Below are 72,089 nucleotides of genomic sequence, written 5' to 3' on the forward strand. Positions count from 1 at the left end.
TATGATTATTTAAAGTCATTGTAGTTAAATACCTAGAGAATGCATGTTAACTTGCTAAAACAGATGTCTAAAAATAAACATTTTGTATTTATCCACAGTAACAGTGATGACAATACCTCAATCACATATAGTAAATTTTTGGTACTTAAAAAAAATGTCTAGGATCTATGTGAAGAAAGCTATGATCATTTTTGAGTTGAAAGAAAGACTCTCAAGTTCATTTTAAAAATAAATAAGTGCATATAGGCATTAAAAATGAGAGGAATAGAACAGGCTTTTTTTTTTTCTGATAAGGAAACATGTTACAAAGCTAGCGCAATTAAAATCAACTTAAACTCAACAGAAAGTTAGTGGAATAGAATAGATAACCCAGAAACAGATCCCAGGAAAATTTTTCTCAAGTTTAGGGTCCCCAAGGGTCACCTATCAATGTTGCTTAAAATATCCAGTTTCTGGGATCCTATCCAAAAGCATCCTGACTACGTCTGGCACTATTTACGTACAAGCACACAACGAAATTCTGATGCATATGGTCTATGTATTACTTTGATGTGTGATAAAGCAAATACTAAACCCCAACAGAGGAAACATTTCAATAATGTTGGTAAGTATTGCTATGAAAAATTACAGTCTTAAATTATTAAAAGTAAAATACTAATGAATTAAAGAGTTACATATAAAGGAGAAAATAAAAGCTAACGTAAAACATAACCCCATGGCCCCAAATGTTGCATCAAATCACCCTAGGTGCAAAGGGTCAATTCAGGGGCACCATGGGATGTTTTACAATTTCAGGGGAAGCATAACAATTTTTGACATATATTAGACATGTCACAAGCTGCTAGTTCCAGACACACAGTTTTGTCATTAGATTGATTAGCTACATTTGTTTCATTGGCATCCTTTTTTTTTAATCGTAAGAATAGCTATGATAGAAGCAAATACAGTGTAAAATTCACTGTGTGTCAGGGAGTGTGGTGGATTTCAGTCTGAGATTTGAGAAGGTGTACAGTACTCATTAGACACACAGGCCCGTTAATAATTGAGGTTATATAAGAATACAATTTTTAAATGTTTTCAATTTATGCGAATCTTTTTTCAAACAGCTATTAGTAGGACATAAATATTTCTTAAATTGTTTGTACCTAATTACTTAGTGGTAGTAGGTATTTTTTTGATGCCAAATACCCTGAAAAAATTACTTAGACATTAAGGGAGCTGTGACCTGAGAGAGTTTATATAACTTATAAGCAGAAGAAAGTATGGGTTACTTTTTAGTTGATCTTTGAAATGGAAGGATTATTTGAGCAATAGAAATAGCAGTGATAACGTTAATAGTAAAACTAATACTTATGTATCAAGTACTTACTATTTAAGATCCTGGGCTTAAAGTTTTATGTGAACTATCCCATTTCTTTATCACAAAGATCTTTTGAGATAGGTTTTGTTTCAATCTCAACTGAGATGTAGAGTAATTAACTTTCCCAAGATGGTATAGCTAGCTGGTATATTAACCCAGGTGTTAAAATATAGTATAATTCTGTATGTAAATATGGCAAACAGTTAATAATATATAAAGAGTTCTCACTGGATGTTTAGAAAAGCACTCAAAAATACCAATGGAAAAATGAATAAAATCCATGAATAGGTAATTCACAAAAGAAATAATGCATAAGAAGTCGATACAGAAGAAAAATAGAAAAATAAACCTTACTAGTAATACAGTAATTCAAGTTAAAACTGTAAATATTTCAACATCAGATTGAAAGCCCTGTAAGAGCAGCAGTCACAGACTTTTATGTCTGTGTTTGTTATATATCAGCCATCAATCAATTTTTCAAAAGAATGAGCATTCTGCCTTTTTACCTTATAAAGATTTAAATATTTATTAATTTTCTCCTCAAATAATTATTGAGTGATTTTTTGAACGTCTAATTGTGCTGGTTCTTAGATACAGGAGAGAACAACACAGACATAGCCCTGGCGTGGTGGAAATCATTATCTATGGATGTCAGGATGCTGAGATGCAGTGAGATAGGAATTCTCATACATTGCCATTGGTGGAAGTGCAGCTGGATACAGGCTTTCTGGAAAACACTTTGACAGCATGTGACAAGAGTCTGAAGAGTGACTCACCCTCTAATTCCACTTTTAAGAATCTTTTCCTAAAGACATAGTCAGAAAGACACTAAAAGATTTGCTTTAATGGATCTTCATCATAGCATTATTTAGAGAGCAAAACTTTGAAAGTAGCAATGGTCAATAACCAGTGAATTGTTAAGTAAATTATGGCAGTCTGTAGGAGACAATATTAGGCAGTCAAGGAAAACCATATTTTTGAAGAGTATTTAATAATGTGGAAAGTATGCTTTGTGATCCAGGAGGGATAAGGCAAACTTTAAAAACTATTATTAATGAATCTTTAAAAATCTCTAAAACTCTAGTAGGAAAAAAAAGGGGCATGCAATTGGAATCCAGCATTAACAGCAACACACACACACACACACACGTGTACACACCCAAACATAGTTTTGGGGAAAAAAAAAAAGATTAGAATATTCAAGGTAGTTATATCTGGGGTTAAGTCTGAGACTATGGGTAACCTAAATTTTTTTTCTCCTGTATTATTTGATAAAGTAACTCTCCATATCTGTGGTTTTGATACCCCTGTATTCAACCAACTGCAGATCAAAAATGTTTGAAGAAAATTTTAGAAAGTTTCAAAAAGCAAAACTTTAATTTGCCTCATCCTGGCAACTATTTATGTATCATTTACATTGTATTTATAACTATTTACATAACATTTATATTGTATTTTGTATTATAACTAACCTAAGTGTTTGGGAGGGTGTGAGTAAGTTATATGCCAATACTGTGACCCTTTGTACAAGGCACTTGAGCATCTGCAGATTTTGGTATCCACAGGGGTCCTGGAATCAGTCCTCCTGCAGATATCAATGGACTTTAAAAAAAATTTTTTTTTGAAGTGTCATTGATTTACAATGTTAGGTTCAGGTGTACAGCAAAGCGATTCAGGTATACATATACAAACATACATATTTTTTCTTTTCATCTTCTTTTCCATTATATGGTATTACAAGAAATTGAATATAGTTCCCTGTACTATACAGTAGGCCCTTGTTGTTTATCTATTTTATATGTAGTAATGTGTATCTAGTAGTCCCCAACCCCTAAATTACCCTTCCCTGCCTTTTTCCCTTTGGTAACCATAGTTTGTTTTCTATGTCCATGAGTCTATTTTTGATTTTTAAATAGAATATGTATCATTTTTTTAAGATACCACATATTAGTGATAGCATATGGTATTTGTCTTTCCCTGTCTGACTTACTTCACTCAATATAATAATCTCTAGGTCCATCCATGTTGCTGCAAATGACATTATTTCATTCTTTATTATGGCTGAGTAATATTCCATTGCATATGTATACCACATCTTCTTTATCCAGTCATCTGTTGATGGGCATTTAAGTTGTTTCCATTCTTGGGTATCATAAATAGTGCAGCTGTGAACATTGGAGTGCATGTGTCTTTTCAAATTGTACTTTTCTCTGGGTATATGCCTAGGAGTGGGATTGCTAGATCATACAGTAAGTCTATTTTTAGTTTTTTAAGAAACTTCTATACTGTCCTCCATAGTGGCAGCACCCATTTACATTCCCACCAACAATGTAGGAAGGTTCCTTTTTCTCCACACCCTCTCCAAGAGACTTCTGTACTAAACATTTTGTCCAATGTGCTTGCATTGTTTTCTATAATAAAATAACTTGAATAAAAACAGTAGTAAGCAATAACAGTGAGAATTTAATAGAAATATAAATGAGAAATGAATGGTGATAAAAAAAATAACTCCGTAATTGTCAGTCAGTTAAGCATATGGCTTTAAAGGTCTTCAAAAGCAGTGAAAATAAGTTTGTTTAAGGCAATAATTTAAAGTATAAAGATACTTATTTATTCAACATTTGTTTATATTTATTGTTTATAAGGTATTATATTATCCAGGTGCTAAGTTAATTAGACAATTATTTTATAATCTAATAAAATAGATTATTTTATAGCTATCAGTATTTTATTGAAGCATATCTAACTAGACAGAGACAATACTCAGTTGGTCTCCAGTTCAGAAAGTAACTAAAAGAAAAAAAATGTATATATATACACATTTTGCCAAAAATAATTATTACATATTTCCCTCAGGGATTCTCAGCCTTCTTTGGAGGAATAGGAGGATATCAGAGTGGGCAAAATGGGTTCAGAATTGCCCAAGAGCAAGGCAAGATCACAGCCAACAAGAATGAGAGTGACGTCACCAACTTAAATCAATGTTTATGATGGTAAAACACCCTACAGGGTGAGGCTGCGATGGGAAAGAAAAGATCAGGAAACCTAAGCAGTTTTTGTATCCTGAGTTATAGTGGACCAACTGGAAAAAGACACATATCAAGGATGCCCAGAGGTAGAGCTAAGCAAAGAGCAGCAAGTCCACAAGCAGAGGTGGGTGAGTCTCTTTAACAAGAAAATGGGCTGAATCGTGAACAGTGTCAGGCTCAACACAAAGCAACTGTAGGCCGAAGTGACATACTTTTAGGTATTTGTTATCTGAGAAATATGGTTCCCACATAAACCTCTATCTCCTTTTGTACCAGAATACAGAACACTCATTATCATCTCTGAATTATGTGTCTTAACACTGAAAATATCCTGTTAAAAGGCAAACTGAGCATGTTAACATTTTTAAGAGTTTATTTGAACAAAAAATAATTTGAATTGGGCAGCATCCCATCTGGCAGATGGAAAGGATCTTCCAAGACCTGTACAAAATAAAACACTACATAGACAGAAGGGAGCAGGAGCTCGGAAGTTATATGCTAGGTAAGAAAGCAGGTTGGTTATTGCGAGGTTACTTTCCTTTAGGGGCTGCTAGGGACCTAGTAGGAAAATTATCTAACCTAGTACACATCAGGTGACTTCTGATTGACTGGTTTAAGATTCCATGTCTGGGAAAGCCCAAACTAATTAAGTCAATTTGGTGACATGGGAGTAGGGCTTAGCATAAGCAACTCAATTTTGGGCCTGCTGTCATGTTATTAACACTTTATTCCCTTTAATAATAATTTTTAAATTTTTTCCTAAACCTTTTTCTGTATGAATTATCATTTTTTGTTTTTTGCTAATTTTATCTAATCACTCTATAAACCCCTACCATCACCATCATCTTCATCTCCATTTTGCCCATAAAAAAATCTGTTAAAATTGATCACTCTTGTAAGAAATTAAAACTATGCCAGAAAGTAGAAAAAGATAATGCTGTTCATTGCATACAGTGTTCAGGGCAAATCTGGTACGAATTCATCTAGGAATGGAAAACAAAGAAAATGTTAAACTAAGTGAAATTGTCATCTCACACATCTGTCAACAAATAGATTTTTAAAATTATTTTAGAGAAAAAAATCATTGAGGCCATCAGGCAGTACAAATCAGCTCTCTAAACAGGCAAAGAAGATACTGGAATATAGCTGCAGAAGAATAGAATATAAAACAAAGGAATAATAGCCAACTTTGCTTGGTAGATCTAATCTAGAATACTGTGATTTACTTTAAGGTTAAAATTGGGTTACAACTTATGGTTCCACTTTTCTGCAACACTTTCTCTGTGTTACAATGGCTCGTAAAAAGTTTCTTTTTTTCCCTTTTATCAGAACTTCTTAAAAAGACATTCCTTTATTGGAAAAAGTATTTTCTACCTTACTCAGTTCATTAAAACATTCCCCAGTGGTTTCCTCTACCTTTCCTTTGAATTGTTATTCTGGCTTTTTCTTCTTTTTATTTTTTAATATTCCAAGGGTTTTTTTTTTTTTTCTACTTAACTTGCTACTTCTTTTTATTTCCCCTTGTGTCTAGTGTTTCACTACATAATCTATTTTTAAATTGATGGCCCATAATCTAAAAGGTTTATAATAAATTTTCTATTCCTAATTTCCAAAGAATACCTTAAGTGAACTTTCTCTTGGGTATAACATCTATTTTAAAATAATAAATCTCAATCAGAACAGTTTTGTGATCAATTTCACTGTGGAAGAATACAGATTCCAACATTTTGTCTTGCTTTTACTGTTGCTTTGAGAACTTTCTCTAACCTTTTATGTAAATGGTAATCTTTAGCGTTTATAACTCAAGTGGTTTGGAGGAAGTTGCAATGAAATGATGATTGTATGCGTTTTAAATATATTGATTGAAATAGTAAGAAAATGTTTCAGAGTAGAGAAAACAAAATACAACTACTTTTGAAAAACTTTACTGAATAATTTGTGTAGTTTGTAAGGCTTCCATGTTCTTTTTCTAAAATTCATAAATTTACATTCAGTAGAATTTATACTTTTTTCACCTACATAAGAAGACTTCATGTATTACTGGGAAAGTATAATACAAATAATTTATTTCCTTAGGCCCTTAATACTTTTAAATATGAAAAGAAGTAGATATTGAAAAAGAAATTAGTGAATAGAGATTAGATATTCCAATGTCAAAAATGTGATTTGAAAACGATTTAACTTATATTTTCTTTTTGTAGATATTAACAATTGTAGCTCAAAGTTAAGGTAAAATTCTAGAACTTATTGCTGTCACTGAGAAAGTGATATGTTCCTTTGTTAGATCTTACCACAATCTGAAAGATATTTTCTCAAAAATAATTTTTTTTTTGCAGCAAGTTATCTTACTGTTTGGATGTTTGCTTATGTGAATTCTTCATGATTCAAATAAAATCATGTCCCCAAAGTTGATTAATAATTCTGTCAGAGGCTGTGATACATCCTTAGCAGAGCCCATAAATCCCGTTTAACACGTTATTAAAATAAAAATATGTTTTATAAAAGAATATTGCAGAAAATAATTATAACACTATACTTAAAAGAGAAAAATCATAACATTAAAAATAAGTAGAAAAAGTGGCTACTAGTATTTAAGGAGATAAATACAGACATTAAGTTATGAAGGAAACTTTTTAGAAAAATTATAGGCTTGCGGGTGGATGGTATTTATTCTTTATTATAACTAAATTTATTTTAACATTGTGTCTTGTTTTGTCTTGTGGTAGTTTGTCTGAAAAAATGCTGGACTCCTCTTGCCTCATTTCAGGGAACCATGCCTTCCGGAGCTCCCGTCACCGCACGGTTCCCTCCCACACTGAGCCTGCGGTGATCCTGGTATAGAAAATAGAAGGCGATGGAAGTGATGCGGCGTGACTTCCCAGGTGAGGCTACAAGAAGCCATGCAGCTTTGCGCTGGGCTTTTAGAACACTTGCTTTGGGCAAAGCCAGTCCCCGTTTAAGAAGACCATTCACTCTGAGCCGGACATGGTGTGAGGAAGCCCAGACTAGCCATTTGAATAGGTCATGTAGAAAAGGAAGGAGGGGAGGGCAAGAGGAGGAAGGGGAGAGAGAGAGGTTAACTGGCCAGATCCCTGCTGCTGTCCAAGTCGTCTCAGCCGAAAAGTCAGTTGCGTGCGATGCGAGGCCCACGTGGATGTCTAGCCCTGCTGAGTCTTCAGGAACCCCAGCCCCAGTCACCATTTCTCTGTTCTGCTTGAGACACACCAAGCAAGACAGACTAGCGGAACCCAGTCAACCCACGGACCCCGAGAGGTAATAACAAATCATTGCCTTAAGCTACTAATGTGTGGTTTTTGTTACACAGCAATAGAGAACTAGAAGAGCTTTCTCTTGTTACAGGTATAGTATCAGCAAAAAAACTGCATTTTCTCAACTAAGATGAAAAGAATATAGAGAAAGGAAAATGTTTTATTGGCGATACCAAAGAAAGAAGGAAAGGGGGCTAGTCAAGAGGTGACGCCTTATTCCCTGAGTGACTGAACTGCTGTCTAGACAGTCCTAAGGGACCATTTTATAGATGCAGCATTGATAAACCAGTTTCCAAAACTTTAAAAGTGGCTCTATTTTGGAAATTAATCTTTTTGATTTATAAACACCACTTTGAAAACTTTTCAGTAAAGACCTAGAGAGTCATAACAAAGGTATAATGTCACTATGTTCTATGATACTCCTTGTGTCAATGACAGGTCATAGATAACCATTGGATATATTTATTTATGTATGCAAATACATACCTTAATGCAGTCATTCTTCAACACAAACATAATCCTGCACCCTAGAGAGATTTTAATGCAGTTCATAAAATTGGAATCAGAAGATTCAATTTAGTCCAACCTCCTTTTTGGGAGACCAGAGCTTTACCTGAAAAAAAGTTGGAATATTACGTGTTGTATTAGAACATAAAATTAAACTCAGCTATCTCAGAGGACAAGTTCAGGTTTAATAAAAATAAATGTGACTGCTCATTCATTCAAAGAAACATACTCTCACTTTCCTACAGATGCTTCAGTAAAGAGAACACTAATCTAATTATAGTATTTAAAAAAATAAATTGCCTTTGTGCTTGCTGTAAAATAAACAACACAGCTGCAGGGCCTGCCGAGCTTCATTTATTAAAGAAAATACCTTTTGATGATTAACAAAGGCAGGTTTGTTTGAAACATGAATATGCTCACTGAAGTCTCCTGGATGGAGGGGATTTTCAGAAACGGAGGATTTCAATGAATTGAGGAAAATGTAAACCTAGATAATTAGCATTAGATAACTTTTGCTCCTTTTTGATTTATAGTGTTGGCAGGGGTGAAGGGTAGGGGGTAGAAAAGAGTAAAGAACGAAAGGAAAAGATAATGTTGGTTTCCTAAAAAACAATCTAATTATTTTCTGACTTAGGATTTTTATATAAAGAGCTTTTGGGTAAAATGGCTCAGTCTCTGTAAAATTTTAAAAAGATATTACTACCTCCGTCAGGCACTGGAGATTTTGGCTTTTAATTTGGGGTGAGGTTTAGCCACAGATCCTTGAGCAGGTAAGTCTTACCTATGCTCATCACTATGGGGCCATCAGGACAATAATAATGAGGAAGTTTCTGATAAACTGAGAATTTGGCACAAAATCAGCCTGGATATCATCCAGACCAGGCTGCTTTTGAGCATGAAGGGAGCACACCTAATAATTAATTAATAATTATGCTGGGGCAGTAGGCATAAATTGTCACTGTCCCTGGCAGACCCAGATGCATGGTCACCCTACACAGAGAAAACGCTGTTGGTCATTGGCAGGGTCTCCCTGTGGATAAGATTGTAAGACTATTTCTCTCATTCTACAGTTGAGGATACAGATAAGGATCAAATCCTTTGTTCAAAGTCTCACTTTTTATTACTGGCAGAATAGAACACAGGTCTCCTAATGCTCTTCCAAACATACGACAGCCAAAGAACCTCACTACTGGTCTACCTAAAGGCTGACCCTTAGAGAGCTTTCTTTGATCTGTGGATCCACATTACAAAAGATATTCCCAAAATTATAAATGGTAGTTCTCAGTGGTTATATATTAAGCACACGACACCAGATAACTCAGCAAGGATAAATTTATCATATTAGCAACCTATTTCCTTGGAAAGCAAGAAACAAGATTCCAAGGAAATGAGTCATAGGACAGACATTTTTCTGTGAGAGCATCCATGTGAAAGGAGATGCCTTCTTTCCGGCACTCACCGCAGGAGCAGCAGGCTAAACACCAGGGTATCCAGAAAGCCATTTCTCCTCTTAGAAAGCACCAGCTACCTTAGAATAACCTTTCTTTAAACACAAAGAACAAAATTTCTACAGCAATTGTTCTTTCACTGTTGTCCTACCGCTCTTCCTGTTGTTTCTTGTTCTCATCTTACAGTTCCATAGTGGCAGTCCTGACAAATCTCTCCTACAGATACTCGAATTTCACTGCAACATATTTGCAAGTGTGAATTAAAGAAACTAAAGAGATCTAAAGCATATGCTACATCTTTGACCGCAATGCTGGGTTTGTTATGTTCTCATAAACTCCCTTAGAGATGTTTGAGGGAGAGAGTTCACTGTAGGGACACCTGTGGAAACACAGAAGGGAGGCATCAACATGGCTGGACTCACCTGGAAAAGGTCTTGCAATCTGGTTTCACAAGAACAAAAGCTCCCTGTAAGCAGGCCTTGTGCAAGATGCCTGGCAGATGTGTCAGAAAAGTTTGGAACCAGGAGAGTGGTTCCTTTTAGTTGCCCTGTCCCTGTGGGATCATAGACAGTATAGACTCTCCTAGAAGCAAAGTAGGACAATATACATGGAGTACTGCCAACCAGGGAAGCTCACCTGAGCTTTGAGCCCAGAGTTTTTGGGGGTCCCATCATATAGACACGGTTGACTGACCATATGACTGATCTCAGTCTCTGGCTGCTCTGGAAGTCTAGCTGGTACCATGTGACATAAGATATTCCACCATAAACTACATCCTAAGACTATGTAGAATGATGGCCTAAGTCCAATCAAGGTAAACAAAGACACTCTTATGAGGCAAGGCACTCAAAGGTTTAGAGATGACCTTGCAGGAGCAGAAGCAAAGGCCTAGCCTCTCTTGGGCAGGGTTAATTCTTTATTGCACACCGCTACAGACCTCCTGAGATCTGCTTCAGGACTCCACATTGACCGAGCTCTGCTGTTCCCCCTCCCACCCATCACCCCCCACCCCACACACTCACTGCTTCTCCCTGTGTCTTGATCTTTTGGTGCCCCTACCAACTGGTACACTTGGATCAGAAATGTCAGCTCAAGTTTCTAAGAGAAAGAATTAGTCCATTTTATCACCATAGTCTGTGTAGGTGTAAAGATTCATTACTGGCCCCTTCGTGGGCTTCTGACTAACCCAACTAACACTGACTGTGACTGGCCTTGGATCAGACCACAAGCCTCACACAGTCAGCTGTGACCAAGAACAATGGATCATTGGTGTTTAACCAATGCAACCCTCATAAGTAATTGTTTTAAATGTCACCATTTGTATAATAAAATGCACGCCTGTCATGAAATATCTGATGTATCGGTGTCATGTATGAAGGACCTAGTATGAACAGCATCTAAATTTAAAACTGATAGTAAGGAGTAGTTTGATTTCCTTGGCCACATAAGAAAACATGTGCTTTTGCTTCATGGCCACGCTGTGGACCATTTGGCTTTGAACCTTGTATATATGATTTTAACAACCTCGGTTTGCCACAAAGATTCTGAATTGTGCCAATTCAGGGCTGAAAATTATTTTGCCACGCAGTAGGCATATCTACCTTTTAATAATCGTTTGCAATGAGAAGAATTGGAAAGTGTATGGCCTACCATGAAATGTCTAAGGTGACATTCATTTTATTTAATAATGATGAAACATGGGTATCCTAGTGTCATCAACTGACTCATGTCACCCTGAAAGTTGTAGGTGGAAGCCCTAATCCCCAGTGTGGCTGTATTTGGAGACTGGGGCTTTGCAACAGGAGGTGATACAGGTATAATGAGGTCATGAGGGTGGGGCCCTAATCTGATAGAACTTATGTCCCTTTCAGAAGAGGAAGAGACACCAGACTTTCTTTCCGCACACCACGGAGGAAAGGGCATGTGAAGATTCAGCAAGAAGGAGACTGTCTGCAAGTTAGGAAGAGAATTCCCACCAGAAACTGAACCTGCCAGACCTTGATCTGAGATGTCTAGTCTTCAGACTGTGATAAATAAATGTCTACTATTTAAGCCACGCGGTTTGTGGTAGTTTAGCATGGTAGCCTGAGCAGACAGATACATCCAAAGTGATGACTAAATAACTGAAAAAAGTCATCTTTATTGACTATGAACTTAATGAATAACTGAATAAATGGAAAAAATGAGAAAAATTAGGATCTGAGCATATTATACTCTAAGAAAAATCATTTTCATGCTTAGATATAAACTTAAACTTAAAATTTCCCTGTAAAGGACCTAGAAATTTAAGAAGGCTCTGGTGTAGCTTAGAGCTATAGAATTTATATAATTTTCTATCATAGACATATTAAGATTTTTTACCTTGAGTGAAGACAATTGGGGATCTTTCATTTGCCACACGTTCTGAACGAGACTGAAGTCATCTGAAGAGCAAAAATCAGTGAAGCAGCAGAAAGCATTAGTGAGTGAGAAAAATTCACCATGTGACCATCTGTCCCACATTCTGAATTCAAGAGACTTGGCAAGTCTATAAAAATATCATGCATGAACTTTCCCTAATGGTCATATTTTTTACTGCCAGCTATATTAATTTTCAATTGCATTTCAATAGGGCATTAGTGATAACCAGTTAGACAAATTCAAGATCCTAATGGAGATATATATTATAGGCTTCTTTTTCATATTTAAAGGTAACGTTAAATTTATACCACATTGTTCAGGAATTCATTTATTTATTCTCCACACTTTATGGGTGCTGTGACACCTCATAAAATTTCCTATTAGCTAGAATCTCCTGCTAGTAAAATAATATGGTGGTTAAGTTAATTTGCATATCTCTACTGCAGATATTTAGATTTGTATTTTTGTGTCACTATATATATTTTCATGAGTTTTGTAAAGCCTCCTCACTGACAGCAGTGAATTTGAGTAGGAAATCAGATCATGACCTGATATTTTCAATATGATTTGCATATAATTACAGGAAATAGAAGTGACTGAGAATTATTTTAGGGGTGTCTGGACAAGTTTTCTGATATAAGAAGCACCTGCAGACCAAGGCATCATCAGTACACGAAGGGACATTTGGGTCCTACACCTCCTCCTGGCCTTCTTGACCAGAACTGGAGATCTAGGAGGGGTGAGGTCACTGTTCAGCGATCAGGAGAGATGATTACACTGATCTGCTCCTCTGCTTGTTTTGAGACTGTAAGATTTACAAAGGCAGAGACCTGGTCTCTTTTGTTCACCACTTTATTCCCAGAGCCTGAATTTTCTCCACATCTACAGTCATTATTCAAGAAATATTAGTTGAGTCATTGACTGGAAGAAAATGAAACCAAGTGCCATTCCCACTGCTCTGAGAAAGAAAAGGAAAGGAAATAAATGTAGTTGCTAAGAATTCATTGTCTCTAAGCCACCTGTCTTCTCAGCTGGAAAGATCCCTGAGAAAAAGCTCAGGGGTAAGTGCACCATTACAGGACAGTTTGCCACACTCTCTTGAAGGCAGAAAAATAATAGACATTTTTTCTTCTGTAGGTTTCTACATCTTCCTACAAGTTAAAACAGAAAAGAAAAGAAAAAAAAAAAAGGAAAGGAGGCAGAGAACCCTGAGTAGAGAGATTTCAGCCACTTGTAGCAACTTAGGTGGTATAGGGTGCCTCAGGCACGGTGGACTTGGAGTGGGGAGTGGCCCTGCCAGGCAGAAAGGGCTGTCTGGGGAGAGTCCTGACATCAGGATGACGTCAGCCAGCGAGGAGCCTTTTGAAGAGTTAAAGAATGGACTCGGCTGAGAGAGAGAACAAAACATTTCCAGTTTTCAGAACACCGTGGCTGCCTTGACAGAGTTTCCCAGGAGTTACCCTTTATGCCAAAGGAGAGGGAGGAGGTAAAACTCTTCATTTATCTGACCTTTAGATACTGTCTTTTCCAGGGGATCCAGCAACAGAGAGGAGAGACCTAGAATGAGAACAGGAAACCTTTTGCTGCCAGGTAGGAGACAACTGCATAGCTTCAGGGTAGATGAAAATTCATGAGGAAATGGCAAACATTACATAGGAAAACTGAGCCTGCAAACCAGGTATTTCAAAACAAGTTTATGATATGAGTGATCATTAAAATTGTTCTGATAATGCTAAAATTTCTAGACGGGACAGGCTTAGAGCACAACAATCTGAACAGAAGAAGGCAACTTGAAGCTGTGTTTCAATAATAATAATAATAATAATAATAATAATAATAATAATAATAATAATAATAATAATAATAATAATAATACAACTTAGATTGCATTTTACAGATAACACAGTAATCTAAAAATGTCCTTATTGACATTTGTAAAATAGTGAGAAAATATAGATTCTCCTTTACAAGGAATATTATTTCTATGTCATGGTTTGAACAATTGATGGTGATGTCATTGATTACTTGTAATAAAAATGAGGGGTGTAAAAGGAAGCCTCCTACATTGGTGGGAATGTAGTTTGGTGCAGCTGTTATGGAAAACAGTATGGAGATTCCTCAAAAGACTGAAAATAAAAGTTACCATCTGATCCAGCAGTCCCACTCCTGGGCATATATCCAGAGGGAACCTTAATTCAAAAAGGTATATGCACCCCAATGTTCATAGTAGCATTTATTTACAATAACCAAGACATGGAAACAACCTAAATGTCCAATAACAAATGACTGGATAAAGAAGTTGTGGTATATTTATACAATGGAATATTACTCAGTCATAAAAAAGGAATAAAATGACACCATTTGCAGCAACATGAATGGACCTGGAGATTGTCATTCTAAGTGAAGTAAGCCAGAAAGAAAAAGAAAAATACTATATGAGATCACTCATATGTGGAATCTAAAAAAGAACATAAATACAAAACAGAAACAGACTCATAGACATAGAAAACAAACTTATGGTTGCCAGGGAGGGAAGGGAATGGGGAGGGATAAATTGAGAGTTTTGAGATTTGCAGATATTAACTACAATATATAAGATATATAAACAACAAGTTTATACTGTATAGCACAGGGAACTATATTCAATATCTTGTAGTAACTTATGGTGAAAAAGAATATGAAAGCAAATATATGTATGTTCATGTATGACTGAAGAATTATGCTGTACACTAGAAATTGATACAACACTGTACACTGACTATATACTTCAGTAAAAAATATTTATACAAAAAACCCCCAAAACAACAAAAAAAAACAAAAATGAGGGGTATAAACAATTAGTTTTGAAACACTGTTGAAAGCCATGTTTAAATGCAAGTTGGCAGGAAAACAGCAATGTCATGTGAGGAGTTACTTCTAACTAAAATCTGTTAGAAATCAAGATTAACCATCACTAAATTTACAGGTGGAAGTCAAAGTGAAAATGTGGTTTGATTTATGCACTGCTTTCTCAGGAATATCGTCATTGGATACAATGAGGTATAGTGTTATAAGATGTTAAGAAAAGTAAATAAACACACTGGCATAAATATTGGACACTGTGGTGCATGAATACTAAGAACGAAAATATAAGCAGTATAAACATGCTTTAATTAAAATGTAATGTGATATATTCAATATGCATTAGTCTCCATTCTTTACATAGGCAAGTGGACTGGCTACCCTCCCATCTTTAGGGAGTAAATAGGCCTCTGTCCAACTCACCCCAGGCACTCTGACACAGGAAACCAATGACATTATCCTTAAAGAGTATACAATCTGTCTACCTGCCAAATTCGCAAAGTTCTGCCTCTGGATATTTTCTATACTTCATCTAGTGACCAGTACACATTTATTGAGTTGAACTGATTATATTTATGTGTATATACACACACATACAATTAGGGTAATTAAAAGAGCCTGATCACTTCATTCTATTAGTGTTTACCTTGTTAAAGTATTTTTTCTTTTTCCTCTTATCTCATTTTTGACCTGGAACAAATCTATTTCTTCAGCTTTAAGCAGAATTGATGTTTACTGGAAAATGTTTCTTTTACCTCCCTCTGTCCAGGCTGATGGAGATTGAAGTCATATACAGATATATACATAGTTAATCATCATTCTTGTTATCAATTTATGTTGCCCTCAACTATGAATGACCTTATTACTGATAGCATTTAATTTCAAGCTAAATGTTTAAAAACAGAATTCTGGGTTCAGACAAAAGCTTTCTTAGTAAATATTAAAGAATGAATAATAATTATGACAACTGTTACCGTGTTTTGAGAGATTAATAAGTTCTTCCAATTGACAAAATCAAGGATATATCTTAGGTAGCTTGATCTTCCAGTAGTTACTAAAATGCTTCAAGTGGAAGAGAACGTATTATTTGTGCCACATTCTATTCCATTTCAGACTGCTTATATTTTAAAATTCTGGAAGGACAAGTTAAAGTTAGAAGAAAGAAGGGGCAGGGTATTATAAACAGAAGAGAGTGTACATGTGGAAGAATGCATTTCCTGTTCAGTTTGCTGCAAATCACTGATGTAGTCAGAATACACAGCAAAGTGAGAGGATGGTGGGATGAGATGACAGAGCTCTGGGGGATGCAGAGTTAAGGACTTGGGGCTTTATCCTATGGGGTAGTTTCTGCTACAGGAAAACAGTCAGATTTAAATCTTACAAAGGTCACTCTGAAAGAGTGTATGTAAATGGTGAATTAGTGCAGAGATGTGAACTCTGTAGGTACTTATGACTGAACTATTGCATTCATCTAGGCAAGAAATAAATGTAAATAATGAACTTATCTACAGAACAGAAGTAGACTTGCAGGCATAGTAAATAATCTTATGGTGGGGGTGGGAAGGGATACATTTGGGAGTTTGAGATTTGCGAATGAAAACCTCTCTATATAAAAATAGATTAAAAAAACAAATTTATTCTGTACAGCACAGGGAACTATATTCAATATCTTGTAATAACCTTTAATGAAAAAGAATATGAAAATGAGTATATGTATATATATGCATGCCTGGGACATTGTGCTGTGCACCAGAAACTGACACATTGTAACTAACTGTACTTCAATTTAAAAACAAGAAAGAAACATAGATCATGAAAGAGAAGAGAGAACAGGAAGCATATTTGAGAACCATTTAGCAGACAGACTGACAAAGATTTCCATGTTTCTGGCAGGGTAGATTAGCAATAATTGATGATATTTACCAAAATGGGGGAATCCAAGAGAGGAAGAGAAGATGCAAGGGAATGAGGCAGGGAAAATGAGAACAAAGCCATGTCAAGTTTGTGATACAAATAGAAAACTCAGGTGCAGATGTTCTGATAACAAGTCAATCTGATGATATCATAGGGGGAATTCTAGTCTAGAAATATTGGGTGAAACAGTGCAAATGAGAAGTGAGGACAGTATGAATAAGGCAGTATCAGGGTGTAATGGATAAAAATAGGGTGGAATTAAAAGACACATTAAAGTAAGATTCAGTAAGACTAGTGCCAAATTGCTTTAACATTAGAGAAAGTTATTGCTCTTACTAAGCACCAGAGCTAGTGCTGTTTAAAGTATGTAATTCTGCAGGTACAACTTCTAACCTTTAAACAGAACTATAATTAAAATTTAGTTTTATAGAAATTTCTATATTAGGCTCTTAACGTGTAAACTGTAGGTCAAAGCACATGTTATTCAAATCTAGTATTCGGAGCACCTAGTGTATGAACATGGTCAACACATGTTTGTGGAACCAGATTGACACATCTATGCTGCAGCTTTCATCATGTCATGCATTTTTTTTTCCCAGCAGACACTTACTGAATGTATGCTATGGGCCAGGCCCTGTGTTTTTTACTAAGGATAAAAAAGAATAAAAAATATTATTTTTAGATTCAAAAATTAATCTTGATAAAGAAACATGTATAAAATAATAATTACTATGATGGAAGTAAACATAGAATCATATGGACTTGTAGAAGAGGGGCTTATCAGTCAACTGGTCAGCTTCTCATGGGTGATGATGTGTAAGCCAAATTGTGATGCTGAGTAGGAGTCAGCCAGGTTTGTGGAGGTGGAGGTGGTGTACAGTTGTGGGTATTACAGGCGTGAGGAACATCCTTGTGAATAGGGCGGGGGGCTGGGAGATCAGAAAGCTCTCTAAGTAACACTGGCAAAATAGCAAGATGTTGGAAGGGAGAGACAGGAGAGAACAATGACCATGAAAATGAATATTAAGGTCGGCGCAATACATTTCTATGCCATGCTCAGGAATTTGAATGAGGAAAACAGCCAGAGAAGACAGGCTGTAAGTTCAGCCTTAGACATATTGGGTTGAAATGTGTATTGGTCAGAGTAGGCTGACTACTGTAATAAATAATCATTTCATTAGCTTAACCAATACAAGTTTCTGTTCCATCAATGTCACAGCCCAGTGAAGGCTGTACAGGGAGGGCCTGTGCTCAATGCAGCCACCCAAGCACCAAGGCTCTTTCTATCCTTTAGTCCGCCTTCCTCTAGAGCCTTAGAATCATCTCTGTGGAGCTCACAGGCGAACAAAGAATAGGAGGATACAGGCAAGACTGTTTTAGAGGGCAGACCTGAAAAAGGCACGTATCACATCAACACACATTCTGTTGGTCAGAAGTCGATCAACGTGGTCATACCTGACTGTGGGAAACTGGGGAATTTTACCTACTCGGATGCTCTGTGGGGAAATAAAAAAGGATTTGGGGAAAACAGGTTTCTATCTGTGAGATAAGCAAGTAGAAATAAAAAATAGAAAATTCTGTTTTAAACCTATTAATGTATTTATGAATCCTGCACATAAAACAGTGGTGGTTTAAATCATGGAAGTGAGTGAAATCTCCAGGTATGATCAAATTCATTGAAAATAACTCAAGCATTTCATGGGTACATTAAAAAAAGAGCATGAAAAATGAATTGAACATAAATGGCCAGGAACATAGGGGAAGAGTAGGAGGGGGAATGTCAAAGATGCAAAGGGAGGGAAGAATTTCCGGAGAGAGGGCGGAGTCAAAGGCATGATAAGCCCCAGGGTAGTCAAGTAAGAGGTAACCATTGGCCACGTTCTGAGACTTTAACTACTTCAATTTGGTAAGAATTCATCACATCGTTTAGATGGCTGGGTGACAGGAAGGGGACTATATCTGGAGCAACAAATAGCCTTAATTTGTAATGTCTACTTGGTTTAAAATTTAAGATGGTAAAGTTTTCTGTATAACTTCATTGCTGATACCTCAAAATTAGCCTTAACAGAAACTTTAACTCTATATTTACAGTTACTTCTCTCAGATAAGTTTTGTTGGTGATGTCTTTCTTTCTCAAAAAGATGAAAAATCAACAGAAATCCTTTCTAATTCCATTTAACTTTCATGTTTATAGTCTCCTTATTAAATACACTCTGAATATAGTCAGATGGCAATTCTTTTGTGGATTCAGAATATGTGTAAAATGCATTTGCATATTTACTTCCCACATGTGTATGTATATATACATATTCCTATCTATGTGCCTCCTCATGGATGATTCTAATTAAATTTGGTTGGATTAAAAAGTTTTATTTATTTATTTATTTATTTATTTATTTATTTATTTATTTATTTATTTATTTATTCTTAGAGGAGGTTCTGGGGATTGAACCCAGGACCCCATGCATGCTAAGCATGTGCTCTACCACTGAGCTCTACCCACCCTCCCCCAAATTAAATTTAAAATAATGACAAATAAAAGCAAATTATATAAGTGCCTTGATAAACATCTCCAGTTGCGTTTTAAATTATAAAAATCCTTAATGCCACTGTGCGGTATCGTGTAGCTTCAAGAAGCAACGCAGTTGGGAGATGGGATACATTACCTGTGTTTTACTATCAATATTGAAAATATTTAAACGTTAATAATAAATGCCCTGAAAGCATAGGTACATATTATTTGGCATTAAAAATAATGTGAAGAAATATTTACCAAATGTTGTTTTACTATTGCTCTTTCTTAAAAAAACAAAAAGGTCTTACATTCCCAATATATAACATATTACAAGAGGAGCGCCTGTCTTTGATGGCTTCCCTTGATGGTGACCTCTGAGGCAACTCTGCGAATTCCTAAGTCAAAAGAAGCAGAGTTTGGAAACAACTGCTGTGAAAGGTGTGCTCTGGCGGGGACTTCCACAAGACGGTAAATGTGGGTGGGGAAAAAATGTGGGATCAAGGTGCTGTAAAGCTCTAAGTAGGAAAGACTGAGAGGAAGAAATTAAGCAGGTTGCCAGTGGCAGGCCCTCATAGTAAAATAAAATAAAATAAAATAGAATAAAATAAATAAAATAGTAAAATAAAATAAAATGAAAAAACTAGTGGAGTGCAGCATTGTTGGTGATGAAACAGACTATCGGGCAGGCCCAGGCCTGGGAAAAGCATGAGAGGAAAACTTGGCAGCAAAGATAATAAAACCAGACATGTCAAAAACAGAGCAACAACAGCAACAACCTGCAGATGTTTAAACAGGTAAAGCATAAATTATTTTTAGCAGCAATGATTAATACTACGGAAAATGAATGAAACTTCTGCCCTTAACTGGAAGCGGCAGGAACCATAAAATGTTCATGGTTTTACATTCGAATCCTATTTTCACCTGTTCACTTAAAACACAGCTGGCACAGGCGAGCGGGGCTCTGTGCTAGGTGATGGGGAGATGGAGGAATCAGGCACAGTCTCCTCTGGTAGAAATCCTTCTTCCCACTAGAAGAGGAGCACGCACATAAAGATGAGGGCAGAGGGGAAGAGGGCACGTTGGCCGAGCACGGGAACAGGGCTGCTAAATCTGACCGATGTGCCCGAGAATAGTGTCCTGGTAGAGAGGAAACATGGACTGGGTTAGTGACACACCAACAGGGGATGTTTAGACAAATTAGACCTCAGCAGCTGTAACACCAACAATAGCAGTAAACTAAGAAATCCAGTAAAGCAAAACGAAACCACACAGGTTGATCTGTTAGCATGTTCCAGACTTAGCATATTCTGTGGTTCATTTGGATGGTACCTCACTGAATGTAATTGTGCATAATTAGCTTATCCACTTTGACTTCAACACATTTAACCATATCTTACACAAGGGAAAGAAATTACATTTCTTAAGTCTCTTGCCTCAGGTGATAAACTCTGCCTTGGTGGCTAAACCAGGATACAGGCTTAGGCAGTCTGACTTCACACTTGTGTTCTTAAGCACAGCTGACTGTGAAGTATTTAAAACAAATGAACAAGAAAACTATGGGACCTCCCCAACCCCACCCTGTAATATCTTTGAAGAAAAGTACTAGTTTTGTTCCAATTTCCTTCTGAGTAAAGTCCGTTTATTAGAGAGATCTCAAAAAAAAAAGCACAAAAGTTTGAATACACAGTTTATTATGTTAGGCAATATATAAATTTTTTACAATGTACAGTACTGAACAATCTTAAAATGAAAATTTCCAAATGTTCGAGTTGTTGTGCCTTTTTTCTAGTCATTTTAAAGGCATTCTAAAACAACAACAACGAAAATACAAAGAGCACAAGGAGGTTGTATTTCTGTCTTCAAAACATGAATCACAAAGACCTTTGAAAATGATTGTCATAAACTCTTTCTTAGTCTTCTTTTCAAAGCCAGCGATCTTTGATTCCTTTAATAACTCACACGATTAAGGCACTGCAAAGCTTCTGCTCTCTCACTAACTCTCCCTCCACCACACCCTTAGTGCTTTCTTTACTCGGCTGAGATTGAAGCTCCACCCTGATCATCTCTCCCTTGCTGAGTTCTCAGCAGCCCTCACCTTCTTGTTACACTGGACTTGCTTGTTTGAGCCACGTTCCTAGTTACACACACTGAGCCTGCACTCACCAAAGCTGAATGTGGCTGGAGATCAACACTATTCATGTAAACTGGTCCCACTGTAAATTCAGGATTAAGTGGGTCCTTAATGTTGCTGGGCAGCACTTAAGTCTGTGCATTGGCTCCCTTTCCTAGAGGACTGTATACGCATTCTCCCCAAACTTCCATCGCCTTTGTTCATCCTCATTCACAGCTGCTGATCCTTTACTCTGTTTCACTTAGGAAATACAAGCAAGCAGAAGAGAACTTCCACGTCTAACTCCCATCTGCCTTGTGTCCATAAAAGAATTCTTTTGCTGTTCACACTCTGGGCAGAGGCTAACTCCTCCCCAAGTACGCTAGACCCCATCCCTTCTCATCTACACGAGGAAATCTCTCTAGTAATTCTCCCGATCTTCGCTGTATTATCCCATTTTTCTTCTTAAGCTTTCTCACTTGCATATAAACATCGTTATTGTTTTTCTTCCTTTAAACATGTCTCTCTTAACAAGTTTGTCACAATGTTGATAAATGACAAGACTGGGCAACCAGTGCTGATGGGTGCATTATACAATTCTCTCTGTGTTTGAGTATATTAAAAAAAAATCTATAAAGCAAAAGCAAAAATGGAAACAAAAAACCTCCCTTGACCTTTCTAGTCCCTTCTGCATACCACACCAATTCTCTCATTCACATGACCACAAAACACCTCAAAAACTATTTATACTCTCAACTTTGTTACTTCCTTTTTCTCTTGAATCCACTCCATTCATGTGTTTGTCCAGCACTTGAGGAAGAGTACTCTTGTCGGGATCAGCAATGGCTTCCCTCTTGCTCAAGCCAATGGCAGTTCTCAGTATGTACGGTATGTGATGGATCAGTAGTGTTCCACACAGTTGATCACTCCCTCTTCTCTGATGCACCATCTTCTATTCACTAGTCTTCTGGTTGTCTTCTACATCCTCATCACCTCCTTCTTGGTCTCCTTGGTTTATTCTCTAAGCATTCATGTGTTTTCAGACTCTGTCTTTGGGTATCTCTTCACTCTGTACTCACTCACTTGCTAAATTCATTCAGCACTGTTACGCTGAATACTATGTTAAAGCTAATGACTCCCTGTTTTATATCTCCAGCTGAATCTCTGCCCTGACTCCTGTTTCTAACTGCCTTCTCCACACCTCCACTTGGATCTCTGATAAGGACTTCAGATTTAGTGTGTGCAATACTGAGTTCCTCATCCCCATCCCCTCTACCGCATGTAGCCACAGAGAGACTCCTGAACTCTTTCTTTCATTCCTCAAATCTGTTCTCTTAAAAAATTCATTTCTCAATCTCAGAATATGTCCAGAGCCAACACTTTGCCACCTCTGCTACTACCTGTAGTCGAAGTCTCCATCAGTTCTCATCTGAATTATTTAAGTAACCTCCCAGTCCCCTCAGTCTACCATCAACAGAGCAGACAGAATGATCTTCAGAAAGCACAGTCAGATCATGTCTAACCTCTGCTTCAAAACACCTAGTGGCTTTTCATTCTATAACAATGTCCTTTTTATATTTCACAGCCTCATTATGTGAAGTGTGATCTGTCGCCTGTGAGCTTGTAAGATTCAGAACCTTAGGTCCCAGCCCAGACCTACTAAACTAGAATCTAGGTTTTAATAAGACGTCAGGATTCACAAGCAAATATACAACATCCCTCTCCCACTGTCAGTCCGATTTCCTCTTCTGCTATTCTGCCTCTCACTTACCCTCTCCCACCTTATGTGACCTATTTGCTGTTTCTTAAACACATGCACACATTTCTACCCCAGAGCATTTGTTTTACCCTTTCTTCTGCCTGAAGAGCTGTTGCCTAAGGTATTTGTATGGCTGTGCCTTTACAGAAAAGTCATCTTCGTAGTCTTTCCCTGGCCAACTCTGTAAAATTTCACTGCCCCTACATCTGGTCCTTTACCACTTCTTCCTTTTTTCCCCCTTTGTCCATGGCACTAATCATCACCTAACACAGTAGTCATTTTAACTTAGTTATCTGGTTTGTTGATTGCATTTCCTCACTGAAAGTTAACACAAGGTTCCTTTTCTGTTCCCCACCTCCACATTGCCCCGCCCTCACCACAATGTGGTTTCTCCAGCACCTGAAAGATTGCCTGGTAAGTAAATGATACTTAATAACCACTTACTGAGTGAATAAAGGCTTCTTTATTTTTTCAAATAGCCTCAAGGAAAATGTTCTCCAAACCTCCTTAAGACCTTCATTCCAGTGAGCCCAAACTTTTCCTCTAGGCAATCAGAGTTGTAATGGGGAAAACCTCTGGCAAACCTAAAGCCTCTGGTGAACTCAGCAATCTACCCACACCTAGCAAAGCTGGACAAACACAGAGAACTGTTGCCACTTTGTAAAGCAAGATCATCGACCTCAAGGGCTCATTCAACACCATCCAACAATTCTGTCACATTTTGCTGGTAAGACTCTTTTCACATCCTCCAGCTCCCAAATATCCCTTTGTTTCCCTATGCAGAGCAGTTTCCCTGTGCTTGTCTCACCCCAAATGAATAGGCTCTGCTCAGAGGAACGCATCTGGTGACCAAAAAATGCCTGTTAAAGTTGTATTTTTCTAGCTCCAATATTCCCCCAAAACGAATTCTGTGGTCGGTCTTGAAAGTAACTACTTTTCCTCCATTATACACGGAAGAAAAACTGATATACCAATTTAGACTTTCATAATTTTCTGAATAACTTACAGAAATTATTTTCTAAGTTAGTATACACTCTTAAAATTATGATGCACGGTACATGTTGTGAAATGTGTCTAGAAGATCAGCAATTCTTTAACAAAGATGTGTTTAAAAATACTGACGCTTCTTAGATGTTCACTTCCAGTTCAGATCCCTAGAGATCTCACTTTATAATCTCACTGAGAAAATAAATACTTCACTATATGCTAAACTATGATTTAAATTCCAATTATGCCATTCCTATGCCTAGTCTAAGAATGGTTTTTTAACATTTAAAAAATTGCATTTCCTTCTTTTCAAAGTTCTGTGAGAATTTTTGTTTAAACATCTCTTTTTCCCCAATTCTACATAATTCATTAAGTCATTAAGTATTATTATTACCAATATAAATAGTTATATAAAATGACATTTTAAAGATAATGGCATGTAACTTCCAAAATAGATTTATCATCTATTCCTGATAAAAGTACCATGTAAATGATAAAATAGGCTTATTTCATTGATACAATTAATCTGTTATTAATGAGATAACTAACCAACCTTACAAACTGAAAGCCAATGAACCATTATATGATCAGGGCAGTTTTGCTCCAAATGGCGTAAACACGTCTTTTACTACCTTTAGCAAACGAGTCATTTATTGGCTAACATAACCAAGGCAAGGACAGAGTTGTAATGAGGGCTCAGGGACAAGTACTATCCTCTCCACTCTACTTCTTTCTTTCTGTTGACTTTTCCCATAATTGCTAGACACAATGAAACCAGAGAGGAAGTAAGAGTTTTTCCATATTGTCCCAGGCTCATAAATCCCAAGGTAAGATTCTTACTGGCCCTGCCTGAGTCAGATACTGACTCCATTAGCAATAGTCACCCTGAGCAGGGTATCAGAATCTGTGAGAAGATGGCAGCTTCCTTTGGAATCATCTGGTTACTACTGGGGCAAGGAAATTGCTAGAATGAATTGGTGGGAGTGTGGTGCACATGTGGTGAATTGCTGTACTGGGCAAACAAAACAACAGATGTTTTTTTAACAACCGTTTGTTTTGCCTCCTTTCCAACTGGAGACCATTATGCTAGAAGCTAAACTGTACTTATCATTTTTTTCTTCTTTTTTTGCAGCACAATAAAAGGGCTTCCACAATTTTAAGGCATCAAATGGAATTGTTTAGCTCACACGTATTGTCAAAGTTACACAGAGAGGAAAACTCAGGTTGGTTCCAAAGGAAAACTCTTCTACAGAAAACGTAAAGGGGTTAGAAAGCTTCCCAAAGATAAGTGACTTTTGTGGTGATGTGATAGGCCAAATCCCCCCAGAATTTATCTGTTGACACCTAATCCCTAGTGTGGTGGTATTTGGAGGTGGAGCCTTTGGAGTGTAATTAGGTTGGGAGGGTGGAGCCTTCCTGGATGGGATTAGTGCCTTTGTTATGACGAGACCAGAGAGACAGCTTGCTCCTTTTCCAGCATGTGAGGACACAGAAGCCTGCAATCTGCACCCAACAAGAGGGCTTTCACCAGAACTCCACTGTGCTGGCACCATGATCTCATATTTCCAGCCTCCAGAGCTATGAGAAAAAAAGAATTCTGTTGTGGATAAGCCATCTTAATTTATGGTATTTTGTGATAGCAGCTCAAGCTGACTGAGACCGATAACCAAACTGATATCACGGAAAGTAACATGAAGATTTTACAAGCAGGAGTTTTCCATAGGCTCCAGAAAACTTCAAAAAATTATAGTAGCTTAGAGAGAAATGCTATGATACAATGTAATATAAATAAGTGTATTGCTATTGAGAGGAGGCTCAGAAAATACTATCTTTCAATCCTTTCAAATGAACAGGATGTTTTTCTCTCCTACTTTGTGAGTATGGTGACTATTTACTCTTCAACAACTAATATTTTTCTTTCATGTCTAAACTTTGTGAACTAGGCCTGTGAGACCCTAGAGATCCAGGTAGAGGTTTCAGGGAGTTGGGAATCAGCTACAAAAATGATCAAATAAATTAGCAAAAAAAAAACAAAAACAAAAAACAAACGAGCAAAAAACCCCTAGGAGATTCTTTCCTTGAAAATCTTTGTTGTTATTTTGAAAATTATAAATGTAACGTTAGCATTAGTTTTGTAAACTATGTTATTAGTATTTTATTTTGTTGAAATCAATTATTGAATGCCATGGCATGTAGCTATATATATATTAGGGAGCACACACTGTGATATATTACTATGTCAAGTCAGTGAGGGGAGGGTTGTTCATTGCTTTATACCTGATTCCCAGAGCAGTGCCTGGCTCGTAGTAGATGTGTCATGATTAAACAAAATAAAGTTAGTTAATCTTTGTCATACAGTAATTTTAGAATGCTTCAATTGATATATATTAAAATTGATCCTGCCATTATGATTATGGAATCAGGTCCAGCTCAAGTTAGGCAATATAAATGAAAAAAAAAAAGGAGGAAAGAAACCTGTGTATCCTTTGATCTTACTTTCACATCACATTACTGAAAACCATGGGAAAAGGGCCAGTGTTAAATTTAACCAAATGGAAGGAGAATCCTATATTTGGCCACCAAGCAAACACATCAGGGGATATGAAAGCATTCTATAAAAAAAAAAAGTCTTCATTTTTAGGATTGGATATTTACAGGAACTTAGAATTCCCTACAGAGACATGATACATTACAGCATCACATAAATTTGCTTATTTGCTTATTTCACTCCCAGCCAGAAGAAGTTGTCATACTGGAGAGACTTCTGTGGAGTCATGTCAGCAGTTTGTGTCTTTGAGCTCTCACAGAAGGTGACCTTTGTCAACAAATGTTATCCACTCCAGGAGCACTGGTATGTTTTTCACTATTTTGAAGCAAACATCGAATGGATTGGCAGCTATATAATTTGCATTCTGCACACAACTGGACAAAGATATAGGTGTCTCTCAGTGAAGCCAGTGCCTAGCTTTCATCTGGTGTTGTACAGGTTGTTGCCATCAAAGAAAAATTTGCATTTTATGAGCCCATTTTGGAACCTGGAAAGAACATCAATGTCTTCAAAATGGTGAAAAGCTTTTTTGCCAGGAAAAGCTTTCCCTGGAATTCGAATCTTGGTGTCGGTGCTCAGGTGGAGCACTGCAATGCTTGGCAACACATCTAGTTTGGCTCCCTTCTTGAAGAAAGATACACCACATGTCATAATGACTCACTGCCTCCTACACCAGCGAGCAATGTCAGAAGAGACTCTGCCAGCAACCCTGAGAGGATCTTCATCCACTGCCATGGAAAGATCGACTTTATCAGAGCCAAAGATTTAAATGATTTATTTCAGGATGTTTTGTCAAGGGATGAAAGAAGACTATTAACTTCTTTGCTATATGTTCCAAAAACAAACCTTTCAGTGCTTAATTGTAGTTTGGGCAAGTTTTAACTTTCTCTTTTCTTTCCTCTCTCTCTCTTTCTTTCTTTATTAATTATTTGGAGGGTGACAGGTGGAAGATAAAATGATATAAAGGAAAGTTCACTGAGCACTAGTGGGCGACGAGGAATTGATCCATATGTTGGCCAAAGAAAGGATTTTTTTGTTGATATAAATGAGATCATTCATTCAAAACAAAACGTTAGATTATAGATGCTGCTAAAAACGAAACAAAACCAACACAACACCCCCATCCTACCTCAAACCACCACCACAACAGACTACAAATCCTATATCCAAGTCCTGATCCAAACACTGGAACCAGGGAACTATCTCAAAATTATAAATGCTAGGAAAATCATGTTTTTCGTCTGCACCGAGGGTGATGGAGCCTTGCCAAATTCTCTGTGGGAAGATATCTACAGATCTCTGGAAAAACTATAGAGTCCTTCCTAAGGTTACTTCTGCTCAAACTGTTTAAATTTTGAAACCTGGGTGTGTGGTCCTCTTCTTGCTGACAAAGAAGGCATCACTGTGGTACATTTTGACCTAGATGACTTTGGGATGAAGAACTTGCCATGCCAGGATTTCAAGCCAAGAAGTCCCAGGGAATTCAGTTATATTCAACGATGTACACTCACCGGGCAAAGCCATTGTGAAAACACCCCCCTCATATGTCTCTGTAAATGAGGTTATTAGCACACACAGTCACTGAGACACATAGCCGAGAATATCAAAATTAGATGTCAAAGATAATATGCATGCTTTCAAGTCAAAAATATGACAATTCCATATTTTTATGATGAATGAGATCAAATTCTTGCTGACTTTTCCTTTGGGGCAAAATTGGTTTGTCATATTTTTAAAATTTGGATCTTAAATTCTCTCCCCTTGTGTTCAGTAGGTGACCTTTATTTCTCCTTCACAGAGCAGTTTCCTTTACGTCCGTCACCAAACCTAACATGCATGTGCAGGTCTGCTCCTTCTCCTTTCTCTCCGTCTGTGACTGACAGTTGGTACAAATGGCTGGAATCCAGAGGAGGCAGTCATCTAGCTCCAGCTGATGCTGATGATGGCATGTGTGGGATGGCACCTCACTCAGGTATGTGTCCCTGAGAGCCTGTGTAGGGTTGAGCTATCCTACCAGCTTGGTCTCCTCACAGTTAGGGACTGTCATAGGAGAGAAAACTAAACTTCTTTTTTTGCCAAGGCTATTGCAGGCTCTTTCAGTTAGAGTGATTTAGCTTTTACTCCAATTCACTAAGATTCTGTCACTCTATGTGGTCTCACCAAGTGCTGTGGCTTCAATTATTTCCCAGTGTTACCAATTCAGGTCTCTCTTTCCACGGCCCAGAGCTGCATATCTGAACACCCCACTGGGTACTTGGGTAGCCCATAGAAACTGAAATCCAGCAATCCCCAAACTTAATCTTTTCTTACTCAAATTTTTCTTTCTCCTCCAATGTCTGTTTGAATCAGTGGTACCATCCACAACCCAGTGGCTTAAAATAGAAATCTTGGATTAAATTTCAACTTTTCTCTCTCCTGCCTTTCATAAACCTAATACATAAAATTGCATCTTTTCTACTTCCTACAAAAATCTCATAAATCCAACCACTTCTGTTTGTGTCCCTTGCCGAGAGTGCGGGACCCTATCACCTCTCCCTTTGGATGCTGATAGTGACCTGCCCTTGCTTTCCTCGTTCTGATTTTGTCCCTCCCTGGCCCATTCTCTACAGCTCTCGGAGCCTGCTTTCCACAGTGCCAACCTGCCTCTGTACAGAACCTTCTGAAGTCAAGATTTCTTAATAGGGCTAGCAAGGTCTTCCAGTCTTATCTATTGTCCTTGTTTCCTTCATAGGTCACAGTCCAGCTTTTCCAAACTTGTTAAATATCTGCAACTACCCAGTCTCACAACCGTGCTTTCCAGTAAGTGTTTCCTCTGTTAAAAACAAACTCCTTCAGCATCAGCGGGCTGATGCCAGTGTCTCCCTCAGGTTGCAGCTCAGTGGCTGCTTCCCTGAAATCTTTGTCAGCTCTTTCAAGTCTGGGCTAGATGTTCCTCCTGCGTGAAGGAGGGGACGGCACTCCCAGGGAATAGCACCGGTTATATTGCATGATAATGTTTCTTCACCGTCCCGTTTCTCACAGGGGAGGGACAGAATGTGTCTTGTATTTCCATTTGCCCCACATTCTGCTACCCCTACAGCTCCTATTACTGCTAGCATGTAGTAGGGGTTTAGGAGTGACATACAATAGGGATAAATTGTGCACATCATTTTACCTGACTTTGTTTTAACACCATCTCTCAGGAAGAGTTCATAACTCTCATTAAATTCTCCAAGAGCTCATGGCCTCAAAATAGCTAATCATCCATCAGTCTGCTAACTGGTAAAACACCGTAAGACACAATCCTTAAGGTTTTAGGATAGTGTGCAAGAAATAACCTCTTTTTCCCCACCAATCTGTGCAAATGGCCAATTGAAATGACCATAGATGGTTATCCCTTTACCTCAAAACCAACATATTACAAATATCACTTCTCCTAACACACACACACACACGATATCCTTTTTGGAGCCACTCTTTACAGCAATGGGCATGGAATTGGCATGAAAAAGCTAAAGGTTTCAAGAACCTGTTCAAAAGCACAAGAGGGATAAAGTTATGAAAATCAAAAATAGTTTGGGGAATTTGGCTCAGAGACAAAATCAAGACCCAATTGGTTTACTTTTTTAAAAAACGTTTTATTTTGCAACAGGCTCACCAGAAGTTGCAAAAGTAGTGCAGATCACACATCTTCCCCCAGTGAGGAAATGAGTTATTTTTTATTAGTTTTTTTTCTAATAGAAAAGATTCTTTTCCATGACTGACTTTCATTTTCACAATGTAAAGCTGTACAATTTGATCAATTCAAAAATCATTTGAGTTGTGTCTGTTGAGCATTTAATGTTGTCAGAGAGTATACTAAGTATTGAAAAGCCTTCAAATCAATGCCATGGAGTAGATACAAACGTTACCACGAGACACAGACAATGAGGCTGAGGCACAGACAGGTCGAGTAAAATGCTTAAAATCCCACAGATGCTAAGAATCAGGGCCAAGTTTATGAACGCGTTTCTGCCTGACTTCAGAGACTGCAGTCTGAACACCCACACTGGGATGAACCACTTCCAAAATTGCTTTCCATCTCTGGAAGGGTTAAGGACTGACTGACCATCTCTCATCAGGAATTAGATTCAACTGTTTACACGCTTGCTTGCATTCTTCTAAAACCTATCTAAGATCATTTCCCTGAAGGGATGGAATGAAGTCAGGAAAAAAATAGAAAGAGAAGATCCTGTTTACCTGTCTGGGCAGAAGGCCAGGAGAATCAAGCAGAGGAAAGCCTTTGGGGTGGGTTGTGTCCATGGCATGTGTGAATGGGGGTCAGCAAGGAAGACAGGAAAGTCATAGGATAGTGAAGGCTAACATCAAATATCTCAAAATATTGTCCCCACACAGGTTCTGAACCCAGGAAGAATTTAAGCCGTTTCATCATGTTTTTGCCTCTTGCAATGCAGTGCCTCCTGATCCTGGGATTCAGACTCAAGACACTCTGTCAGCACATTGATCATTGGTCCCTGATTTTATGGGTCAATTCCAATCCTGATTATTCTGGTCTTGTAGGTTTTAAACGTCAAACCTAAGTATCCTGGAAAGTTCAGTGGTATGCATTGCCTGGACAGATGTCTCAAATCATATCTCAATTCCTTATACCTGGTTGTTTCATAGCACCTCTGACCCATGTCCTGGTTTACACCCTGCACCTCCATGCTTTGTCCCTTCTGCCGCTCAAGGTCAGATTGTTTAGATTAATGCAACATTTCCTCCAAACACAGAAGCAGTTATAGCATCCTTTTTCTGTGAAGATGCACTTGTAATGCTAACAACTACTTTCTTTATCACTTTGGGAGTGAAAACAGTTCAGAAGATGAGAATGGCCTGTACTCTCCAGGCTGATTGTAAACATCTTTTCCCTTAACCCTTAAACATTTGCTCTACAGAGAAGTTCACAGCACAGAAAAGTCCATCCTTTCCTTTTTAGTATAGTGTGTAGTGTACATTGTAAGACAAACTCCGCCTTCCTCCTGTTCTTGGCAGATGTCTTAATTAATCTTTCTTTCATATTAATGAAAGGCTCAATGGCAGGACTCGCCCAACTCTTTAAAAAAAAAAATCTTCACTAAAGTTAATAACCTCAGAGAGTCTGCAAAGCTGGCATGGAATTTACAGAACAAAGCTGTGAAGAGTCACAGGCCTTCTCTAATAAAGACATCTCTTGTTTCTACTGCATAGTTTTGCTTACACAGCTTTATAGATGTTCTCTGTCTGGAGGCTATTAAGCCCATTCAAATGCCCTATTTTTCTTCTAATTGCTTTTCTGCCACTGGCTTGTTAGCAGGTCTCTCACACATGCGCACATCCACACACACACACACGCACACGCACAAACACATCTCTGTCTCTCCCTCCCTATCTCGCTTCCCCACTTCAGTATTTCCCTCCAACCCAGCGTGGCCATCTGCCTCAGAATGTCAGAAAAACACTGCTCCCTAAAAAGCCAGCTTATCTGGAACCCTCGTGCAATATTTATAAGCTCTGTCAGTTTCTCCTCTCTTCTTTGTGTTCTGTGATATTCAGCACTTTCTGCAAAGAATGTAATAAAAAAAATTAAGAAGATCAGAGAAGGTGCTTATCTCCAGTGACATGTCCAAACAGGCACTCTGCCCCTCTCTAATATGCACATCTAATTTGCTCCCGAGCCCAGGCCTGGAAGAAAAACATCTTGAGGAAGTTTTCTTCCATGGACTGAGCCATCTGCTAATGTGGTCCTGTGCCAGTAATTTACAAGTAATGGTTTACAGCTGTGAACCCTGGCTTCGGCTCTGTTTTGGTCATTTAGTAATTACAACAGTTTCATTAATATTTAAAGGGAATAGTCTGTTCAATATCAATTAGGGACTATCTGCAACCGTGTAGCTCCATTTTCATATTTGCATTTGACATTTAATATTCTGCACACATAAATTCTTGGTCTTGAAAATACATTGCCACAGAAGGTCAGAATTAATCCTGAGCCCATTTCTACCTAGCTCTACTAAGCTTTAGGAAATATTTCTGCAGAGAGTGGGAACATAAAGGTTATTTGGGGGCGGTTTTACACATCTGAATATTTAAGTACTTTTCCCCACCACTAAAGTTAAGGTTACAGAGTTCTCCTCAATTCTTGTTACATATCCTGTATTCTGGGGACATTTCAAACTTATTTGAGGCAGATTTGCATAGTATTAAGCAGGGAGATGACATCTATTACTTGCAAATCTTACATAACCTCAGTGATATTTAACTTTAATATTTGAGGGTCTGGGGGGTTCTGTGGATTTCAACACTTAATAAATAGAACTAGACTATGACCAAAAAATAAAATCTTCCTAAAATCATTTACATCAGAGAATAAGTCTTGATCTCTAATTAAATTGTTGAGCAGAGAGTGGCTATGCTAGGGTTTATCTCAGAAGAAAGCCCCACAGTAATTTGAATTTTGTGTGGCTGAGAATGGCCCAAGGATTTGATCCTCAATGTTCAGTGATTTTGGTGAGGGACTGAGTGAGAAAGAAAGCAAATTTCATGTGAGCTAAAGGTCTTTATAGGAGAAAATCAGGAGCTTCCATCAGGAGAGAGAAGAGTGGTTTGAGATTATTAAGGACGGATCACAGAGGATGTCCTAAAAGCATGGTTTGAGTGGCAGAGGTTAAAAACAGTTTGAGCTGAAGTCTGGGGTTTCTTTTGGCTCTTGACTCCCAGGCTGGTGACATGAGGTGAATCACTGAGCATGTAACATTATTCTAAGGGTCAGAGGTAGGGAAGGACCCCCTGAGTGAAGGGGAGTTATGAAGAGGATGTTGAAAGAGACTCCAGGGGGCGGATGGAATCTGATTCAAGGCAGGTAGGTGCATGTATGAAACCATGACTGACGTGATGCGGCAGAGGCTGCATCCGGAGCTGTGTTACTACGCTTTCGTTTGTTTGAATTTTAAAGCTACTTATAATCTTGTGCTGCTCAAGCAGAGGGAGTGACTTTAGGAATACAGATAGAGTGACAATCAGAGGTAAAAATCTGTGTGTCCTAGGGCTGTGTAAAGAAGTCTTACTTCCCGCCTCCCAGCGTCTCAGTCTCAAGGAGGGACCCGCAAGAGGTGGAAAGGAGAAGAGGTGCCAGTCAGTAGGGAAACATCCTGAACAGTCATTTAGATTGTCGTCAGCATTTCTGTTATATAGTTCATGTAATCTACTAAAAATCAGGTTTCTTTTATAAAGCAAATCATTCAGGGTCAGTTTCATTCAACATACATAAATGATGTTCTCACATATTCCTTAGCTCCCTAAGAACTTCCTTGCAGTGACCATGTGTTGCTTATTAGCCCAATCCCAGATGTTTGTTCTGTCTTGGCAAACACTTTGCTGTTTGCCTTGTATCACTGTGCATCTCCAGTTGGTTTGTGCATTTGTAACTTTTTGCCCCAACTGAAGTATGGGCTTCAGGAGGACAGGGGCAGACTCCTATTGGTCTATTCTCATAGTTTCCAGCTGGCCCTGGGAAGTTATTACTGGCTCTCAAAAGTGTAACCAGGCGGGCCAAAAGGGGGACTTGTCATTAGGAAATAATCAATCAATCAATCAGTCAGTCAGTCCAGCCTCTAAGACTGAAGGTCAGGCATGACTTTAGTTCCTGAAAAACCCAGAGCATAAAATGATACAGACTCACAGATACAGGAATCGGGGACCCTAGGTGATCAGGTGAACTTGGAGCTTGCGACTAGAAGGGAGAGTCCTCTGTTTGTCAGGTCATCAGATAAGTAATGTACTCCACTGGCTCATGCTTGTGGAGAGAGGCACTTAGTGTCTTTTTTGGAACTTCAGGCATTTGAGTGATCAGCAGGTGGATGGGACCAAAGCCCTACAGAAAGCATTATTTCCAAAAAATAAGAACTAAGAGGATTCTGGAACATGCAGACAATCAACATCATATTGGAAGGCTCTGTCTGGATCCCACAGACTTTGGTGACCAGTAGGCTAGCTCCAGTATCTTCAGCAAATCCAATCACAGGTCTGGGGTCTTGGAGAAGTCTGTGATTAAGAGGCCCTATAGTAGCTAGTGAGGATCAATTCAGAAGCTCAGGTCATGAAGAACAAATACTTCACCTCTAGAAGAAGCTGAGAGAAAGAATCAAGGGCTCTAATGTGATGAGGGGGCAGGAGGAAAAGATCCAAAGATTCAGGAAGTGGAGATTAGGTCATTACAGGAATAATAATAATAATAATAATAATAATAATAATAATAATAATAATAATAATAATGTCATGGACTCAATTAGGGTATGTCTCAGGTTGGAGTGTGTCCACATTGTGGGTGGAGCTGAATCTACAGAATAATGGCTTTGGCCATATTGGAGAGAGAACCAGTCACTCATGATGATAATCATTGAACTTCCCATCAAATTGCAACCTTAACCACAATTAACAAACAACATTTTTAAAAATTACAAAAACTTATGTGTGCTTGCCTTTTTCTTTTTGTATTTATCAGATGACTAGCTGCTGGGCCTTATAAATGCATAGATCTCAATAGTTCAGCAAAATAGTGGCTTCTGTCTTATTCATGTATCATCCACTCATGACTCCATGCAGTCATGTCAAGGGACCTGGCTCTTTCCAGCTTTGGCTCCATTTTCCTTTGCAGTCAAGCAGCACTGGATTGGGAGCAAGAAGGGAAAATCAACGCCTTTGGGTCCAGGCAGAAATCAATCAGAACTTAGCAAGTGGTTGGAACAGGAGCTCAAATATGGCACTGAGGAAAAGTTTATTTCCTTATTTCTATCCTTAGCAAATAGAAGCTGAGAAATGAGTCTATCTGCATACAAAGAAAGAGGGAAATTGGTTTAGTAAATGACTTACCCATTCTCTCTTAAAATTATAGATCACGCAGATGACTTGAGACTGGAAGCAAGAAGAAAGAAGTATGTATTGAATTTCATAAATTTTACAAACTTTTTTTCAGATTATCTACCAAAGAATTTTAAGGTAGATATACTCCTTCCCTTGCCAAATGGGCAGGAAGTTGAATAGGTTGTCATTGTCAGAGCTGAGGTCGGACTCCAGGACATTGACTTCTCAAGAACCTACCAGAAGTCTTTGGTGAGTCTTAATGTGACATAATGAGGAGGGGGAGGAATCAAATTCAGACAAGTCCAGGTGAGTCCATAATGTGCATTTTCCACTCACTTGTCTGTGTTTCTGAGTTAGTAACTTCTCTGAAGCTGTGTCCTCAACTGCAAAATGGAACCATCCTGATAGTTGCAGTTTTTTGTGATGATCAAATAAATAATATACTATTTCTAAAACTTTCCTGAATATTGGAATTATCCAGGATGCTCACAAGGAGTACAAATATTTTGACAGCTTCTTTCAAACTCTGATAGAATAAGGCTAGATGGAAGCCTAGGAATTTATAATTTCAGCAAATGGCTTGGGAGAGTTTGAGAAACACTGATCCTAGGTACATATATTATCACAGTTATTATCACCTAAATTAGAGCTTAATGGCTGTTGATGTCATTACTGAAGTTGCCAGGCTGGTGATTTTTATTTCCAGATATCACCTGCTCTGGAAGTCCTCATCATTGCTCGCTGCCTACCCATCAAACTACTTCTTCTATTAGTTCATGCTGCATCCTCTGGAGTCCTCTTCAGTCTTGAGATATAATTTATTATTTACTTCTTATGGTGAGAATACTGAGTTCTGTCTTACAGGTGGATTTTATGACTTGAGGCTGCACTCCTAACTGCAAGCATTAGACACTAGAATTGGCCAATTTAAGTAGTTGATTGTTTGTTAGAGGATATTAGATGATTCAGAGTCTCTCAGAGGAGGATGTCATGTACCAGAGAACTGACATTAATTCTTCTCAAACTTTTCCAAACACTGAAGAGGAGGGAACACTCCCTAACTAATTCTATGAGGCTAGCATTATCCTGCACCAAAGCTAGACAAAGGCACTATAAGAAAACTACAGACTAACACCTCTTGCACTGATGCAAAAATCTTCAGCAAGATACTAGAAAAATGAATTTAACAGCATATTAAAGAGATTATAGACATGACAAGATGGGATTTATTCCTGGAATAAAAGGATGATTCCACATACAAAAATCATTCATGTAATACACCATTAACAGATGTAGGAAAAAAAGAACCCATGTGATTATCTCACTTGATGTGGGAAAAAGATTTACTGTATTCCAACATCTTTTCAGGATAAAAACACTCAAGAAACTAGGAACAAGAGGAAACTACCTCAACATAATAATAAAAAATATATATAGTAAAAACCTACAGGGAAAGTCAGACTCAGTGATAAAATACTGAAATATTTTTCTGTAAGATCGGGAACAAGAAAGGATGACTGCTTTCACCACTTCTAGTCAATATAATGCTGGAAGATTTAGCTAGAGCAAATTAGGCAGGAAAAATAAGAGAAAGGCATCCAAATTGGAAAGGAAGAAGTAAACTGATCTCTACTTACAGATGATATGATCTTATGAATGAACTAACAAATGAATTCAGTAAAGTCGCAGAATACAAAGCCAACACATGAAACTCAGCTGTGTTTTCATATTCTTACAGTGAACAATCCAAAAAGGAAATTAAGATAATTCCATTTACAATAGTATCAAAAAGAATAAGTTAGGAGTTAACCAAGAAGGTGAAAGATTGTACAACAAAAAACTACAAAACATTTCTGAAAGAAATTAAAGAAGATATAAATAAATGGAAAGATATTTTATGCTCAAAGATTAGAAGACAATATTGTTAAGAAGTCAGTACTACCCGAAGTGATCTACATACAGATGTAATGCAATCCCTATCAAAATCCCGGTAATATTTCTTTGCAGAAATAGCAAAATCCACCCTCATATTATATGGAATCTCAGGGGACCCTGGGACACTCAAAACAACCCTGAAAAATAAAAAAAAAAGACCAAAGTAAGAGGATTTACTTTTGATTTCAACACTTATTACAAAGCTTATAGCAAGCAAAAGAGTGTGGTGTTAGGATAAAGACTAGCACACCAATGAAATAGAATAGAAAGTCCATAAATAAACACCTGCATACATGGTCAAATGATTTTTGACAAGTGTGTCAAGATCGTTCAACCCGGAAGACAGTCTTTTTAACAAACAGTGCTCGTAAAACTGGACATCCACGTGCAAAAGAGTGAAGATAGATCCTAACCTAACGTCACATATGAACACTAACTCTAAATGGATTCATGACCTAAATGTAAGACCTAAAACTATAAAACACTAGAAGAAAATATAGAGCCAAATCTTTACAACCTTGGATTTGGTAATGCTTTCTTAGATATGACAAAAAGGTACTGGCATCAAAAAAATCATAGACAAATTGGACTTCATGAAAATTAAGACTTTTGTGCATCAAAAGACAGTATCAACAAAATTAAAAGGCAACCCACAGATGGAGAGAAAATATTTGCAAATCATATTTTTGATAAGGAATTAGTATGCAGAATATAGAGAGAACTAAAGCTAAATAGCAAAAAAAAAAAAAAAAACCCAATTCACAAATTAAAAAGGGACTTAAATGAACATTTTTCCAAATAAGATATACAATGGCGATTAAGTACCTGAAAAAACACACATCACTAATCATTAGGGAAATGCAAACAGAAAAGTACAATGATCTACCACCTCACACCTGTTAGGATGGCTACAATAAAAAAAATCCCCCAAATCCAGAAAACAGCAAGTGTTGGTGATGTTGTGGAAAGTGGGAACCCTGTGCACTATTGATTGGGGATGTCAAATGATACATCCGCTGTGGAAAACAGTATGGTGGTGCCTCTAAACACTAAAAATAGAATTCCTATAGAATGCAGCAATTCCATTTCTGGGTATGTACTCAAAAAGGGTTGAAAGCAGAATCTCAAAGAAATACTTGTCCATCCATGTTCATGGTAGTATTATTCACAATAACTAAAATGTGGAAGCAACCCAAGGTGCCTATCAGCAGAGGAATGGATAAGCAAAATGTGGTATATAAATACAGTAGAATATTATTGAACCTTAAAAAATGAAGAACATATGGTATAACATGCATGGAACTTGAGAAGATCATGCTAAGTGAAATAAGCAGAAAAGAGAAAAACTGTATGATTACACTTACATGAAGTATTTAGAATAGTCAAAATCACAGGGACAGAAAGTAGAATGGTGGTTGCCGGGGACTGGGGATAGGGAGGAAAGATGAGTTACAGTTTAATCATACAGAGTTCAAGTTTTGCAAGATGTAATTCATTCTGGCCATGAAACAGTCATGGTGGTTGCACAACAGTATGAATGTAGTTAATGCCACTGAACTGTACAATTAAAAATGGTTAAGACAGTAAATTTTATGTTATGTGTATTTTACCACAGTAAAAAAACTGACTATACATCAATAATTTTTTTTTAAAAAAGGATGTAATAATCAGTCATAATCTAACAGAAAAAAACTTGGTAGAGAGAAGAAAGTGTTTAATGTTACTGAATAGTAGGTTGAGGTTAGGCTAGTTTTTCACAAAGGAGAGTATATCAATGTTCTGGACAAACAGATGACACAGTCAGAAGGAATATCTTCAACGATGTGAGTAAATTAAGGGAAGCCCACAGGGTTGGCAAAGCCCACCAGGACGAGCAGAGTGGGGGAGCCATTACTGCTCTTTGAGTGGCAAAAGGAGGAAGTAATGGCCAGAATCCAGAGACAATAGCTGGACCTGAAAGCACCTGATTTTAAAATGCTTTGATTTCTGCTTCGAAAAATCAGCCAGCTCAAGGCCTGTCAGGGAGGGAACTAGGGAAACAGAAATACAGACTCAGTCTCCTTCTCTACATTGTCTGCTGAGCTCCTCCTGTTGGTCAAACCCAACCAGAAGTTTCAAGGCAGAGGGGATAGCTGGTGCGCTCCAGAGATGTCAGCCTCCTGGGGTGCAGAGCAGGTGGAAAGTGGATCTCCTGGGACTAATGAGACAAATCTAGGAAGGACTGAGCAAAGCCTTAGGGAATGAGGACGGTCTTTGGCCAACAGCCCACAGGAAGCTGAGGCCCTCAGTTCAACAGTCCACAAGAAATTAAACGCCGCCAGCAACCACAGGAGCAGATCCTCGCCCAGTCAAGCCTCAGATGGAAACATATTCTTGACTAACATCGTGACTGAACGTTTGTGAGACCCTGAAGCAGAGACTCTGGCTAAGCTGGGCTCAGATTCCCAACCCACAGAAGCTGTGAGCTAACAAACACGTGTTGTCTTAAGCCAAAAAAGGGAAAAAAAGTGCAATATCACCAAATTGTAAAAAATTTATTACCTGGAATAATGACAAAAATAACTCAGTATTCCTCCACTCTAATATAACCCCTTTCTGACATACGTGTATTTCCTTTCAATGATTACTCTTTCCCCTACATATCCTTTAAAAATACTTTAAGTATGTAATAATTTAATTTCATTGAAAATAATATTGAATAACTTTATATCAGTGAGTTTCTTTTCAGCCATTTTCTTTTGTTTACTAGAAAATATTAGAGATTATAGGCTGAGAAGGATAAATAGTAACAGTTCATTTCACTGACCCCTGATCTTGAAAAAAAAAAAAGGGGTTAATTTAGAGAGGAGGTTAAAATAATTGGCTAAATTTTGTGTCGTTAATTCTTATCCCTCACTTCTAATCACATATATGACAAAAGTTGGCCACATGTTGATACCAAGAAGGGCTCTGGGTATTTTTTTAATCTTTTATTTTAGTAAAAGAGAAAATGGACATCAGTATTTCATAGCTAGTCCAAAAGTCAGAAGGAGTTTGGTTAAACAAACCACCAGATTTCAGTAGCTTAACAAACTGAAGTGTAGTTTTGCAGTCACTCAAAGCCCTCTATGAGTGCAGGGCGGTCGCCCTCAGCAGATGACTCGGGCTTCTTCAGCCTTTTAATACGAGGCCTCTTCCACAGCCAATCTCAAAAAGCATGAAAGACTTAGAGATTCAACATTGTCAGTTAAATATTTCAAATAGAAATATTTTTACTTTTGCTAACATTCAAGGAACCAAAGAAAGTCCTATGGCCACACCTTATTACAAGGGGGCATGCAGGTCAATCCCACTGTGTGCCCAGAAGGAAAGGAGCCCTGGAAAGCTGCCCATTGCTTCTGGCAGATATTTTTGGATGTCTATTGTTTGCAGTGAGGTAAAATAATATCTTAAAACAAATATTTGTCTTTAGATTGTATGCCCTTATTCTTCTATAGAAATTTGAGGTCTCATGTATATTCAGGGTTTTGTTTCTTTTTGTTTTGGTTTTGCTGTTGCTTTTTGTTTTTTGATCATGAGCATACAGATTTCTTCCAAGTACAGAGTCAGGTGCTATTATAGGAAATGAAAAGAACACTTGATCTATTTCACATGGTATCAATGGGAACGACTAAATATTCACAGATGGTTTTTGAGAGTTAACAGTCACTTTCACCCCCACCAGAACCAGTACTGATGGCCCTGGGAAGCCAATTTTTCATTAAGTAAAGTCAATGAGGATGATACAGATCTATATAAGATGGGGAAACAAGAGCTACTGCACATTCTATTGACACTTACAATAGGTATAAATGAGATTTATGTGAAAATAGCTAATCACAATGGCTAGCTAGCTATAATGGAACTTTTAAAAAATCTTCAAGGTTAAAAACATTTTAATCTTATTCATTTATGCTTTAAAAGTTTTATTACTTGGTTGTCCCACATCTTCTGGAAGCAGCACCCTTAGACTCATGCTTTACCCTGGTTGTGGATGATTTAGACCCAGATGGGCCTCAACCCATTGGATTACCCAAGACCAACCAGAATCTTTTGATAATATGAATGTTAGGTGCTATTTGTATTTTATATCCCCAGCAAGGGATCATAGATGGTGGGAATTTGGGGCCATGTGCCAGAGAAAGAAGGATGGGGAAGCTGGTTGGGAAATCAAGGAGAATGAAGCAGATGCAGGGATAAACCAAAATGACATAGACAGTTTGGTGTTGAAGCATTGGTATCTGGTAAACCTTAGGTCCAGCTGGATTGTGATTTTTGAGCTTAGACACCTGTGAGAATTACAATAATTCCTCTTATTTAAGCTGTGCTGACCATGTTTCTGTTCATCACAAACAAGAATTTTCAGTAAAGCACACATTGAAAACCCAGTTAGCTAAGACACAACATTTTATGGTAACTGTTCTGAAAACCTCATGACAGAAAGCACCATTAAAAATTGACTTCTACTTGCACAGATTTGGTTACCCTAAAAATCAGTGCATGACTACTACGTGTCTAATCATAGTAATATTAGTAATAATAGCAAGCACTCAATCAACCATTTACTATCTGTGACTTCCTGCGGGGTTGAACAAGTCATTCAACCTGTTTTTGATTCACTTCCCTTTCACTAAATTATGGATAATAATGCCTACTAGGTATGTCATACATTGTTGAGAAGAATAGCTCATAGGAAGATCACAAAGCACGTTCAAAGAGTCGAAACGCTCAATAGCAAGAGCGTGGCGGAGCCAAGCTGCGTGGAAGGCGATGCCCCTTTCAGTCATGTCCTCTGTTCCCCGTTTAAAACCGAAATGAATGCAAATCTGAGTGACTTTGCATTTGCCGTGCAACCCCTCTGCCTGTCAGTTATTCTATCACTAACTGATTGTAACTATGCAAATGATACCGTTATTGTAGGCACACACTGGCGTTTGTGCTGCGGCGCCAGCAGTTTAAAATGCTTGATGAATCCAAAGCTGATTGGCAGCTCCAAACTTATCTGTGACCTACTTTGTGGTCAGGAAGTACATGCAGATTTGGATAAGGGCAATGCCAATGACAGCAGGCTTTCCTTGAGGTTTTAAAAGACTGAAGTTTGGTTGCCAGGGATATAATAATAATAATAATAATAATAATAATAATAATAATAATAATAATAATAATAATAATAATAATAATAATAATAATAATAATAAAAAGGTCTGCACCTGGGAACTGGATTGAAAGCAAAATTCGTCAAATGCACCAAGAATTTTGAAACTCTAGAGAGCTTCACGGAGCAAAAGTAATCCCGAGGTAAAGAATGAAATGATTGCTACGGAATGATGTGCAGTGATGCTTTCCTGTTGTTTCAGAGCAGGGAAATCTGCTAGGTCCCCATGCCAAAGACTCAGCAGATTCACTTCAGTAACCCCCGGTGCTTTAAGGGCTGAATCCTGTACTAAGATAAAGCCATCTATATAAATAAGCCAAATGTTCGATGGCATGGGGCTGAGAAGGAAATCAGAGGACACTAACATTGATTGATTGCTTGCTGGGTTGACACTATCCTCACATTTTACAGACTATTGAGCCACACAGAGGTCAGGTGACTTGCCCAAGTTCACCGGAGCCGTAGGCAGGTGGAGCCGTGGGAATACACACAGCCTCTGCTCTTTTCACTCTCCCAGGCTGTCTCTAGGAGGTGATGTCTGGGTTTATATCCCAACCACAGAGAGAGAGACCCGCTGACCCGTACAGGACCCCAGGCTGGAGTACAAGGGGAAAGCCTTTGGGTGACTTGCCCGGTAGCCCGCTGTTTGGAGCTCAGCGACTTGGCCTCATGGGTAGCTCAGTTGTTGCTCTTCCTCTGAGCCACCTCCACTCCGGCTGGTCCCTGCCAGCTCTGCCTGTTTGCTGTTACTACTTCCCAGTGATCAACAGCTGTTTTATGTTTCCTCCCATTGTGCTTCACTGCACCTTTGTAGTCCTTCTGCCCACCTTCATGTTATTGAAGGGCGGTTGTGTTTGTGGCCCGTTATTATGTTCTTGAACAGCCCTATGAAGTGGAACTCAAAGCCGCCGGTGAGTAGAGGAACACATGCTAACCACCGCTCCTCTCCCTGTCTCTCCCTTTCACTAGGACCTTTGTGATTGTTGTATATTCAGAAGTTCAAACGCAAAGTCTGTTTGTTTCTTTTTAAACCATTGGTTCGAATACCGTTTAGCTAACATTAATTGAGCATTTATTATCAGCCAGGTTCACTAGTAAGTGAGTTACATAGTTACTTCACTTAAATCTCAGAATCATCCAACGAGATGCCTTTGGTGTTAATTCCATTTTACAGACCAAGAAATTGAGGTCTATGGTGATGAAGCCATCGAAGCTCTCAGCACTATGACCTGGCAACACCAGCTGTCATTCTCAGCTCTGGCTCACATGAAAGTCTTAAATCTACTAAAATCTTAGCTTCATCTAATTCTTAATTTTGCACGTTTTGTGCATCTCTGTATGTTAATGTGATCCTTGGAGCCCAGGTCTGCTCTATCTCTATATCCATGCTATTTGGTGCAGTACCCACTGTGGAAGCATAAAATTAGCACACCTACCCTGTGATAGAATGGTTGAGAATCAAAATGCAAATTTAGCATTTGTCATCACAAATATGATACTGATAGCTAAGTTATAAAAGGTGGGTCTAATTCTTTCTTTTTCTTTTTCTTTTTCTTTTTCTTTTTCTTTTTCTTTTTCTTTTTTTTAACATGCCTGGGGAAGTACCCTCAAAAATCTTTCTGTAATCAGACAAAACTGGTTCTGTTATCTTGTAGACTCAGATTCTTGCTGTGTAGACACTACTTAGATCCACGCAACAGTACCTTGGGTCAGCAGAGGAAAGTCTGCTATGGCACTCATGTGCATTTGTGAACCAGAGTGTGTTTTACAGAGCAGAGCTGTCAAGCTAGAAATGATGCATCAGGAAGTACTTTCAAGGCAACTTAAATGATGCTCCCATGGGTATTCTCAGTGCTATGTTAAAATCCCCTCCTGATGGCACTTAGAGCTTTCAGAAAATAGTTGAACATCTTATATGGCTGAAATTGTGGGCCTAGGTTAAGGCATGAAGGTAAATAAGAGATAAATAGCTCCATTTCTCATTATGCCATTTTGACTATAAAGTTTCGATAATATTTCATAAATTTCAGGTTGCACTATTGTCTTCAAGTGAGCTATTTTTCCACAATTGCTCAAATCTAGCAACCAGCTCTGAAACTTACTTTAATTAGTAAAAATGCCTCTCACTTATTGAAAACTCGAAGCCCAAGCCACGATCTCTCTACTGGTAGTAGAGAAGCATTGCTGAATAACGTTTTGTGTCTTACAAACATATCTTATTGTTTTGAGCCATTAAATACTGATGTAGTAGTTGCCTGCAGCATGCTTAAGCAGTAAGCCACGACAGGGTCTCTCCCACTGCCTGCTGCCTGGGGTCCACTGTTGGGGGGCTTTCTAATCACAGTGACTCCCAAATATATTACCCTAATTGGCTGTTCTTTTTCCACATTCTGATAATCACCTCAGTTGTTTATTTTCTATCTGTTAAAAATTACTGTGTATCTTAAGTCAAGCAACATCCCATCAAATATTTGCAGGCCTGAACAATTAAAAGGAAGAACAAGGATCACAAGATGCGTATTCTGCTTTGGGTGTCTCAGGGGTTTGTTTCATTATTTCCTGCCCTTAGCTCCCTCCCTCCAGGGATTTTGTCCCTCTTGTCTCGAGGTTTTGTTCACCGCAGCCTGCAATCACACTTTCTTCTTTTATTTTAGATTTTAAAAAAGCTATCTCAGGAATTTTGGGGTAGCTCCTGATTCAGCTGCACTGATGGTAATTGAGAGGGGAATACAAGCTGAACTCAAGTGCGGTTCCACTTAAATTCACTTCCCCTGAGAGAAGAAGTTCCAAAGCTGCTAGTCCAAAGGATTCTATAAAATTTGTGTTTTAAGAGCAACCTTTCATTATATTTTATTCTTTTTGAAATGATCTAGCTTACTAGGAATATAATCGTAGCTTCCAAAGGGGGTGGGTGAAGTTTGTCTGTGGTTAAGAGAAAATGAATGGGTCTTGAGAGCCTTCCTTTTTGTTTAAAAATAAACACTGGTATCTCCGAATAAAATATCATGACTGCTCTGCCATTCTGTTTACAGACCTCTCCACGGGGACTTCCTTCTGCATGGAGAGAATCTGTGAAGATCCTTGCTGTCTTCTATTTAAAGATGATGGGCAGCCCTTGTCCCTTTTATACCTTTATTTCTGTATCTGTAGACATAGATGTAGATATTATAGAGCTAGAGATTGCTATAGACATTCGTATTTGTAGCTATAGTTATAGATATAAAGACTTTCAATCTGAGGGATGACTAGTGACCCCCTCGTGGGGATTTCTGACTTCTGCGCCATGTGAACTCTTATATGGGATGTGGCCATAATGACATTTATGTTAGATGTCATTTTGAGTGACAAACTGTGTCATTAATATGAGTTTTTTTATTCTGTAGTAGTTCCCTGGCTTCAAAGCTAACTGCAAAGTTCTGGGCTGCATGGACTAGATGAGGAAATGAGGGAATAGATTTCTGCACAAGCACATACTCAGGGCAAATGAAAGCAGAGTGGAGATAAGTAAGAGTGTCACTACATTTGCACACTCAGATTAGACAGAACTGCAAAAACAATTTTTTGTAGGAAGGAAGACTTCATGGTGGAAGTTGCATTTCCAAAACAACTTGAATGAAAGGAGGATTGGTGAGTTAAGTAAAAGGTCAACATTAGAAATGTTATCTAGAAACTCTGGGAAAAGAATGCAATTTTAAAGTATTACATCCCCTCCCCCCCACCGAAGGTCTTAATCACACTCTGGCCAGCCCTGACCAGGACTGGCATAGTGCAGAGTCCTGTAAACACGAGGAGACTGAGGACCGTCTCATAGGTGAAGGCATCAGAGAACACTTCCTGGTCCACGGAGTAGCAAAAGTCACTTCACCTTCCAATTAGTCCTGCCCCCTTTTTTCTTGCTTCCCCTGGTTTCCCAGAAATAGCATATCAAAAATAATTGAACATTTTCTTGAATGTTTTTCTCCCTCCATCATTTTCTTTCTTCACTCTGGTACAATTCTGATTTCCCAGTTATTAACTCATCTTTGACCCCTTCATCTCAGCCATTACATCATTTTTAACTTACTAAGTTATGTCAAATATTGAATGACTCCCATCTCTTTTTTCACCTCTCCTACTCCTTAGGGGCACTTGGCTCCATGTTGGAATCTTCTGTATTTTCTTTTGTTTCCATCTTCACGTTGGAGAAGGTAGCAATTACTATAAAGCGAATAAGCAAATAATTTTTACGTCGCCATGTTTCTCTTTAGCAGTGCTCTGTCCCTACGTTTCCCCTTATTAGTTAGTGCTGGAAGCTGTCTGGGTTGATGTTGAACAGGAAAGGGAGACTCCACTGTTCTCTGGCTGAATATTGTCCCCTCAGGATACGTGGTATTTATGAGGAGAGGTGAGGGGGCCCAGATAACTAAGGTAGCCCTGGAGAATGCAAGGGCAAAATTAAGAATGAGTCAAGACCAGACCAGGGGGACACTCTCAGGAAAATAAAAGGAGCCTGATACTCACTGAGAATTGTCCAAACAGGGGACTAAATGGAAGGTGACGTGGTGATGTGCCAACCTGACCGTGCTTTAGGACTGTGGTACTTGTTTTTCAAGTTCCCGGGAGTGTTGGCTGCTGACAGCTCACGGCCAGGTTGCTCTCTAGGAATTGTCTTTGGCAAAAAGAAGCTGCATATATTTCACCCATTTTTATGGGAGCAGCTCACTTCCAATGACCAGTTGATATGAATCTCAGTGTCTCAGGATCTGTTTCTAGGGAACCCTAAACTCTGACATTTGTGTTCCAAAATGAATATGTGATCATATGTTACATTTCTGTATCACAGCAAGTTGTGCATCACTTCCACGTGGTTTGTGAAATAGAATTTAGAGAACGGACACACATAATGCCTTTCCTGCAAGACACTGGACATGAAACCATAAAGCAGTAACGGGCCACACTACAGGGTGGGGATTACAGCAGGGTACCACAGTCCCACCACTGTTGCCATGGATAAGGAGATGTCTGTTTGGTGTCCTAGCCCTAAGCAAGAAGTGACTCTTCCAGCTGAAAAGGTTTTAAATCCTCTCAGAGAGCATGCTGATCCCAGTGAGAGCTGACACAAACCACATGATTTTACTACAGAGCACTTGATCTGGAGTCAGTGAACCATGGCGTCACAGGGCCACTCAGCCCAGGGCAGCCTGATGGGAGGGAGGAAAGTCTTCTGTGGAGACCGATGAGTAATTACCTCACAAAGACTCTACTTTGATCAAGGGCACTTTTGGAAGATTAAGATATTGTGGCACAGAGTGACCTAAGAGGACTTAGTTATGCACAACTGTTCAGATATTTTAGGTGGTGATGTAGCTGCCATTTCCTATCCTTCCTTACCAAGCAGGAGCATGAGCAAGTGTCAGATCAGACTCTACCACCCACAGAGGCATATATTAAACAATCATGTGTTGGCAACAGGCATAAAACATTTCAAACAACTTATTCTGCAGGATGAATGAAAACTCCATCTCCTCTGTTGTAGGCTCTACTATCATACTCTGCATCTGAGGGTCACTTGAAGCAGATTTGACAATATTCGAGAGACCAATGGCTGGAGAGGGGACCATTAAAGGATCGAGCCTCAGGCATCATCCCCACAGGTAAGCCCTAAAGGGCTTGTTAGAAGGTTATGCTCTGTTCATGAGAGACCAGTGTGTCTCCGAAATAACTGAGCCCAGTCCACATAGCTGAATAGCATTAATTTCACTAGAGAAAGATGATATCCAAAATACATTAACATACATGTCAAAGTCACTAATTTTACCAGTGAAAACCCCTTTTGGGAAATGGATTAAGCTAAACCGCTAAGCCTCCATGGTGCTCAAAGTTATGAATTGCCGAAATGATTATGTTAATTTGAACCATAGGAAACCTACAATATTCAACCATATTTGATCACCAAAATAGCATCTGGTAATGTCCTTTCCAGTTAGATATTTACTGGCCCTTGGAGTGAAGTTGTGATGAGGAGAACTGACCACCTCCAAGTAGCTGTCACATACATAACCTACACTCAGGTATTTTTAAATACATACATTCTGTGAAGTACTAATAAGGACACTGAAACATGGAGATGTTCTTGATGGTCCACTACTTGCAGGAGCAATAGGAAGTAGGAGAAGCTGAAGAGGAGTAAAACTGAACCACAACCATTTACCCAGTCACGCCCCTGATGACTGCCGCCCACTTGTTGGTGAGAAGGAAATAAGGACCATCAGAAATCACATCCACTGTCTGGGGGTTATGGTATATGAGTACTATTCTCATGAGAGAGCGTGGGATGAATCAGTCTCAACACATTCATTCTGTGGTTATCGCGATTAAGTTCGGAGTTAAAGGAGCCCTTCTCAGTCCTTCTCAGGGTAGACAGGTGGTCCTGTCTGCCTATTACAATAAAGAGCCTCCACTCCAGCCCCTGGGCCTCAGAGAAAGCTGTCATGTTGAGGCTTTCTTGTTTATTTTGATGTGGAATACGTTAAACTATAGAGCAATGGGAAAACAGGGAAAAAGTCAAAGCCCTCTGGTTAAGAGAATTTAAGAGTTAATACTTTTTTAAGACTATCAAATTGTATTTCTGAACTGCAATTACAGATATAATAAAAACTCACTCAATAAAATAGACATAACAAGACTCACAAGACCACCACTTACTGATTTTTGTAGGCATTACACTAGTATATCTGATGTGCGTGGTGTCTCTGAGTATTACTGATTCAAGAATCTGTTGAAGGTGGGAGAAATGCTAAATCAGTCTTGAGGATTGTGACATTTGTACAGAGTGATTGGCCTTTGAACATCATTTATCTCGCAGAGAGAAAACACATTTTAGTACTAATAGCTGGGCATTGGACAGGTACATATCAATGTAAAAACAGTCCTTACAAAAAGCAACCTAAGGGAACATCACAAGCATCCTACATTTTGGAAAGAAGCGACTTCCAAAAGAATAGCCCTGCTTTTCAAATATCTTTTTGGTGATTATTTTTGGTGTCTATTAGGCTTAATAAAAATATGACTATATTATAATAATCAAAGTATCTCGCATTTGTCACACTTTTTCTCAAACTGAATGAGTAAAGATCTTTGCATAAAGATTATGAGAATCATAATTATTCTTATCTTTTGTTCCATAATTGCTTTTTGGGGATATAATTTTCTCTGAAATTTGTTGAAACTAAGACTCAGAGATGTTAAACAAATTGGTGAAGGACATGGTTCCTTAGTGGCTTTTTTCAACATGCCATGTATACATAAGCAACCTTTCATGGCTAAACCAAGAAACTATTCAAATAAGGGGAAAAACCCAAATATTTATTGAGTGCCATCTATGTGTCAGGCACATTTTCGTGTGAGTCTTAAACTGATTATTGTTTCTCATTTTATCAACAACTATGTTGTCATTCAGTGTAATTCAGTTAACTTGTCGGAGGTTACATAGGCTGGGCAGATGGTCCCCAACTGCGGTCCTCTGTATCTCCCAGTTCCGGGTCCCAGCAGACAAAGGAGATTTTTAAAAATTCTGTCCATGAGAAAAAGTAAATAAATCAGGTGACCCTTGTAAATTATCTTTTCTTCAGCTTTCAAACTGGAGCTTTATTTTCCCTTTCCCATTTGGACTAACACATCTCCCAGCCCCACCCCCATCACCCACCTAGCAGGATCATGGCTATTTTCGTTGGCATTTTATCCTTGCATCTCAAAGAATCAATCTCGCCTCGTCTTTTGGCTCCTCTTGCACACTCGGTTCCAATGAGCTGTGTTCAGCTGTCAGCCTCAGCGATGAGCGGCTCTGATTCCCCGAGTTATTAGGGAGCATTCGGAGCGTCTCGGCAGCACCAGTACCGACAGTTGAACACACAGGAGCAGCTGGCTCAGTGGGGAAAGAGAGGGGCGGGGGCGAGAGCTATTCATTGCAGTTTATTTATAACTTGGCCCCGAAAGCAAGGATGGCGGTATTCAAATAGGAGAGGGTGAAAAGACATTTTATCCTAATTAAAAAGGTAATTAAGTAACACACCAAAGAATTTAAATCAGTGCTCTTGGTTTTTATGACAGATCTGATGGTATAACTATCCAGAAACCTTTCTAGAACAACAAATGCTGCTTCTTAAGCTCTGTTACTTGCTGAGTGGCCAACTACGGATGACAAATTACAGTGAGAATCGCCAGCAAGAGTGTCGAGATAAGTAAAGGTCCCTCTCAAAAGGAAACAATGCATAGAGGCATGAAATTTCCCGCTTGCCAAGACTGAAACTCTGTGCTCAAACTGCCACCGCTACCAACACTCCCTGCCCTGCCCTCGCCCCTGATCCAAGCTGTCCCCCTCAATCGGAGCCTCACCTAGAGGATCTTCCAGTCTTTCCACATCCCACTTCTTTTTCTGCAGCCTATTCCAACTCGTGGTCTTTCCTGTCATGACCTTCACTGGGCTTTCGCTTCCAAACATACTCAGATTAAACGCCGTTTTATTATTATGTATGTGTTTATTTTACATTTGATGCCCTATCTTCCTGAATATTATGTCAGTATCAAGTCCAAGTGCATGGTAATTCCCAGCCAGCTGCTGGCTAGATTTTGGAAATTTCAGAAGGCTTACAGTGTGGCTCAAAGTCTTGAATTGATCATTTGTGGTTTACAAATGAAGCTATTTTAATCAGATATATCTGTAATCTTCTGATTGTTATCAATATCATAAATAAATTATTTTTTATTTATTCAATTTTTAACTCAATTCTGGGTACTAGTTATATTAACAGCACTGAAATAGTTGTTTTCTTTAGACTACTTATATAACACATATATGATTATCTTCAAATTTATTTGAAAAAATTGCACAATGTATAAATGATATATATGTATGCATTCATATACATATACATGTATACATTTATATATATATACATATGACTATTTTTCCTTCAAATAAAGTCTAAGACATAAATATGTATATATATAGCCAAATTCAGTATATTATATACAATAAATATTTTAGCTCATGCTATTTAACGTGAATATAGGAAAGAACCCTTAATTAATCAAGATGATATGACACCAACGTCTTAATGTGACTTACCAAAACAAAACCCAACCAAAGTATTTGCAAGAGAATTATTCCTACCAAATGATAGTCCTCATTAATTTGCATGTACGTTCTTTGGTATGCTCAGGTAACCAAGGAAAAGTTGAGAAACTATAATATTGTATTTGTGTCTTACAAGAAATGCGTCATGACATGGCATGCAGAGACTTTTGGGTTGAGGAGTACTGAATTTGTACGTTGCCAAAGAAAAGAGTAATACCAACAGTTCCAGTCTCACCTAGGAGGACTTACAAACAATATATATATATACAGTCAATTCTTACAGTTTGTGGTACATTCTATACATTGCCACAAACACTGGTAGTGAGTATGGAACCATTGTTCTTAGGGGAAATACAGAGTTAGATTCCTGTGAGCCTCTGGACACATTTTAATCAACTGAGTAAATACATAAACTTGTTTTATGTATTATGTTCCTGTTTAATGACATCTTATTTAATATATATTGTTGGTTCATTACCAAAACCACAGCCAACAGCACTATATAACTCACACCTGAACAAAGTTTATCTGTAATACACATTTTCTCTGAAACGTACATCACAGCATTCCTAGGCTTAGGAACACTAAACAGCACTTCAGTGCTATGCTTAGAAACCATTTTACACAGCAAAATCACCAGAAAAAAGCACAAAAATGTGAAAAACTGGCACCTAAGAGACCTTAGAAAGGACACTTGTTAACAGGGTAAGAGCTGAAACATGGCAGAGAATTGCCTTGTACGACTCAGCTGGGAACATGTGCACTGGGCAGATTTTTTGCTGCTCTCTGCGTGAATAGAAATGACGATGAAAACCCTGTGAGTACTGATTTGCAGATTACAAATAAGTTTTTGCAAATATGGAATCCAGGAAAAATGAGGGTCAACAGTACCTCCCTTTTAAGTTTTTGGAAAACTATCGAATTGCCATAACGAGTATTACTTTTGTTAATACAATGAACTATTTTACCCACTCATTTATAATTATTTTGATTTTATTATGAATACCAAATTAAACACAAGATAATGAATATATGTGTTTGACAAAGGAAGATTATTGATCCCAATAGGAATCGAAGTTCTCTTGGATGTAATTCCCAGTACTAAATTCATTCCATCTCCTTTGTCAGGAACTACATTGTTTTTCCATTTGCATAATGGAAATATGAAGTGTTTTGAGAAATGTAAACGGATTTTTATTTTTACAGTCGGACCAAATGTCTGAATGGCCTCAGTGGACAAACTTGGAATGTAGAGATTTTGTATCTTTACAATGAACAACCTTACTGAGTTCACATTTAACAATCAACTATTTATGATTTCAAAGAGACATAAGTAATGGTTTTGTCAAGTGCTAGAATAAATTAACATAGAAATTTCTGAAGTGATAGAATATGGATAGTTACAATGTTAAAGATCCTTTTTGATGCTTTTCTTTAAAATCCTCTCACTCCCAGGCAGACTGTAAGATATGGTTACATACTTTTCATGTACAAAAATTACACAGATACTTAAATATTTTTACTCTATAATTTACATAGTGATGAGAAAAACATATTCTGTGCTTGTTGTAAAGGAGATTTTATTTGAAGTGTCGAAAGGTGGATACACTTGGCATCATGTTACTTTTGGGAACTTGGCCTTAATTCAGTTTCATCAGATATTTCTGTGGGTTATAGCATAAGTGTCCTAGCTGAATGGGGACCATGGCTTCTGCTTCATAGACCACCATTTTGGGGAAAAATAATATTTACATTTTTCTACGGCTTTTTCTCAGTAATATTTGTGCCCTGAAAGATGCTCCTAATTTTTTCCAAAACCTGGGAACTAGATGGAAAGTCTTTTAAAAAAATTTCAACCTTGTTTTTATTTTCTCTGAAGTTAATTTAATGGTGACACTGACATTTCCCCAAAAGAAGCAAACAGAGCTTCCACACACTGCTTCTTCTTCTCTGGCCCACTGGTCTCCATAACAACAACAACAAGAAAAGAAGACATTAGACTTTCTAAACTCTAAAGTACAAATATTGGCAGTTCCCAGTGTTGTTTTGTTTTGTTTTGTTTTGTTTCCCTCTGCATCTCAAGCCCAATGAGGGTGAACAGTAGTGAGTTCATGAGCTTCTCCAAGTGAGCCTAGAGGGCTGAGCTCATCCCCGACGAGCTGTTCTCTGAAGCTCTGGTGTTTACCAAATGTGTCAGATGGATAATGTTCATTAATGAACCTGAATATCTCGAAGCAGAGCGATTCCTCCAAATATTATGATGTTTTAATGACACTTGTAATAAGACCGCCAAGGACTACCAGCGGCTAACAAATACACATTTCCAAATGTAACATTAGTAAGTGCTGGAATGCAGCAAAACCTTAAAACTGGTATGTGAAAGTGTGCTGACTCTGCCTCCTGAGGACCTCAGAAATGAATAAGTGATGAGCAAGACATCCCCGCATGCAGCGTTGCGGCTGTGAGGAGATGGAGCAGGGACGGCATTTCCAGTGATTTGCATTTAATACGTAGAGGAGGGAGAGGGAAATGAACTTAGATATAAAAGCACAGAAAGAAGCAGAGTCAATAAAAAGGGATAAAAATATATCAAATTATGTTCTTTCATGAGAAGGAAAATGAATTCCCGTAGAGTCTCCCAACAATCATCGTGAAAATGTTATTGAAGTGCCATTGTCCAGTGCAGCTTCTATTGACCTCTTCCCACCAAAGCATTGCCCTGGGACCGCCTGTCTGCTTGTGACATGACTTTCTTCTTCCTACACAACTCCACGGTTTTGATCATCACTGAGTGTGGAAGTCAGTTCTTTCCCTACTTCATCTGAGAGACAGAAAACACATTCAACTTCTCTGTGGATCTCTGTGGAATTCCATGGGCAGCTTTCATATTCCTGAGTCTGTGTTTTCATACTTCAGTTGAATATGGTAGTTTCTTTTTTATTATTAAGTAACTAACATGATATGACTTGGAATCCATATCCGTTCTTCTTTTTTTCCTCACAACAATTCTTACTGTAAAAATACTAAAAACTAATAAACCTAATTTCTGCTTCACCATAAAAAGATTAGTGAAATGTTTTCTGAAGGGTAAAAAAAGACATTATTAATAATGTGTAAGATAGATTTCTTAGTCTTCTTATCATTTTATTCCTCCTCTTAGAAATAAAATCCATTGTACGTATCATTCATCCATTTAATAAATATTTACCGAGTGCCTAGTCAACAAAGAGGGATGTACAGTTAACTTGTACATTATTTATAGTGAACATTTATTGTGGACTAAAAAAAGCAGTACAACAATTGCACATTCTGAAGTTTAACTTCTTTTAGAAAATCAAATTACTATCTACCCAACTTAGCGAGGCTTCTACATACAATTGTGTGTGGAATGTTTTCTAAAATGAGACAAACTTTGTGTTTTTTAAAAATGCGTACCTTTCTTTTTTCTCTCTCACTTCTTTCTCTGTAATCTCCAATGATCCTTCTTGCATGCAGATACCAGAAAACGTTTATAGAGACATTTCTCTGTTCTCCTTGTATTAGATGAATTTGAGCTCTCAGTTTTACTTCTGTGACTTCCTAGGTAGTTACTGATTGAAATATACTCATGATGCAAATACTACTTACAGAATAGAATTGATCTAGACCCTCCAAACCCTGCCAGCCACTATTCTACTCCCATCAAAATGTGTCCTTCTCTAGGAAAGCTCCTCTGGGCCTTCCATGTGTTATCACTAAGGACTGTAATTACACATTTAAAGTTTATGGAAACAAAGATTAACTAGCCAAATAATCTATTACACTGCTGCACACATCTCTCATCTTAAAGACAGCTAAAAATAACTAACAGCTGTTTTTGTTATGCTCTCAGTAAGTAAAAATTGGCTTATATTTTGCCCATCATAATTTTGCAGTAATAATTACTTTCAGTAAGTACTTTTCACTTTGCAAAGAATACTAACTAAGGTTATGATTTGGGAGTAGATTTAAAGACATACACACTGTTCACAGATTTACATTTTGTTCTGGTTATCCTTGCTTCTACCTGTAATACCATCCCAGCTAATAAGTTTCCAGTTTTTGAGCTTTCAGAGAAATGACTTAAAACATGGTATCTTACATCTAACTTGAAAGTATTTGTCCTGAAGTTCTTTAAAATTTATTTACTACCTCAGTGAACAGAAATATAACATGAGTCTTAAAATCCATTATCAAATATTCTAAATTCCATCTCTAAACGTTGTTTTCAGTAATGTGGCAAACGTTGCCTCAGGCATGCCCTGATTCCTCACAACTGTCTTCATTAGGATATACTTCTTTTCAACTCAAAAAGCTAGGGTGGGGGGAGGTTTTTCCTTGCCCCCCACTGCCACGATGGTGGCCACGTTTCTCCTGGAGAAGCCATTCTTTCTGTCACCATTGGAAACGTCCACATTTACATTGATGCCTCTTTAACATCCTGTGCTCTCAAGGTCTTAGTGTCATCTCCTCCAATGATCTCTAGCTCCACTCACCCACCCGCTGGCCCCATCACACAACTGCATCAATAAAAATAACTTATTTGCCAGTCTTCTGTAGACTCGTCTTTTTATAGCCTTTCGCTATTTACCACGAAGCTTTGTCTTAGGAGGCCTTTGACGTTCATATTTTCACTGTTCTTCTACCTTATTACCTTCCATCTTGATTTTGCGCCCTCTCCTTTCTGGTCTGAACCACCTCCTCATTCATATTAGTTACTTACTTGTGACCAGTGAGAACTGACTCACTCTTCTGCCCTTCTGCCCCTCACAAGCAGACAGCACAGTGTTTGGTGTTTCTCCTGTCCACCTCCTTTGTTCCCCAATACTCACCCCCCAAGTGTGTCTAATACAATTATGTACAATACTTCCGTTTATACTCATAACATTCTGATTTCAACTTCCGGTCTGCTCTTTATGGAGTCTCTCTTGTCTTCCCACTTTTAAATAACTCTTATATTCCTACTTCAAAGATTTCTGTCCAGAGAGTGACAAGAGTTGATCCAGTAGGACTTTTTAATTTCACAATTCCATGAAGGGAAGCACTAGCGAGCACCTCGCTAAAATTCATTTCCTTTTTATTTCAGGCCACAACTAGAATCTATTTTCTATCTTCTTTTGCAGATAGGTGTGTCCTTGTCATTGAGTTGTAGCCAGTGGAGTATGAATGGAAGTGATATGTTTAACATCTGTCCAAAGGCTTTTTTAAAAAAAAGGTGAAGGAAAACAGATAATGACTCCCCCAAATGTGCCATGCTGGCTTGTGGAGCTGAAGGCAATCAAGACCCAGCAGACTCAGGAAAAGCTTCTTACCTCCCCCTGAGCTGCCTAAAAGAATTTAGAAAAGGGGCTGGTACCAGGAAGAGTGGTGCTACCACAGGTAACTTTTTCCATATGAAAGACTTATCTGTGTGGCAAGGAAAACATTTATTTTCTGAATATTTACTCTTCTTATCTTTCTGTCAGTTGTCTTCTTCCCCTTAGAAGCCCCGGACCCTATCCCTTTCCTTGGCTCAGGATGGTATCTAAACCTGTTACCTGTCTTGGAGTCTCACGTTTTTTCAGGACTGCCAACCATACAAAATTAAATTTGTGTTTCTTCTGTTAGTCTGCCTTATATCAATTTAAGTAGCAGACCAGGCAAGAACCTAGAAAGGCAAAGGTATATTATTTTTCCTCCCTTACACAGGTATGCAGGCTGCAGCTTCCTTTCCCATCTGAAGACAGATGCAAATGACAGTGAGGTCTTCAGGGATGGTAGAGCAATTAGATGGAAAGATGCTGTATCCCTGAATCTCTGCATGCAAGATATTCATCTGCTTTGAACTTTCATGTACATGATAAATTATCTTCTTTTATATTTGTAACATTATACTTTTCTGCCTGTTTTCTGGTTGTTGGTAGGACCCTAAGTAATACCTCATTTATTAACAACACAATAAATGAAAAAAAAAGAGGTGTCTCAAAACTTTTTAAATTTTAATTTTGTACTTTAATCATTTGTGTACTTGTAAATTTTGTTTCCTACTAGATTTTGTTTCTTTGTAAACAATAGCTCCTTGGACTGTATCCATTTCATTTGTAATAAATGGTGATATGTCTATTCCTTCAATTAGAAAGAAAGAATATTATTTCCAATAAAAATTTCATGCAAATCCCTTAAGATTATATGTTAAGAACTGGCACAACCTTCATCTTAAACATTCAATGAAAAATGTGTGATAAATTATTTTATTTATTATTTTAGACTAATGTAGTATCCACAAAGGGTATCAGATCCAAACACTATACACCTGGAAAGTGCTTTATTTTGTCATGTACTCTTTATCATCTACCCCAATTATCATGATTTTAATAGCTACCTACCATTCTTACAAACCATTAGGAAGAATCTTATATCTGCATTGGCTAGGTTTCTATCTATAGCACTGATGCAATTAGAAATTAGAATAAACTCCAGCAGGCTACTATGCTTTACAGAAATCCTGTGGCAAGGCACCTGGGTTTTTGGTTTATATATAGTCTTGCACTCTGGTTTTTTGGTAAATGAATTCACTTGGGCTATATATCATTAAGGGTTTTGTTCATGAGGGGTTCAGGAAGAAATAGCCAACAGAAAATAGCGGTGGCAGATAATGAAACAAGTCATGACACAAGTGACAATACAGGCTTGAGACCCAGCTTATGGATGATCTGCTGTCTGTGAACCCTCTCCTCTAATATTTGTAAGCACATAGCTGGCAAAGCTTCCTGTATTTTTCAGAGCCTTTACTGATTTACGTAGGAATGACAAATAGGACCCATAGCAGACATTCTCCTAAAATGGTGTTGATATCTTAAGGGAATAAAACATCTCTCTTGTTCAGTCTGATTGGGGGCACAATACCCTTGGTATACAAAGCATTCAATGCCCCTCAAACAAGCTTCTATTGACCACACTGGAAATAGGAGGAAGACTACTGCAAGTAACAAAATCACTCTGGAAAATTTGAGATTTAACAGCCCATTAACCTGCTATTAAAGACCACTGATGGGAATTTCCTAGCAAAATGAAGTTGCATTGTGCAAGAAGGTAGCAATGACACCACAAAGGGACCTTGGCAATGGGAGGGGGAGAGAGGGGAGATTCTTATCAAAAGCCATACTATTAAAGGAAAGAAACTGGAGCTACACAAAGCTGAAGACACAGATTACGGGTAATGGTGCGGAACCAGTTCCATCAGCATTGAGTTTCAGGCAGTTCCTATCCTGTTCTACCTGTATCCCCAGAAAGCTGAGCCAGTGTCAACCTCCACTTAGAATGTAGGGATCAGAGGGCTCAGGAAAGTCAAGTTGACAGTTAAGAGGAAGCAAAAGATTCAGGGTCATGTCTTAGCTGGGTTTTAATTTATTCTCATTAGACACACTAATACAGCAGAGCACACAGTGTGGTATTTTAATTTTCATTCTTTCTTTCCCTTTAAAACATTTTTTTAAGACCACAAATCATGAATATCAGTGCAGCTCTGTTCATGTTGCCACAGAGTTTACAGGATGATGGCAGAGAGGGAGGTGGGCTGCCACACTGTCATGTGATCGGATTTGTTTAAAGAGAGGTTCCTGATGTGGTTCTCTGAACGCAGCTGGGTGAGCAGCCTGGCTTTCTTTGTGTTGCATAACGCCCCATCTGTGCTCACGGAGCACGGCCTGATGAGGAGGCCATCAGGTGATGCTTCTGACTTAACGGTGTTCTTTCAGAGCTGGAGCAATAAACATTAAGGGACCTTAATTGTGTTCTTTGCAGTGGGAGCAATAAACATTAGGGGCCCTATTGTACCCTTCCCCAAAGTGTCCCCCAAGCCCAATTTGGGGAGAGTTTGGATAGCCAGTTCTAATTTCAAATCCTCCCTCCCATTCTGGGTGTTTTGAAATTGATGGACTGGACACAAACAAAGACATTAAAAGCACAGGCGTATCTCCACCAAACCGGTCTCTGCAAAGATGCGGTAGCTCCTGTTATTTACCTGACTCATCAGAGCCCTGACAGAACAAAATGAGGTGAACCCAGTGATCTGTCTTTCTAGGGTGACAATTTTTGGCAAACAGCAGCTACCAGCCCTAGCGCTTCAGGGGCAAGTTTTTACGTGGTCCATAGAGAAGATCCATGAGTCAAAGGGTTAAGTTGCCCTGGAGATGGAGAAGACGGGGACATTTAAACTGAATCAAGCATGAAGTGGTAACTCCTAGTTCCTGACTCTGTATTTCATCTCCATACTTCTGCTTTTGCTTTTCTTCCCTCTTTTGAATGCAACTATACACTAAAATAACAAATTTTCCACGACGTTAGAAAAGCCCCACTTGATCACTGGTAAAATCAGATGGTCAACGTGCTATCAAAGAAGAAAGAGAATAGTTTTTAAATTATTTTTTTAAGAACTGCACCTGACCCATTCATCCCAGTGAGTCATTTAGAGTCTAGTGATTTGGTGGGAATTAATAATCTACCTGTTTTACTCATTTTGTGGTACTAATTTCACTCTCCTCTCTTGGCCACGATTCTGTGTGTCTCAGGTGAAAGTCTATGAGCTGGTGGGTGATAGTGTATCATTTAAAGTGACAATCCTATCATTCCTTTTACTGTGTTCTTTGCTGTAGTCCCTCATAGGTGTGATATTTAACGCAAATAAATGTAGCACGTGGAAAACTTACAGAGGAGTCATCATCAAGGTTGGATATTATTTGCCACACAGAAGCATTCCAGCTTGGAGCTTTCAATAAGCACAGTTAATAGACATAAATGCACTTAGAGGCTATATTCTGATGTGTTTAAATAACCGGACTACTCTACTAGTCTAAATGGAGGCCTTTACTCCAGGTTGGAAAGTTTTGGCGTCTTTTTTATTTAAACGGAATTACCACTTCCTACCAAAAATAGGAAATGAGCATGTGAGTGGATCAGAGCAAAGAAAGAAAGAAATTCCTGTTGATTATTTTATTTAACACTGTGGTTTCTCACACAAAGACATTTAATTTCAAAGTGTTTGACTTGGCCACAGCTGTAATTGTGTATAATATCCATTATCTTTTAATTGGAATTATCTTTTATCTTTGGCTACATTTAGTCTGAGGCTCCCTTCAGAAAGCTCACCAGAAGCACAAATTCCAATTTGTTCTCTCAGCTTGACTAATGATGAAAAGTATCAAAAACCACTATTATGTGTTTATAAATCACCTCTTTTATCCTGATGCGGTTATGGGATTTTATGCTATTAAGTATTATTTCTCTGTGGAATGTAAATGAAAAAATAACAACAACAAATTCAGCATAAACAACGGCAGAAAATAAAAAGGAACAAAAAAAAGTCTTTAAAGGAAGCATCACAGAAGCAAAGTATGGAAAGAGAACAGCATAAAATATTGATGAGAAAATATATTTCTCCCAGGTTAAAGAAAAAACAAAACCAAAACTGTGAGTCAAAAATGGTCCCCATCCTGTTAGCATCTAACAGGTCTATTTGGAAAAGCACAGAATCTGTGGCAGGAAAGCAAATATATCTTAATTGGGCCCACGGTCCTCCACCTGCTACCGTTTCTTTTTAGTCACATTGAATTTGTCTAACCACACTTGTTTATATTCTTTCTTGCACATTAGCATTTATTTCATTTTATAAAAGAAGAAATACGGCCAGTTTAAAATGTGGAAGACACATTGGCCAAGAAACTTGAGGTCAGCTTGTGGAATAAAGCAATAAACAGTCACTTCTAGCTGTGAAGGATAACGCTTAGATCCTAATGTGCTACCGAACATCCCCGATTAATTAAATCATTCATCCAACAATTATTTATTGAGCACCTGCTGTGTGTCGGGCAATCTGCTAGGAATTCACAGTGAAAAGTGCAGGGGGCGTAGCTCCGGCTCGCTTCTCCCCCAGCCTCGCTCTATCTGTCTTGGCTGCTGCACCGCCACCTCTGCTGACCTTCTGCCTGCACGGGTCTTCAGAGCCCAGCTCCTCCTCCTCTTGCTTGAGCGCTGAGTTAACATAAATATGGACCGCATATGACTCCATGAACCGTCAGCACCGTGTTTCCCACAGTCTCTGAGGCTAAATATTGAATCACTGAGTGCCTCGCTGGTGTTCGTGGGGCCCCTGCATCGTTTCCTGTATCCCCTTTGTCATCAACTGGATGTGCTACCTACGGCTGCGGGGAAAGAAGGCAGGCTCTCGTGATGCTTCAGAGGCTGCTGCAGCTGCAGTCGACCTGAGCCTCCGGACACCACAGGGAGGACTTAGATGGGCCCCCAAGGCTTGCGTTAATCGGAGCTTGCGTCGTGGTAACAACAGAGCCAGCCTTCTCTGCTGCCAAGAGATGGACTCCCAAGTCCAGGGCTGGTGTCTCTCCTTCAGTCTCTTTGCACTCCAACCCGAGCCAGCCACCTTCCAGCGTATTCAGACAGACCAATCCAAGCCCTGCTACCCCTCTTGGCCTCACTTTTCAGAGAGTCTCCCTCTTACCCCCGGCACAGCATGACACCACCCTTTATCTCTCGGGTAAATGGTGTCTCCTCACTCATCTGTGTACTGATCCTAATCTGTCTTTCTTTAAAATGAGATTAATACTCAACATAGCTTAGCTTTCTTTCACATATTACACTCATCACTTTTTATTCATCTGTCCTGTCCCTTTTTAAAGATGCTGGATAACTTGTTTTTTCCTAGAATCAAAACTCATATCCCTTCGTATGTCCATGTTGACTGAGGACGTAAGCCTTACTTCCAACTCAGAAGTGGCACCTGGAGGCTCTAATAGCAGTGTCCCCAATAACGGAGCACATGACTTCCCAGAGGCTTTGCTTCCTGGCACCTGCGGTCTCAGATGATGCAATTCTGCTACTCTTCTGTTACGGAGTGTTTTCTGCACAAGAGCATGTGTGTGTGTGATCTTCTGACTTCTTGCTGTTCTCATTATCTCACCTTGACATCCCTGGGGTTAATCCTGGGCTGAAGTTTGCCAGACTTCAGACAGTCCAGAGATGTTCTCTCTTGCCTTTGATTTGCAGCCCAGCTTTACCTCCCCATGCAGAGTCACTAATTTACCCATCCACTAAGTCACTTTTTGACCAAATGTGTGTGGGTCTTGTTTTTAGTCCCAACTACTTCCTTTTTCCTACTTGCGTCTTGACAGCCGATGACCCCATGGTGCCCAAATCCCAAAACACACCCTTCTGAGCTGCACAGTGTTTATCACCCCCTCCACATCCATGGTTGCTTCAGCATTCATCCGCAAACAATAAACCTGGACTCAGCTGGCTTAAATAAGGAAAATGTGTTACTTCACGTAATATGACTCTGGAGGTAGGGTATTTCCAGGGTTGTTGAATTTGGCAGTTCAGCGATGTCATCAAGAAACCACCCACATTCCATCTTCAGGTTCTGCTCTCTACAGCACATGAGCTGGTCCTCACAGGTGGGTTCCTTTCATGGTTACAAGTTGGCCATCTCTGTTTCGGTTATCAGTGACATCAAAGGCAGAAAGGTAGGAAGGTTAATGCCATTGCATATATTTTCATCTGTGAGGAAAACCATTCCCAGCAGGCTCTCAAAAGATAACTGCTATAAACTTGTTGGTTAGAACTGCTTCTGATGTCCTTGCCTGAATCAGTTATTGGTCGAGGGAATGGTGTGGTGATTGGCTTTGATCAGGCATAATTCAGTCAGTGTGTCTAGGGAGGAAATGAGCCTCCTCAAAAGCACGTGGAGGTCCAATGACAAACATGACTTCTGTTGTCAAGAAGGAAGGGGGGGCCATGCCTGTTGGGTAGGCAGCCAGGTGAGCTGGCCACATCTGTGCCCACGTATATGCTGCGGAGCAGCGGTGAAGGCTCTGCGTCCTCACTGCCTGACGGTGCAGGCACAGCCTCTGACGCCCGCGCCTGCTCATATGGCTGTCCTTTGGCATCGCTCTGTGCTGCACTAGGGATGCTTCCCCTGCGGTCCTCTCTCAGAGCCTGGGGGGTGAGGCGCAGGCTGTTATTTATTTTTTTAATTGAAGTATATTTGATTTACAATATTATGTTAGTTCCTGGCATACAGCAAAGTGATTCGATTATATATATATTTATTTATACACACACACGTATCTATCTATCTATCTATCTATCTATCTATCTATCTATCTGTCTATCTATCTAATGTTCTTTTTCATATTCTTTTCCATTATGGTTTATTATAGGCTGTTGAGTATAGTTTTCTGTGCTATACAGTAGCACGTTGCTGTTTATTTTATATACAGTAGCATTTATCTGCTAATTCCAAACTCTTATGAATCCCAATTTCATAACATCATTATTAACAATAGCCAAGACATAGAGGCAACCTAAATATCCGTTGACAGATGAGTGGAAAAGAAGATGTGGTCTATATACACAATGGAATACTACTCAGTCATAAAAAAGAATGAATAATGCCATTTGCCACAACATGGATGGACCTAGAGATGATCATAGTAAGTGAAGTAGGTCAGAAAGAGAGAGGCAAATACCCTATGATATCACATGTGGAATCTAAAATATGACACAAATGAACTTGTTTACAAAACAGAAACAGATTCACAGACATAGAAAGAACCTTATGGTTACCAAAGGGAAAAAGATGGTGTGGAGGGATAAACTGGGAGTTTGGGGTTAGCAGGTACAAACTACTATATATATAAAATAGGCAGTTGTTTGTTCTTGTTGGGAGCAATTTTCCTGCTTCCTAATAATAACTGTATTGTCAAACACAGCCAAAGGATTCTTCCTTTCTTAAAGTCTTTTATCTCCATACAGTGATGAAGGGAGAAGAAGCTTTAAAATTAGGCTACAGATTAGTCTGGTTAGTGAAGCAGGGAAGGAGGGGAATGGTGAGAAAATAATCAGTAAGTCAATATTTTTGCTGTTATCTCCAGCTCCTAGTACCGGGCCTGGGACCTAGTGAAGCCTCAAGAAGTGCTTTTGGTAGAAAGAAAGTGAATTCCAGAGTTCCAGAGCAGGCTCTCACCAGTTTCAAATTATATTAAGTAATCTAGATTTGACTGAGTTCTAAGAGCTAAAGTTACTCAAATTCACAAATACTCATAAATAGAGTTGATTGACAGTTGTGTAGGGGTGATGGTCTTTCTGAGTGATTTGGACACCTGTGTTCCCTTTAGAAAGGAGCCTAGGGATCAGAAGATGTTGAGATAAGTGTGTAATCAAATAATTCTGAAAATGATTTGCTGCATTACACTATGGGAAGTACTGATGAACTATTTCATCCTCATGTTATAGGGAGCGAAGTTTAAGTGGGATCATCTTCTCAGCACAGAGAACATCACCAACTTCAGAGTAAGACAGGGAGAAAGAGACAGTGGAGTTGGGGTCCTCAACAACATGGCTGTAGATTCAAGGTCAAAGCCTCATAGATTGCTGCACTATTTAAAAAAATTTTTTTTCCAAGTAAAAGCTATATTATTTGTTTAATGTACTGATATATTTGAAATAAATATTTCATGTTTGCAAAGATATATGTAAATGTATGATAGTATTTTTTTCTAAATGCATATTGTAAAAATCTTCAAAAACAAAGGAAAATTGAAAAAAATGGCACAACAAATACCTGTAGTCTCTCCATCTAGGCTTGGCAAGACTTAACCTTTTGAAAAATAGTGTACATAACCACACATACACATGCTGTATGTATGTATGAATTATAATACTCCCCTAAATTTCAGCATGCATCTCCTAAGAATAGGGACATTTTTCTCCACAACCAAAATGCTATTATCATATTTAGAAAAATTAACAATGATTCCCTAATGTCATCTAATATCCAAATCATAACCAAATTTTCCACTTGGCCAACATCTTTTTATAGTTTTTTTTTTTTCTTCCTGAGCTTGAATAGGTTCACATATTGCATGTGATACTATGTCTCTTCAGTCCCTTTGAAATGTTCCTCCCCAAATATCTTTTTATTTTTTTCATAATATTGTCTTTTGAAGAGTCTAAGCCTGTGGTTTTATAGGATTTCCCATGTTTGTTTGAACTTTGTCTAATCATGTCCTCATTGTGCTGTTTCCTTACCTCCTGTATATCTTGTTAACCAGAAGTTAAGTCTCAAGATTTAATTAGGCTCAGATTAAATATCACTGTGGGTACATTACACTGCATTACTTTATGAGCTGTGTAATTTCAAGTTGTCCCACTATAAATTATGCTAAGTTTGAATGTTTGGTTAAATTATGACTTTCAGATTTTTTTATTATAAAAATTGAGTTTTAAAAATTAGTTCATAGAGAATATGTATTGAATAGTTTCGAGTACCTCCTTTTTTGTTAATACACTGGCTTTTCAAAAAATTAACCCTTTTCATAATTCATTACCACAAAGTTTTATACATACATATATACATATATATACATATATAAAAGAATTTGAATTTTTACATGAATATGCTATTGTTAAATTAGGTTTAACATGTTTTCTGTATTTTTATCCTCTAACATTTTAATGTGGTAACTTTATATTTTAAATAGCTCTCTTGCTTTCCTGAGATTAATTTCCTTGTTTTGGAGAAAACATTAGTAACTTTCACAGTTTTTCACTGATTTGTGGTTATAGTGTTCTAACAAGTAGTCCTAGGGGAAGTCATTGGTGGGTGCACTGCTCTGCTAGCTCAGCATGAACCTTATCCCAGTAGGAGGGTTTCATCGAACAGTTACACACCAATTGCTCAATCTGCTGAAATATAAATTATAAGGAAAAAGTTGAAAAGTGAGTCAGTATTTTAGTTGGGAAAATATATATGATTTAGATTCTGAAGGAAATTAGCTTTAACCAAGAGAAAAATAAAAATCTAAATTTCTGTATGAGAAAACTAAAACCAAGAGAGCCCGAAGTCCTTCCTGTGAGGTTTCTCCATAATCTAAGTAATGCATACACTTCTATAGGAAACTACTGCACAAACAAATAAATTCTCAAGCATTTTTACCTGCAGCTATTCAACATTCTGTTTAAATAATAGGATTTTGCCTTTTCTTTATTATCTTATCATTTGAAAGGTCTTGGTTTTCTCCTATGGAAAGTGTATCATGGGCATTGTAACTGCAAAATCAATTTACTCAAAAATACAAAATTGATGCTGATATCAAATATTCTTGATGTGCCTGAGGGACGTGATTTGAGGATAAAAGTATCTTATTCAGAGAAATTGGTTCTTTTGACTTCCTGGCCTCACCATTCAACCTTTGCATTAATTTTTCATCATACTGAATGCAATATTTGTCATCTCCGAGAGTTTACATTATATGAAGCATAAAGTAAGGAAGTATGGGTGGGAAGTTTCTCTTCTCACCTTTGCCAGCACCTAGCTTTTTAAAGCTTTCTTGGCTCTTGTATAAGGTTTGGCAAGATATGAATGTATTTCTTTAATTTTAATGAAGAGTTCTTGCTGGATGTATTTTATCCTGAGGAATGGCAGCTTCAGAACACTCCTTGTTGTTTTAGCCTTTATAATCTTTGTGACCATGAATACTCATTGCGTGGTCCAGTTGTTTCCATGCAATTTTCTGAGGCTTCAGCACAGATGAGTGAATACATTTAGTGGCAAATCAGTGGATTTGCGTGGGGCTGAACCTTCACCTCTGGAGCAGAGGAAATGTAGGTTAATTACCTTTGCCAATTATATTTGCTGTCCATGTCTTTGGGTTTAAACATAGGGAATTTTAAGAAAACAATACTTGATATTTGGCAATAAAGTTGAAAAATCAAGTCTCAAACAGTATTTAATTGATGTCTATGGCAATTTGTATATTCATTTAGCAAACAGATAATCAATTAGTAGAAAAATATTTGTAGTTTTTTATTTGGGTTTTTTTTTTCTTTAGGATGGCTTACTTGGCATAAATTTTCACTGCTTGAAGATTTCCTTCTGTACTCCTTGCTGATCCTCTCCACATAATCTATGTCTTCTATATATGGAGGATGTTGAGGTTATTATTAGACCTTGCAGAAAGGAACCAAATATTGGTGATGTTTCCAATTGGTCAAAAACTTTAAAGCATATGTTATGTTACATGCTTCATTAATATGTAAGTTATTTATAAACATCTTTCCAATTGGGCATGATTGACTTCCACAAATCTTCTTATAGAAAAGAGAGATGGGTTTCATCTTTTTCAGCAAGATTATTCCTTATGAGCTATGGGTAGGAACAACTAGGTAAAATAAGTACATTTTTTAGTCCTTTGTAGCAGTGGACGCCTGCTGAGTAAGAACCAACATGCCAACACGTGGTGACTTGAAAATAGTAATTCTTTAGCTTCTGGTTGTATGGGTTGGCATTCTGCGCTGACCTCTGCTGGGTGGTTCCTGACGGTCTTGGTTAGTGTAGTGTCTTCTGTGTATCGGGGTAGTTGTCACATTAGGGGAGCGGTGACTGACAGTTGGCTGGGATGCCTTGGTCCTCTTCCACATGATCTCCCACTACCTAGGAGGCTAGCTCAGGCTTATACATATGGAAGGTTAAGGTGTCCTAAGAGCACAACAAAATGCGTATCTTCTTTGTGACCAAGTTCAGAATTTGCATATCATTCCCATCAAAACAATGCTCAAGTCCAATTTAGATTTGAGGAGTGGAGAAATGGATTCTGACTCTTGACAGGAGGAATTGCAAATAATTGTGTCATTTTGCAACCTACCATATACCTAAGAGAGTGGGGGAATTTAAAGGATTCTTCCTGTGAATATTTTACAAACTAAATAGTTAATATATAGTGGGTTACCATGTTCTTTTCATCAGTTTTTATTTCTGCAAACAAGATGTTTATATGTTAGATTTCTAAAAATAAAAATGACTGCTACTTTTGTAGTAATGTTTGCTTTGCAAAGTATTCTCACCTAATTATGCATTTAAATTTCCATAAAAAACTCATGAGAGAAGTGAGATCATTATTATTAAAGATAGTCAAACACCGTTTCACCTGCCTTTCTTCAGTTTATGAAATTTTTAGCTACCTTTTAAGAAAATATTCCCCTAACAATATCCCTTACTCTTAACTCTTAAGTATTTTCTCCCATCTTAGATAGAAACAGCATCTTTAGCAGAGTAGGAAAAAAAATGACTAAAAAGTACATAGCTAACTCAGATCAATAGATATTGAATCTTACTATTTACATAAAAAATAGTTAAATTTAACTACTATTAAGCAGTAATTGGTTAGCTTGGCATAGTTGAAAACAAGTAGGAGACAAATTTATATAAAAGTTGATTCCATATGTACAATTCTTCTAATTCTGCATCATTCTAATTCAGAAATTATTGTTTAATTGTTTGTCTTTACAACTGACACACAAAAAACTGTGAAGCCAAGTCTGTCACATTCACTATAATGTCTTTAACTTATTGCTAGGTAATGAATAAATATTTTTCAATGAGTAGAAGTTCCTTTAATATTAAACTACACACATTACTAATGATATGGTATATGCATATCAATTAACTACCTCATGTTAAATGTTCTCATGTTGAAGAATATATCTGGTTTATTTATTATGGGTCAATCTGTCAGGAAAAATATAAATTTATTTTGTAGAATTTATATAACCCAGGAAATCAGTCAGATTAATTTGGACAAAGTGTATAGTCTAATATTTAATCCTTATTTATTTTATTACTTCTATAAGTGTATTTACCATTTAGAGTAAATTTTATTAAAATAAATTGGCTTTGAAAATTGAATATTTCAAAAATATTCTATTGAAAAAAATAAAGCTACTCATGATGCTATAATCAAGATGGGAAATCTATGATTTTAAAACACACCACGACTACTAATTAAAAATCTCATTGGAGAGTATAAATAATCAAATAATAGTTACCTATTGAGACTGATTTTTAGATATTCTCTTATAGACATTTGGTGGAAAAAGAATTTATAAATACTTTTTATGGAAAAAAGTGCTTTCAAGGTTAAATGTTTGGAATATGCTGCATACTACTTTTAGGGGCTTCCATTCTCATTAATATAGTGAAGATTTCACAGCTTAATCCAGTGGTGGCCCCTACATTTTTGGACCATGCCACTGTAATAATACATGGTGACATAATTCCACTAAACACATTTTTGTATAGAATTATATAATAAAATTGTGAGTTATAAAATATGTTTAGATATCAGATAAATTGACTCAACATGTTCTGAAAAATTGTGGATGACAATTATCAAATATAAATGCACTCAAACTGGCTCTATAGAAATATGTATTCTTTTAATTTTTGAAACGCCTTGCTTCATTTCCTTTATTAAAGATTTTATAAAGATATTTCCTAACACTGGCATGTAAATTTTATAATATGTTATGAAATGTCATTACAGTATGTTTCTACCGTGATTTAAATGACAGTTGAGGTGGTTGTTACATTTGCTGAAATGAAGATCCGCCTCTAGAAATGGCTCTGGTTTGGAGAAATAATTCTAGACATTGTTAGGAAGAGAAGCTAAGCAAAGAGTTTTGCTTTTAAGAGACAACTGCAGACTATTATTCCTGCAGCTTCAGAACTTGCTGCTAGCACTGTGCAAAGATGCAAATAAAAACATGTTGGTGCACATTATTTGGAATTTCGGATGTTATTTATATTGTCAGATATGTGAAAAATGCTATTATCATAAGTGGATTTCAATTTCAGCAGCACGGTGGTTTAACAGGAATAAATTACATCTATACGTATTATTAGAAACAATCCCATTCTTTTTGATCTTAACTTTTCAATAAATCCAATATTCTCCATCTGTCTACGCTGATGTGAGAGATTGGCAGAGGCTGGAATTATATTGTTATGTTTGATCCAAAGTTGTGATTAGAATAATTGTGTGAATTCTTCTATTGCTATGGTTATGGTTACATATTTCCCTCTATTTCTAATGCCAGCTTTGACAGACTGACTGTGTCACCTTGAGCAGGTCACTTTTCTTGATTATTTTCATTTGTAATGGAACTTCCAATAATACCAACCTGTGTCACTTGTGTGTTCTTGAGATTGACAAAGAACTACCAAAAACCATTCAAATATATTTGATTTCAAAGAACCCTAATAACTAGAAAAACTGACATGGGAATTCCCATTTAATCTGTTTTCTATATATTTTAGAATACAAAACATGTTTACTTAAAATCTCACATGATGCTTTAAATGTGAAAAGGATTCCTTTTCAAATTACTGGATTATACTATCCTTCAGGGTAACAATAATAAAGGCCATCAAAACAAGAAGTGCAGAAGTTTTTAAACTGAGATATTTTTGTTTCCTAATTTCTAAGTGAGGACAGTTGGAAAACTAGCTGATGAGCTGGCATTCTCACCCAAGGAGTAAGGCAGGTTTTAAACTGACCAAGACACCACCCAACATGGGCGTGCTAATTAGACAGACTGGCATCAAATAGCCAGACGGATGCATCTGTATGTTATGTGGAAGTAAAATAGATTTGGTTCAGGCAGCTTTTTGTGTGAAACATTACTTCCTACTCGGAGTGTCAGAATCTCGACTGCAATCTGCCACTTTGGTCCTCCTGGTTCACATTCATTTACTTAATTACCAGTGTCATAAAATTTCCTTCCTTCTCTTCCTTCTTCCCTTTCTTCCCGGCCCCTCTCCCTCACTCCTTCTCTTCCTTTCTCCCTCCCTCCTTTCTTTCTTTCAACCTAAAACCTTACAAGGAGTGAAAAAGTATCAGTAGATGAACTAAACATTCGTTATGGAAACAATAATGCACAATGAACTCTCATAAGACCAAATATATAATGACATACTTAAAATAATATGTAGCCTAGTGAAAAATAATATTTAATAGAATCAGAAGCAATATCATTTAAATATTATCTATGTAAAATTGATTGATATCTTGGGGCAAGTATTTCAGCCTATTTTCATACATTTTTTTTTCCTTTATAAAAAAGAAAGAAATTTAATTGTTTGAACTGGAAAAGCTAATGTCAGTCTGAAAGAAAGTATAAATTTCAGTGCACAGTAAAGAGGCCTTTATCTATAATCAGAAAACACTCAGTTTTTGGCAAATTGGTGAGACTCATTTGCAAGTGAGAAGTCAGAAACCTCTTTCTGTATATCTTACCTAATACGGCCCATAACAATATTTTTACATAGGCCAATCCATGATCAAACTTCATGTGACTATTTCAGATTATGTGGACTAGGTACTGTTAAATCATATAATTCACTGCTCCACTTAACAGGAAGAAAAATCTTGCTTCTCTATTCTTTTTCGTCTGCTTATTCTGCCACACCCATCTT

At 37.9% G+C, this 72,089-nt stretch overlaps 1 long non-coding RNA gene across 3 annotated transcripts; it reads left to right on the forward strand.

Annotated features, from left to right (window-relative positions):
- The first annotated feature begins 22,984 nt into the window (after window positions 1–22,984).
- LOC116662618 lies at window positions 22,985–51,291 on the forward strand. Of its 3 annotated transcripts, XR_004318591.1 has the most exons (7): window positions 22,985–23,879; window positions 25,272–25,362; window positions 28,486–28,659; window positions 29,419–29,486; window positions 48,170–48,287; window positions 48,788–48,927; window positions 50,743–51,291. It is a non-coding gene; the product is annotated as an uncharacterized LOC116662618 (long non-coding RNA). The 3 variants fall into 3 exon arrangements; XR_004318592.1 differs by lacking the exon at window positions 48,788–48,927; XR_004318590.1 differs by lacking the exon at window positions 50,743–51,291 and having other exon boundaries at window positions 48,788–49,543.
- The last annotated feature ends 20,798 nt before the right edge of the window (window positions 51,292–72,089 follow it).

This window comes from Camelus ferus, unplaced genomic scaffold (assembly GCF_009834535.1).
Source record: "Camelus ferus isolate YT-003-E unplaced genomic scaffold, BCGSAC_Cfer_1.0 contig808, whole genome shotgun sequence".
Classification (NCBI taxonomy): Eukaryota; Metazoa; Chordata; class Mammalia; order Artiodactyla; family Camelidae; genus Camelus; species Camelus ferus.